Here is a 72,089-nt window from a genome sequence, read left to right as displayed (position 1 = left end):
TGCTAGTTTATTAAACCAAAGATTTTTCAGGAATTCACTTGTATGGACAATTATGTTCATAAAACCTGCTTTTACTTGATTGTGATAAACAAAAGGTTTATAAGATTAAGGTATGTTGGTGGTCACAGTTTGAGTTAAATGTTGGAATTAAGCTTAGAAACATATTTCTGTGGCCTATGCTTTATATAGTATCAAATCAGTTGAACATTGTTAGATCTCAGCTGTTCTCCATTACGACTTTCTGCTGGCTTACCTGGATTTTCAATGACCCTACCATATACCAGGAACTGCTTTTCTACCTGTACAAGTTGTTTTCACTCTCTAAAGACTATAATTGCTTTGTTCATGTCTGGAGTAGCATAAATAAGATTCCAATGCAGCAACTTATTCAGGGTACAGCTTTGGGGTTTTTTTATTTTAGTCCAATATTAGTAGCTACAAGTTTTTTTGAGTCATAACTTGCAAAATTTTTCTCGCTATCGTTGCCTATTACATCCACAGTGAGTGCAGCTGTAATCACTGGTCATTTGCCACATACACTGACATGACTGACTAAATATCAAAGTGGTCTTTCAAGATTTAAAGCTATATGCAGTGAAATTATAAACCATATAAATTCAAAGTGATTATACATGCCTACAAATGAATGTGATTTACAAGTGCATGGGTCATAATGCGTGGTAGGAAATATCAAAAGATTAATAAAATATTGTAAATTAAATGTGAGATTAAATATAGAAAATCTGACAATATCCATGTATGCTTGTTAGAGGTTTTTTTCTGCTGTTTTGCTACTTTTTTTTTTCAGTCCTCTGTCAATTACTTAATGTTACATGTTAATTTCTAATTTGGATAAATTTGGCAGCAGATGCAGAGCATAAACGGATACTACCGTAGTATTTTTGCTTGGAAAAGCTGAATATTGACAGAAACTGTAGTTATTTGCTTATTCATTGTCATCGTTATAGTAAATACATCTCTGTATGGGTCCCTCAAATGTTTTAACCCCCTTTTTTTTTTCCTCATAACCACACTTTTTCAAATATAATTTGTAACAAAAGCATGGTGAAAAATTCATCTTTTTTAGAATATTTTTGTGATTTCTCTTACATCAAGAGCACTATACACTTTTTTCCCCTGAAAAGTAGCCAATGTCCCTTGGTCAGGATCTTTACCAAAACATCAGTAGAACCTAAAATGAAAAACATTTTGACTACTGGACATAAATAAGTTTCAGGATTCCAAAGCCATATTTTATCTTGGCTGGTGCCTTGATTAATTTCATTGGAAAATGCTTTAAGTTGTGTGAGTGAGAAAGAAGACTATGACTCTGGACTGTATGAAGGTTTTGGATTTGTGATTGGCTTATTTTCCCCTCCTCCACTGTTGGGCTTGGGACTTGTCAGGGCACTTACACAAACTCCTTTTGTGAAATGCCTTAATATTTTAGGAGGAGTATATACACAGAGAGGAACGTGGATTCAACTACCAAAAGAAACTTTTTGTTCTAATAAACACTTTGATTTGCTTAATGTGTAACCTACAGGGGAATACCATTCAGTGGGTTGTCAGAGTTCACATGATTCTGTATGTAATTACCTTGGTATTATAATTGCCTGTAACTGCCTATGCTGGAAATGAAGTAAGTTTCTGACCAGGGGGGATGTTTTTACATTATTGCATTATTCATGTTTAAAGCAAGTTAGTGAGGAGTATAATTGGAAGGAGAGAAAACAAGAAATTTAGATTAAATCCCTTTATAGTAAAAGAATTTGGGTTTGTAAGATTTATTTTTGTATGGCAGGATTGTTGTGAGACAGATTAACACATTTCCTATCCTATGGAATAATTTTTTCTTCTCAGAAAAAAGATTAAAATTTAATAATTGGGAAGATTTTGGAAAGACTCTTGACGTTAAAAACAGTTCCTGAAAATAATGTGTTTTGGAACAAAATGTATAATTTCTAGAGTCTACAGATTTATGTACTACATTGAAAAATAAAAATAATTCAGAGAATGATATTATAACACTAATCAGCACGCAATGCAACTTAATGTGATCTCAGTGTGCTTGCAGATTGGTTTTCTTTGTTTTTCTGAAGAAGGGAAATCTGCTTCTTCAAAGTTCAAAGAAAGGTCATAAAATCAGATAAGATTAAAAACCTAGCAAGTTCTAAACAAGTGTTAGCAGAATTCCCTGTTTTAATTACTTTCAAGTAATAATATAATTTAAATTAACAATTACTCTGACTTTTCATCTGAACGGTCAGCAAATGTTTCAACAGGCAATAATTAGCCACTGTGGAACAAGTGAATGGGTTGGTTCTCATTTGAAACAATACTATCTCATATTTTCTTCTGTTGTGACCTAAATTTTTTGTACCACATACGACTTTTGTCAGTTACATAATTCTAAAATCAATCATTCAAATTCTGGAGCGAATTAACAATTTACAGCAATTTTAAAACACACAAACACTGAATTCTGAAAATGTAAGGTGGGTTTTTTTAATTCTAACTTACCGCCTTCCTGATGTTTCACCTTTCACCTTTCTATATAACCTCAATAACACACAGGTATTTAATGTTAATTAAAGATAGAATGCATTTTTGGAGTTTATGTCTTTGTGAAGAATATACCCCATTAACTGCTTTAGCAGTTACAGCAAAGAATTCAAGAATTGAGATGAAAAAAGAGGTATGTTTCCTTATAAATTATCGGTCCTCTCATTTATACATAAAATATTTATTCTAAAATAAAACTACTCTTATTATTTCCCACTTGCCATATGTCCCCAGAGACTCAATTGCCTTTATTAACAATATTTATTCTTACAGAAGTTTCTTTTATGACTTTACTATGAACAGTATCTTATACTGAGCACCTGACCTGTGTGAAGTAATTAGGATTGGTCAAAATTATGCTTTGAGTATGTACAAGACAATCATGAGCTCTCCCTGAGTCCCTCAAGAAGAGGTAGTAATTTAAGGGGAAAAAAAATCATGGAATGTTATAATAGTTTTAGTGCTTTGAGACTTGGCTACACCATCTTAGCCCACAGCATCATTCCTGAATATATTAAGCTACTGAAAGATTTAATGACTGAGATTTTAGATTAAATTGCATTTTATCACATTCGTGTGTGTAATTGTGTGAGCACGTACAGAATTTGTTGCAAAGAAATCCTGCAAACCATGACTGAGTCATCAAATACCTTTTTTTTAGGACTCTGGTAAGGAGTTTTGAAAAGAACAGTGTCTTATTCCACACGTTTGTCAATACACTTTTCTGTTTCTCTCATTCTCTCCAATTTGTATTGTCTTGCATTTTGGAAATGCATTAGCAATGCTGTCGCAAACTGATCAGGAGAAAACTCTTCAAATGCAAAATTAGAAAATAAGTTTAAAGTAAGAAAAGAAAGTTCAACAGCTTTTTATTCTTATTATTTATTTTCTTTTTATTTTTAAAGAGTACTAACTTTAACTTGTGCAGCAACCTTTGTAAACTGGTTCCATACCTGCGTCTCCAAGACTTAGAACAGTGTCCACCACCTGCACTAACTGTTGACATAAAACAACAACATGCTTCTGCTTGGTCTAAACTGCAAAATGCATGCTCACATTCTTGCCTGGCTTATTTTGTTACTTCAGCAGATATGATCTTTGGAGGAAACCTTGTCTTTGGTTTTACCTGTGAATGTATATACTATCACTTATGTGAATTAAATGACAGTGAATAATGAAACATGAATGTAAGCCCGATTTTTTTTTTTTTGGACCAAGCAGCTGAAGGTTTTGGGATCCAGTGACAAGTCTCTGCTTCTTGTGAATAACTGCAATCAGTCTGTTCCCACAGTAAATACGAACAGCCTCTGAGCTGCCCTAAGTTGTGCCTGGTAGCTTCAGTTTGCTACAGATAATGTACCACAACAGAATTCCAGGAGATGTCTGTTTTCCTGGCCTGTGATGCACTGAGTATGGTATTATAGTTTAGTAGAGGCAACAGAATGAATTACACTCAGTGCAGTGCTGTTATTTTCTCTCATTTGTACACTGCTTAAGAGGTGCAAAAGAGCAAAGAACAGATGAGAATCTGGCTTTGCCTTTTGCTTTTTTCTTTTTGTTTTGTCTTTTGATAATAGTTCTTGTGAAAAAAGTTACTTATGTACACTTGAATATTCGTGAATTGAATGGTGGATGAATACAAAAGTATGCTGAGCATGACTGAAGGCAAATTGAAAGAGCCAAAGATACAGTCTTGGTGTTATTCTCCTAATTCAACACATGCTCATTTGCTTATTGGAAAAGTGATGAAGGTGGAATGTTCTAAGCTATTTTCTCTACAGAGATTCCAGCATTCAATTTAGGAGTTCAGTAATACACCTTAAAATAGAAAGCCAAGCAAATGTGCCTGTGATTGTTTTTCTTTATTCATAAAAAGGAAAACTAATTATGAAAATATTTGATGTTTTATTCATGAGCTAAATTTTATAAATTGGTTGCTATAATAATACAGTTATATACCTTTCTGTTTGGTTCCAACAGTTTCTTCTATTTATAACCATGAAAGCTAAACTATAATGATGCAAACAGGGATGAGTGATTAGCATAATGGATGTACAGATCAAACAATTTCTTCAGAAATTTTCTCTCTCTGTTTTCAATAACTATAATTATTTTTTTTGTTCAAAGTAAATTGCAGCAGCAGAGTGTATATCCCTTTGGTGGCTTTTGCATTCTGTTTCAAATGAAATGCCTGACAATATGCTTCCTTTTGTTTTTCCTTATTAAATACAAGTGAGTTTTCACATTTGCAATATTTCAGAGTAATTCAAATAATAATCTTTAAGTTGTTAGGAAAAGTAAAGATTTTTACTAAAAATTTATTTCCATGTATAATACAAAACCTTATTTTCATAATGAAGTCTTATGGTTAATAGACAGCAAAGATTTTTCTTTAATCAGAAGCACTTTTTGGTTTTTGAGAATTGATTAAACAAATAATGAGATTATAAAATAGAAAGATAGTAAAAAAGTAATGTTTTTTTCAAAATTAACTTATAACATTAAAACATTGTACAGTTACTGATTTTTTCCCATGTTGAATTAGGAAAAATTTTTTATGTCTACTTACACTGATGGAATCTGAATCCAGTCCTACTCATAAACAAAATGAGGAAATAAGGGTGAACGAAGTATTACTCTGAAATCATCCTTTAAACCTAACAACTGATAAAATGCAATTCAAGAGAAAAAAAAAAAGAAGAAAACCCCTTGGAAAATAGTTTACTATTCATAAAATCATGGAATGATTTAGGTTGGAAAAGACCTCCAAGATCATCCAGTCCAATCTTTGACCAATTACCACCTTTTCAACCACTGTGGATTTCACTTCCTAATTGTTGCATAGGGCCACCTCCATACCTGATTTGTTGCATTCAAAATAATGCTTATGGAATTAAAAAATGAGAGTACAAGAGAGAAAGTGACATTATTCCTACTGTGGCTTAATTAGGAGGAAAGGCTTTTGATTTCTACAGTTTGCTTTTAATAACCCCCTTGTTGGTACAATACAGTTACTGAAAATAAGTTACATGTAATTTTTCCCTGTATCAGTCATGAATAAGGTAACCAAAAAACGTGGTAAGCTGGAGGTAGGGAACCGTAGCAGTGTATGAAAAGCAGGATGAAATACTTTTTGAGGAAGACTTTCTATTCAAGCATCTTCCAGATTCTGTAGAATCAGATCTGTAGGCCCTTAACATGAGCCCAATATTAATAACTTTGTACGAAGTTGTGCCTTATATTATATGAACTTCTTCTAAGGTAACGAAATTGCTTTCATATGCCATAAAATTTGCCAGTAGAAGGAGTTTTAATATTTTAAAATCTGGCAGTTTATCCATTTACCCTAAGGTCTTATGGGTTGGTATTAACTAGCATCTAATCTTTGCAAGTCGATCTATGAAGCAGATTATAAAATTCTGAATTTAACATTTCTGTAAAAGAGTTTTTAATTTTTTATTTTGTTTTTCAAAGATAAAATGTTCATGATCATTTTTCAGCTTCTGAATCAAACAAACTTCTTCACAACATAGTTTCTCTTCTGTCCTCCATTTTTAAAATTTAATCTGGCTTAAATTCAAGTATCTTCTCCATTTAGCTCCCTTGGGCATCCTGTCTTTGCAGGTTAGGAAAGCTATTTGTGCTCTGCCAAGCAGTATGAGCAGTCAGAACAGGAATATTACCATCTTTCTAATGCTTATGTACCAAAAGGCTAGGAAGAATTCCCAGGATATTAATTGCTCCTAGATGAATTGTGAATGAAATTCATAATCAGTTAAGCCCTTCAGTTTTCTGAAAACCTTTACTAATCCTACAGTAATGTTAACCCAAAAGCATAGAGTAGTAGTATTGACTGGAGTTCCATAAGACTTTCTTTTTACTAAAAGTTCTTCTTACCCAATGAGGATCTTTATTTAAACAGATAATATTAAAATGCCTATGTGGTTAAGCAGTGCCTGCTGCATTCAGTATAGTCCAACAGCTAAGAGAGAGACCCAGAAGAGCTAGATGTTTTTCTTAGATTGGATTTGGGCCCACAGGGTGACTTTTAGCTATTTACTTTTCTTCTCTGAGCTATTTGTCTATTTACCTCTCATCTTTCTTACCTACTGAAATTTATGAGGTGTCCTTTTGTGAAATAGTAATTACTAATCAATAAGGAAAAGGTACTATGTAAATTAAAATTATCTACTTACAGTATTATACAGTGGTTTAAAGTTACAGAACCACACTTCAGATTTCATCTTTGTAGTCCAGCTCCTATCAAACTACTGTTCATTTTCCAATCATATATACACAACATAGGTGATCTAGAGGTGATTCTCACAAATCACGAACATGTCTGCTGCAGTATTTCTCACATTAGTTGTGACACTTTTCCCAGTGGAAACCACACAAAATCATGGTAAGGAAGAAAGGAGAAAGGGGAATAATACCCTGATGAATCATAATCTGTATGGAGTCTCTTTCAAGGTGGAAAGTCTTTAGAACTTCTCCATGTTTTCAGGACTACTAATTGCATGAAAGCTTAATTGGGTTAATGGTGTCTTTATTTTCTGAGTTAAAGCTTGGTATCTGTAACTATGTTTGTATACGCATGGGCACACACACAAGTACCTTGATGATGTATTTCCTTAAAATCAGAATTATCTTTCAGATAGTAAGAAGTGTTGAGTTTTTCCTTCATAGTAGAATCCAAGTTCCTAAGGTGGAATTCATTCAGGAGGTTTGATTCTTAAAGCTTGGGCAGTGCTATCTCTCTGTGTATTCAGAGAGTCACACACATCTTTTTTATTTCTTGGAGAAGGGAGGCTGGTGGTTTTTTGTTTTGTGGTTTTGGGCTGGTTTTGTGTTTGCTTTTTTTTGGGGGGTGGTGAGGGGGAGGGCTGGGGTACTGTGTGCCTTCTTGTATCTCTTTGTGTCCTTCAACAATCAAAGTGCACTTAGCTCCCTGATCCTGCTAGAGGAAATGTGGAGGGTCTTCTTTGTACTTACAGGTTGAACACTCAGCACTACTTAAAACGCTGCCAAGCAAAAGACACACCCTTTCACATTTTACACTGGAGTCTTAGCACAGACATGCAGAAGTCTGCTCTTTGGTTCTATCTGGAGTGGTATGTGAGAGGAGGTTGCGATTGTTTGGGTGCCTTTTAAACTGGCAAGAAAGCTATTATTAGCTTTTATTATTAGTTTTTCTTGTGAGAGGTCATAATGGGGATGAAAGAAGGGACATTATTAAATTCTTTGGCACTGATTTAAATGTAGTGAGAATGACAGGCAGTTAGATCATGATATTGCTGGAAGGGAATTCAAGAAGTTATTCAGTCATTGTCCATTCACCTACTGCAGGACAGAGTCAATTATATATAGGCAGTGTCTGAGAAACAGCTATACAGCCTAGTCTTAAATACCTCCAGCACTGGAACTAGCATTGCTTTCCCAAAAGGTGTGACCCGGGCTTTAGCTTACTGCTCTGTTATTAATATGTTTTTGTTAGTATCTTGTTCTTTTAATTTAAGCCAATTTCTGGTTTCCATATTCACATAAATATGATATTAGGTTAATTCCTTCCCCTTTCCTGAAGTGTTTATTTAGGTGAATACTTATTTTGTTTGTTTTCCCTTTGTATCTCAGTTTCTCTTCTTTAAGTTAAACTTCTCTATCTCTTTATTAAATATTCTGTAATAAATAAAGCTATAAAAACCTCTCATATTTGTGGCTCTCCTCTGGACTCCCTTCCTGTCACTTTTCTTGAAATATATTTTCTCAAGCTGAACAAAAAATTATTCCACTTTGTCCTTACCAGTGCTGCCTAAATCAAAAGACTATTGCATTTATCTTTTGTTTATATGTGAGAAGATTTAGTTGACTGATTGCAGAAGCATGACTCCATTGACTTATGTTCTGCTGCTTATTAAGATAGCTACTATATACACCTCAGAGTGATTTTTCAGCCAGTCATTTCAGACCGTGTATTTATGTAGATAGCCATCCCTTAGTACATTCTCATTCTCTCTGTTAAATAACATTCAATTATTTTTCAGGATATATCTATAATTTTTCAAGTTCAAATCTGTGTTTCAGCATATTTGTAGTCCCAATTTCAGTTCACCACCCAGTCTCTTGCTGAAAATAAGGAATAGGTATGAGGATGCAGAAGCATGAGGAATAGAGCTCTGCAGAAATCCATTTGCCATCTAGTTTGGAGGGAAACATTAAAAACCATTCCTGGAACATTGTTTTCCTCATATCTACACCTACAATATTTATCCAGATCATGATTTTAAAGTTTACCTGTGAGAATGTTATACATAAACCCCTCACAAAATATATGACATTTGCTGATTTTTATCTGTCCACAGTGCCAGTTTTTCCATTTTGAAGTAAAATCATGTTGGTTTACTTGATTTATTCCTTATAAATTCCTGTTCATTGCTCATTTATCTCTTCTCCATCCTCCTCAGCTAAACATCCTTTGGGTTTTTTTCTTTTCTTCCATATATTGTTTTGAAATTTCAAGTTAAGATAGCAACTCAGTAATTCCCCACTTCTTCCTTTCTTTCTCTTTCAAGTGTAGGATTTAAAATTTTTTGGTCATTAGGCTAAGATGATCTGGAATAATGAAAATTACCTAAGTACTCTCTTATTTATTTCTTCCTCAACCAGGGATAAGAGTTGTCTGAGTATTATTTATTAAAGTCTTTTTATCAAGCCTCATATTTTCTGTAAAAATTTTTTTGAAAAAGTTCTCCTTTTCTGTTCAAACCAACCCTTTCCATATGCTATCTCATGCTACTAATGTTCCTAAAGAGACCATATTTCTTCACATGTTTGGTTAGTTACAACTCCTGCATGCTTTCACTCTTCTGATTTGGTTCATACCTACTTTTGTTTTCATCCTTTTTTGATATGACCTAGCTTCCAGTTTCTGCTAACTTCCTTCTTGTGTTTGAAGTCCAAGAAGAGCTTATTGTTTAGCTCATTTCTAATAGGCTTCTCTTTCCTCCACAGTGGAGGAAATGGCTTATAGCTGTTTCCCAAATGATGATTTCCTGAAGAGCTGCCTGCTCTTTACCCCACACCTCCCTGAGTTGGGCTCCCAATTTTTAATCTGTCAGGATCTATCTGTCTAGGTCAATGCTGGTTTTTTTCTCTGCTATTCTACTCTCTTGTTTTAAGAAGTTATTCTTCATTCTACTGTCCCCTAAATAATTTTTCTTCTGGATATTTAACTGCCATTTGACCAGTTAAGAGCAAAATTTCAAATGATCTTTCTGTAGATGGATTCTACTTTTTTTTTTTCTCTGAGAAATCAGATCAAAAAAGAGTTTAAAAAACTTGAAAAAAGTAATGGTATTTTTCTGGGTTCCTTCCCTACCAGTTGTAGTTAGAATCTTCCACTTCCCCGGTCCTGCCTTCTGCATAATTCTGACTGCTGATCACAAAAAAACCTTTACCCACTTCTTCAGACTGAAGATTTATAGCATAAATATGCCTTTTGCAATCGGACATGCCTGTCTCGTATTGGCCTTTTTAGCCACCAGCGCTCTTGTGACAAACATGGGTAGAGAGACCTTTCCCAAATCGTCATTCGTGAAGCCCAGCCATGATAATTCTTTTCTTCTACAGACATTATTTCTTTATTGGGCCTGTTTATTTCTACAGTTTTAGACAAGGTTTTGAAAGAAAGAAAATAATCTTTTTTCAATATAGTTTAATGCCTTTGTGTATTTTTTCTGAGTTCCATGCCTTCTCTTGAATCCCGTTCTTTTATAGTCTTATTTAAGAACAGTGTGCCTTCTTAAGTAAATGTGCTTTTTATTCCTTCAGAAATATCTAAGAAAATATATATATATTAATTTGATCTTGAAGTCTTAACGGTCTAAATGTATTATTTAACTGCTTATTCATTTGAGGAGAATTTTGTATTTTTATCTGCCATTGCTGTACTCACAATTCAGTTTGATGTTCTCTCATTTGAAAAATTGATCAAACATTAAAAAATTCCAGTGATTTTCATTATTGTAACATTCAAAGAGCCAGGTAACATATTATAAATTTCATAATAACTCAACATGAAATAAGTAGCTCAGGTGTTCACTTCTGAGAAAAAATTAAAGTTTAATTCTAATGACTTCTTTTCTGATAACAAAATTAGGTGATTTCTATATGTACAAAGACAAGGTTGCAAGGAGGAGTAAAATCTCCAGAAACTTTAATTTGAAGACCCTACTCCACAAGACAAATTCTTGTTTCAAGAATCATGTATATGAAATGATGCCCTTGATGGAAGAGTAGTGCTACAGAGAATGAGCTCTACAGAAAATCTAAGAAAGTGCCACAGAATTTTTCAATAAAAACAAAACAAAATTCCTCCAAGGTGTTTCCATTTCTTTTTCAAAAAGAAGTCCAATCTGACTAATACTGGTAGTAATCCAAGCGGAGGAGTGGGGATCACTCGAGAATCTCTTTAAATGGACAAGTATTAAATTAATTGTACATTTATAGTGACTATCATTTTCTGTCACATATCTATCAGCAAGATTTCTTCATCTGTGCATTTAGTGATTACACCAGTTCCACTCTTGGCAGTGGAGGCATTCAGTTCACTCTATACCATCTTGTAATGCTGTTATTTGCATGTTTCCCCATCTATGCGTCTTCCTCCTTCAGTGCTACATTATTCCTCTGATGGTGGCAGGCAACTTGCTGTCTAGTCTAATAATTTCTCAGCCTGAAAATTGTCATACCTTTTTTTTTTTTGAAATGCAGTGTCCAGCTGAGGTGAGCAGAGTGGGGCTGCTCTAAGCAACTGGGGTTGCTTCTGGGTTCCCCGCCATTACTGGGTATGACCTTGGAGTGGGAAGAGCTGGAACAGCTGGGGAGCAACTGATTCTGAAAAAAGGTTTCACTAAAAAGCCTAAAATGGTTAAAATTTGTTGAAAAAGCTATGGCTTTCCTAAACCCTTTGAACTGGAAAAAACTAAAATACATCAAAATACTGTAAGAGTTAGCCGCATAATTTTTCTATTATTTCTGTAGTCCACCGGACTTGTCTGCTGGCCTGTGTGCCTGATTTCACCATGCTTTCAGCTCCTATGCTTTGTGATGATTGCTTTAATCAGAGTCTGAAGTTGGTAGTTTTCTGCACGACTATAGCTGACAGTGTCGTGCATACCTTATATTTGTTTTTTTTGAGGTACACATATGATTATTTCCTAATTGTCTATCTGGAGAAACAAGAGAAGAGTTGGGACAGAGATGGCACTGACGCAGTAGCCTTCATTTAATTAAGGGCTGGGATCGGGGGAGTACCGTTTGTTTTCTGGTTAGGGAAGGTCACAGATAGTTGCTGAAAATCCCCAGTTGGCTCAGTAGAGGCTTGACCTTGTGGCACATCCTCCTGCTGGAGCAGCTGATGTGATATGTATGAGATCATGATAGAGGCAAAGGGGCTAAGGGGTATTTTCAAGGGGTATTTTGCCTTCTGTCAGGGCCAGGTTTCCTCAAAGTAGCTACTGGTAAAGGAATGACACAATAAGCAAACTTTTCTTCCTGTTTTTGTGTAGGAGTAAATAGGTTTCTTCTGCTTATTTTATGTGCACACAATTTAAATTTTCTTTCTTTTGAAGACGTCAAAGTTGCTTATTATTTCCAGATTTGGAGGTAGGCTAGGAAAACAATCATTTTGAAGTAATTAGTTTTTCAACCCAACTTAAGTGAAGCGATGGGCTAGAGGTTTACCCTTGGTCTCTGGCTACCAGTTGTAGAACTGAGTCTTATAACACTGTCGAGAGATAGATCCTTGAATCAAATTTACTGCAAGAAGGGGGTGCTGGGTAGCCCTTCTTGTGGTAAAATTCTGCCGTCTTTCAACAGTGAGGTCAAAATCTAGATCTACCAAACAGCTGAAGAGAACCCTCTGACACTAGGGGATGATATGATGCTTTTAGACAGGTGAGTTCTTTATAAGTTCTTGTGCTGTTTGATTACTGGTCCTACAATGACAAACAAAGTATTCAAATGTGATGATAGTTTTGCCCAGTAGCAATAAATTATGAAGAGTTAATTATCAAAGCTATCAAGTCTGTTATTCCTTGTACCATTGGATAACTAAATTAGAAAGCCTCTACAGTTTTTAATTAGGGAATTAAAAATCTACCAATGGAAGTTGTTGCACTCCTTTTTTGTTTTCCACACTTAAGGTGAGATAAATAGGTTTTCTAGTCAATTTTAATCACAAATAGAGTTATTGTACTTCTTGACTTGGTGCTATGAATCCATTCAATATGGTATAGCATGGATTAATTCTGTTGTAGGTAACTGCAATACCATAGATATTTTTTTAATAAATATTCTATATTTTTATTCAAAAATTTTAGAATTGAGCTAACAGCCCAATAAAAAAGAATTTTAAAATGCTGAAGATAATTTAAAGAAAGCAAACACAGAGAGTTTGAAACAATGCTTTAAATAGGATTAATTTTGATCTAGAAGCTCCTGCAATATATAACACAATTTTTATACCATCCCACACAATATGATACAATCTTGTTAAACATAATTCCTGCTTGAGACACTTACACATTCTAAGTAACACACAACTTCCTTATTGTTATCATTCAATGATGTGGTAGAAGCCATTTTATTACTATTTTTCAGGACATAAGTTTTAACAGTTATTTTTTCAATGGAATTTAAAGGTCCTCAGAGTCAGAACTACAGGATGTATAATTGTTGTAACTGATTTTACTGACCTAAATTTGAGATTTTATTTAAGGTTATGAAGAATATCTTTAGGATTTAGTTTTTCCTTTCTTCTCATCATAGCATGTGTTATGTGACTCTTCTACAAGCATATGTTCTACTGCTGTTTCTCATATTTTTCTTTCATCCCCTGAGCTATGAAAAAGCATGACTGCTTTATGTTGTAATCAATAGGAGATATTACTATCTAATTAAAAATTAATTTTGTGTTTCTGATTTACTGATGTCTCAAACTAAGTAAATAAAAGAGCAACCTTGCATGATTTACTCTATTCTGTCTTCTTTTCTGTTACCATCTCCAGAGTTCACCAAGTCAGCCCAATATCATCATGTTGCAGACTTTTAGTTTTCCTACTTGCTACAGACTAGCTTGTGAGTCTGTGTTCTCTGTGTTCAAGTTCCAGACTTTTTTAATGAACACAATAAGCTTGAAATTTCCAAGAGAATGTTAGGTTTTAACTTAACTAAAAGCCTGAAGCACTTGCGATGCCTGCCAAGAGTAGCTGAAGCTGACTACAAAAGTAGACCTTTCACATTGCAAGGATTTGCATTCCTGAGCTATCTTGTTTTGTGTATATCCTTTCTCATCACCGATTGTATTCAGCCATAGTCCATTTTATAGGGCTACATGAGCATGGAGACCTGGCTCCTGACTCCCTGCTGTGAGTTACTTGAGATGCTCTTTTCTTACTGAGCTTGCGGAGCTCTCTTGATACCTATAGGGAATAATTATATTCTGAAGAAAGAAATGAAGTAAGAAAAAAACAGTGAATATCAAGAATGAATTGAACCAGACAAGCTATAGGCAAACAGACTAAACCATCAAAAAAGGAAACAGAGAAATAGGCTAGATGAAAGCTTGCCAGATAAAAGAGAGGAAAGGAATGGAGGGCTAGTAAAGTATGGCTTGTTTTTACACCTGCCCTGTTCCCCAAACTTTCTCCTTTTAGTTTTTATTTTCACTTACATTGCAAATTTTTGTCTTATTCTACATGAAAAAGTGGATGTGCCAGCATTCTGAGAGTCATGGTGTTGCAGGTGTCTGTGGGTTTTGTTCTCTTTCCAGTTACGGCAGAAGTACAACACTTAATACTTGCAGAATAATTTTACAGATTAAAGTAATTAAGTCAAAGATTTGAGAAGGTTCTGAAATTATTCATTGGAGCCCCATGGACATTTTAGGCTGGCTCAGTACTCTATCAAAGTCCCTTGTCTTATTTCCGGTCTTGTGCATATTATACATGGATGCAAAAAGATTTATATTCATCTTACACTGCAATATATAAGCCCTAGTTCTGTAGGGGGTGTCTTTATGTTATGTATATATAATTTTAGAAAAGTACCTGAGGGAGTATCTTTTTTGAAATATCCCACCATGGGAAGAGAATGATTTTATTCATAACATTAATTGTCTTTGCAGTTCTGTTGTATTTTCCTTATTTCTGTCAATATTATACTGCTGATTTCATAGTCCTGATTCAGAAAAAGACTAACGAGCCCTTTGAGGGCACTCTCACTTCACAAAAATGTTAATGCAACCCTTCAGTAGCTGATTACTATTCTATTTGTTTTTCTCCACTTCATCACAGATCAAGAAAAAGCCATTTACTTACTCCTGGACTATTGTGATCTCTCAACTCGAATGTCATGATATGGTGTGTCATGACAAGGATAGGCTTCTTGGACATCTCTATAGAATTTGGCTTTTTTTTTTTTTCCTGAATTTTACCTGCTTTCTCTTTCCCTGGACCTGATCCCAGATTACTGGCTGCCCCTAGTCTTCCTGTGTTTATTAAAATATCTCTAATACAAGATCCTATCTAAGAAACTTCTGAGGCATAGTAACTGCCCTTGAACTTGAAATGTACTGTAATCCTACAAAATATCTCTTTTTCTTAAGGTGATGGCCAAATGCAAAGGAAACTGTTCTCCGTGCCGTGTTCACCATTGCCAGGAACAGGCAAGAGATGTATGTGGAGAGATGGAAACCCTAAGTTGCATATGTCACCTTCAAGTCACTGCAGTGTCTCATGACAGTTAAATGATCTGGAGTTCCATTCCCAAAGTACAAAGCCATCTGTAGAACACCTCAGAAAAATGTGGAATATATTTCAGGTGTATCTCAGATATACCTCCACTTCTAAATGTAATTACATGCATGAATATGTGTACACTTGCGCATTAGCCTAACACACTGATGTATCCTTCAGCATAGCTTTTCCTTCAGTGTGTATTGTCAGGATTTTTGACAGATTTTATCATTTTGTTCATGTGTCATGTTCCTGTAGCTATGAGGCTGGCTTCCCCCAGAAAGCTCAGCAGTCTTTTCACAGAATGTTCTCTGGTCACACTGGGAGCAGATGCACAAGCCCTGTGAAGAAGATACATTATTCTTAGTAGTTCTACCAGAAACACTACACTGACACTTGCTCTTTTTTCAAGCATAAGCTGAGTGCACTGTCAACAGAGAATTCAGTGATGAAACAGAAATCAAAAGTCTAGCTTTCTAAAAATAAAACATATATTGAAATAATTTATGTCCAGACCCAAGAACTCAGAAAGATATAATATAAAAATTATAATATGATTAAAACAAAAAACAATGAAGAAATTGTTTGACTTAAATATTAATTTATTGGTCTGTAAAATGTGATGTAAGCAAGTAAAATAATTTTAGATAAATTAATTTTAATTATTTCCTTATGAGGGTTTGCAATATCTTTGCTTTCAACTCCACTCATTTTCATCATGCACAATCACTGTAAAATGAAGCCCATGCCATCTAATACAATAAAACAGGGAAGGGACCAGCCAAAGAAATCAGTCAATAGAATGGGCCTTTAGCTAAAGGTCAGACAACATTGTAGTAGAAACCTTGAGGATTTTTTCAAGCAACTGCTAAGAGAAGTTACCTTCTGAGATGATGCTTACTACAGGTTTTATTGTGCCTTCCTTCACAGTCTGTGTAAGATTCAGATATCGTTTAAATTCCAAATTTACAAGTCTTTCCACTTGTATATTTGTAATAATTTTACTCAGAAAAATGGTGAGCTTTTGAGGTGATGAGACCATCGCTGAAGTTGGATGTACTTAAAATAACTTCAGCGGTACAGATTTCTTTGAAAGCCTCTAATACTTTAAAAGCAGTTAATATCACATTCATTAACTTCATTTTTTCTTTTACACAATACTCTTCCTGTAGACTGATTTTGCACTTGGGCACATTACATGCAGCTACGTCTTCCTGTGTTTTATAAGCAAAGCAATTGAGATTTCAGAACTTCTTTTCAGTCCCCTTCCTCTTCATGAACGAATTCCTTTCTTAATATTTAAGCCATACTCTTCTTGTGTGGAATATTTGTTTAGTGTAGTAGACTCTACATTTGAATTGGAATTGGAATATGCTTCCCTGACTCAATAAATAAGTGTAGAACAGATGGACCAATAACTAGGCTACAAGTAAATGCCTGTGAATCAGATGGTAACAATCTTACTGTAATGACTCTTTTGAGTTTCAGCTCTTTCTGGCATTTGATCACAATAGCTAAATAGCATTTTTTAGCTAAAAATGTCAGCAGTTTAAGGCAAAGCCTTTTCATTAAAGAGTTATTGTGACAAAAATAAAAAAAAATAGACTTCAGAAAGGCAATTGCTGCTACTCACTTGGGATATAAAATTGCCATCATTATCACTGCTTCCTTTGCCACTGTAAAATGTTATAATTGGAATATACATTACAGCAGTGTTAAAATCCAGAAAATATACTGAGTTGCTCCTGATCTCACCTGAATACTCTGCACAACTGAAGGCATACCAAGTTGACTTGCTATTCATTATGTGCTGTATTTCTCAAAATTTGCTTGTAGACAACTTCATATGTATCCTAGGTTTTTGTCCTTTGGTTGTCCTGATTCTACAGCAAGATTATCTCTTTTTCATAAAAACAAATGAGAGAAAGAGAGGAAGGAAACAATATTTTCTGGAACTGTCCACTGAAACACTAATAATTAGGGCAGATATTATGTACATAATTTCCACTGAAATGAAACCATGAACTAGATTTTTATAGACACATCAGTTTCTTTTGCTTTTAAAACTATGAATATTCTATTATGTATGATGGGTCATACCTTGTACTGCACTGATGCTTTTGCTCTTCTTTCCAGTTACTATGTACTTGTTGCAATGGGTATAGGGCATGAGAAAGGTGAGGAAAGACTATTAAATAAAATACTACTGTGGCCCCAAATTTATTATGTCTACAAACCTGTTCCTTCCATTCTTACTCAGACAAATCAGAAGCTAACACAAATGGGGCTTTTTCCTGAATATATGGCATAGAGTCAGTCTCCTATGGGTACACATTTGGACTCTGAGCCTTTCTATAATTTATATGGTTATTGCAGCTTGTACTTTTCTTCCAAAATGTATGTAATGGATGGTAAAAAAAGTGGATTGTGGTTCTTTGCCTCTAGACTAATAATTGGAGAAAAAATAATATAAGGCAGGCTTAAAGACATTTTTGTGATAATATCCATAGCTTGAGGATAATAAAATTTTGAAAGGGCCTTTAGGTTGATGATGAATTTAACAATTCTGCTAATTATGATTTGTACAATTGTCGCCAAATGAAAACAACCATAAGAATTCATAAACAATTACCGGACAAGCTAGTCTTCTTGACTGAGGTGCAGACAAATCTCTAATTGCAATGGTCTACACTATTTTGTCATACAAATGACAAATGACTTAATATTTTATTTATGCCCTGCTCTTGGCTCCAAAAATTGTAATTCTACTAGAAAAATATACAAAGTTGATATTCAGACTTCCTTTTAAGCACTTTTTCTATCCCTATCACTCCATTTCATACATCAGCATAGTCTCTGTGCTAAGTTTTGAGACAGTCTTTGTCTTGAGAACTGCATTTCGGATATTCTTTTGGCTTGGTAATCAAAGATGCATATGGGATTTTTTAAAGCTTTAGAGTATTTTTTTCTTTTTTCAAGGAGTATACAAGGACCAAAACAGGTAACAGCAAAATACAGGGACAGAACAGGGATTTAAATAGAAGATTCACTTGCAGTCTACTTAAGTCACTAGTGAAAAAATGTCTTTTGGCAGAGCCTGATTTGCAGATAATCTGATCACTGATTAGGAATTTTTCCGTCTTTCAAGTGAGGTGTGATAGCATTAAGAAAGAAGAAGTTTAGCTTTGCTTCTTTGAAATAGGTTGAACATTTGTTACTGGAGAATGGTGAAAAAACTATTACATTCTCCTGTACTATTATATTAATAAATATGTTTCTGATGTTCTGTTTACAGCTCTATGACATTACCTTGCCAGATGATAGTGTTGTATTCAAATAAATAAATATCTAAATATGTCTTTCTAAATACTCATACAAGTCTGTTCACAATAGTATCAGAACAGCTCACAAAGGCTGTTTCAAGTGAAGCTAATTAAGCAGGTAATTATTTTCAGTTTTGTCAAAATAAACTGCAATTTGAAATCTGTGTGAGTCTGTTTATTTGGCATTTTTTCCTATACTAATTGATGTTTGCAGCTAGGTTAGGCTTGTCTCACCTAATTCAAGACAAAGCTACCATTAGAGTGAGATTGATGGGCTGTTGAAACTTGTGCATGAATTTCTCTGTGGGGTAGTTTAGAACGGTCTGAAATGAAGAGCTATATACTGCACCTGATAGAAGTCTGCTTGTCCAACAGATGAAACTATGATAATGAGTGCTTATCAAGGTCAGATTTTTGCTAGACTTTCATTTTATTGTAATCCTTTCAGACATGTCAGTCCTTAATCTCAAGTTCTATGAAAGTGTTATGTTGTATGTAAAAAGCATTTAAACAGGGGTATTCAAATCAGTAATGTTAAAGTGGTGATGGAGAAGGGCACCAAACTTATTGTGGAGAGCCAGAAAATATAATTTTACTGGAAGCGGATGGTAATTAGTAATGAGTGTCTTCATCTCAAGGTTAAAGATGTAGGGGGAGTACATCTTATAGCAGTAAATCTTATTGCAGTACAGCGCTGCAATTTATGGCTAACAAAACAGATAGTGTAAATTAAAAGTAGCTACACACTGAGCTCTTCACTGATGTAACAAGATTTAGTAACCACAATAACACTTATTTGATCTAAACCAAATACTAAACCAAATATGCCTTAATTATGTTATTTCCTCTACTCCCTCTCTCATTACACTCACTTTTACTATAATGGAGAGGTGAGAGGAAGTGGAAGTACACCTGAAATTTATAGTCTTGTTGGCTGAAATCAATGGTAGTTAAATAATGAGTAACTGGTTTAGTTTTTATTTTATTTTGGAAGGAGGGAATGTTTCCTCTTCCTAGCACTTAAAAGCAACAGTGGTATAAATAGCATCTATTCTTCTGTCCCCCAAAACCTCCACCTGTAACGTATTCTGAAAGGTGAAAAAAAGTGTGGCATCCTTTACAAACTGAAGAGATCTCTCAAGGAGTGAAGTGGGATACTGGCTTCTTCCCCTATTCTGTAAAGTAACAATCTAAAAGAGGATTTGGTTTGTAAAGATCAGGAATGTTTATGGGCCTCTGCAAACGGCACATTTTTGATTGTTCGTAGTAAGCTAATTATCTCTGTGATAGAGATGTTGTTATGTGTTTTGTCCACTGTCTGTGCAAAGATACTTTTTTCAGGACATGGGCTCACTCATTTTCTCTGTCACTGTTTTATGCTCTAAGAAATGTATTAAAGTTTCAGCTTAATCTCCTTGATATCACCACTGAAGCGCAGGTTGTCAGCTCCATTCTCTTCATGTCCTTCCATTAAATATGAAGGAAAAGGAGACATGGGGACACAGGTAAAGGCTTGTTCACTGAGCTAGGGTGATAATGACTTCAGAGACTGTTTTGCTCTTTCATCTCATCTTTTCTGTTTTCCCAATTAGAGCCAAATGTATCTGAATGTAATGTCAATTGAGTGCAATATATTCAAATTTCCATAAGCATTTGTGTTATTGCATTTAATTCTGAATATGATTTCTGCTTTTCAAATGAATACTATTAAAAGGTAAGTGCATTTCAATACTTGTCCTCTGATTGGTTGAGTAAAGTATGCCACTTAACGTAGCATGTGTATAATAGCAGTGACAGGAGCAAAATACGACAAGGTACAGAAGCTGTTAGCTGTTCTCAGAGCTTGATATGAATCTTAAAGTTCTCAACAGTTTTCAATGATCAAAGAAATACACTTTATTTGTAAGTATAAATGAAAGAACCATCAATGTTACATGAAGGCAACTTTGGATAACTGGTTGCTATGTTATGGTAAGAAAACCCCCAGGACTCTGGGAGATTTTTAAATTAAAACCTGTCTGATGCTAAATGTTCCAAGTACACCCAATTGCTGAGCAATTATAATATATATTGGTATATCTAATAATATACCATTGATCATAACAATAGGTGATGGCAATATAGTGGTGCAGTGAGTGGTTAAAAAAAGCCACCAGCTGTCAATTCCTTTATTTGAATTTTCTAGCTTTTATAATTCTCTTTGAGCCTCTTAGAAACACACTAATTAATTTGGTTTTCTTCTTTTTTCTTCTCTTATTTGTCAAACTCTTTTTTTCTCATCTCCTAACTCACAGTGTAACTGAATTTAACATCATTCTGCTTCTTACACATTCTGCTTTCTTTGTACAGAAAACTTTTTTTGTTTTGTACAGAAAATTCTGGCAACAGAAAGACTTTTGAAAAAAAACAGAGCATTTTAAAGAAATTGTTAGGCTCCTGCACATTGCTTTCTTGGTTATTCAGAAATGCGTGCTATTTGTAAATTAACCTTAAATAATTCAGCAAAATCTTAAAAGAAAAGAATTTACATTAAACTGATAAGATTACTAAATTTCAAAGAAGATAGTGTAGATGCAGCTGTAAAAGAATAGAATATTCTAGAGTAAATGTATGTTCACGATTCTCATTAAAGACTTTGGATTATTTTTGAGCTGATGACTTTACCAGGATTGTAGGGCTGCAATGAATTTCATTGTTGAAAGAAGTTTCTTTACTACTTCAAAAATAATAGATTTTTCACATTGAAGTTCAATAATTCTGGTTGTTGCTACTGTATGAATAATCCAGTGCAAGATAAAAAACCTCTCATTGAAGGAATTTATACTGAATGACTTCACAGGAAAGGTGATACAAGTCTTGTTTCTGTGGAAGGGGCTCATTGATCCTGGAAGTATCCTAACATAATTAAAATTTTTCTCCTTTAAGTGTTTCAAAATCCTTTTAAAAAGCTTTGACAGCATTTAGTTTTGCATAGGTTTTTTCATTCTTATGCCATTTATGGTCTTAGTCTAACTAAACCTTACTCTTCAGTTACATGGATTACCTTACTGTAGGTCCTAAGATAACTTCCCTCTTCTTGGAAACCTCTTTTATCTGCATTTGTGGGAGGCTTCCTCATTCCTGCTGGCATTCATTATCAAAATAACGCCTCATAGAACCAGATGTGGGCCTGTTTTGAGTACTACAAACTTCCCACATAAGAAAAGAACTATTCAGGCTTAATTTCATGAATCTATTTCTAAAGACACTTTGTCTCCCTTCAGAAATTTAAGGCTTCGGAATAAGGGAGATATCAAGACAAAACTTCTGTTTTTACTATGGCAAATGCAACTACCCAAGAATTCACTTCTGTTATTACTACTTGAAAAGTTTTAAGCACTCACTACACATCTGTCAAACAGATTGGAATATTTATTTTGAAGAAAACATGGCAGTTTGCAATGTAGGAACCTTGGAGTCGGGTCTCTGATCTTGTTCAAGTCATGATCTGCTTTGCACAACAGACTTCACATAGGTCTCTGCCATCCTTGATCCTAACTCCATGAGACTTTCTGTCAGGGTGCCACAGGGATTGGCTAGCTGCTGCCAGGTGACACATGCAACACAGAAGGAGTCTCACTAGTTGGGGCGCTCACCCCTGCCCCTGTGAGGGAGCAGGGCCAGCCCAGGGGCAGCAGCTGGGGTCTGCCAAGAATCTCCATCTCCAGGCACACATACTGGAGATTTATTAGGGTCTTACTTCTAATAGAAATTGCTCCATTTATAAGCAGGTCTATTTTACCATAAGATTTGATTAAGAACATGAAAGATTTCCTGTCCATGGGTCTGAAATACTTATGATTTCATTTTTCCTATTAAGATCATGGACTCAGTGGCCTTATCTGCATGGTCCCCTGCATTTATGGAACACTAGTTCAGTTTTTTGAAAAATAAGAACCTCTTTTAACATCTCTAATTTTTTTCATCTCATATTTCAAGGAATATTTGAGCCTTAGACTTTAAAGTAAGAAGGGGTAAAGCTGGTAAGCTAAGCAGTGGTTTTTATTCAGAGGAAGTAGAATAATTATTAGACTTTGTACAACATGTCTGTGGACAAAATCTCTTCAAAAGAAATTGCGGCTGGGAAACAAACTTCTCTGAACACAATAATATCAGATTCATCTAATCCAGCCTTAACACTCGGTCACTGAAACACAAAAATTTAAAACATAAAGTTAATTTTTTGCAGTAACTAGGAGGGGGTGTCGATTAGGGGGTGTGCACAGGAGGTTATTCTATACCACCTCATGTCATTACCAAGGGCAGGAGTAAGGGACTCTCGATCCCAAGGAGAAGGGTATTCTTTCTACTTGGGAGAAAATGTGGTGGGGGGAAGACGACAGGTACTGCCACGGGCTTTTTCGCGTAAATACTTTCTTTGTCTGGTACCTTTTATGGTTAATATTGTTGCTGTTACTGTTCGTTTTCCCACCTCATTGCTATTTCCAGTAAATTGTTGTTCTCTCAACCTGTGATCTTCGCCTTTCATGCTTTCAGTTGGAGGTGGATGGGGAGCGAGTTGTGGCATGGTTTTAGTGGGAGCACTAAATTGGAGAATACCATTACTAAACCATAACAAAGTCCAAGCTCTGAAAATATTTCTGTGAATAAAAGTGATTAGGTTGCTTCTGGAACCTTTTCTCTAGTTGCACAAAAGCTTTCACTCACCTGTTAACAGCCATAGCAGTCATGTAGCTTACTGATAAATGCTCTTGTCGATCATAACTAGTCTGTCAGGATTCACTGGTTCTGTGAAAATAGTATTCACCTCATCAAGCAGCACCAGCGCTCGGTATTTGGGAAGTACAGAGTGTATGACTGACTGAGTGGCCTACATTTTAGTGGGGAGGGATCAGTTCAGGTGTAGTTATTCTTTTTCTCTGAAAAAAAATGGCTGAATTGATGGAGAAGCAATGTCTCACAACTCTAAATTGTAATGGAAGTAAATTCTACACCTATTTTCTAAAGCTTCTCTGAATCTCTTGATTCTGACTTGATAGGAAATGTTAAGTTGCCAGTTACTTAAGTTGTTTGGGTCTAGTAGTTCTTTTGAGGACAAGGCTCTAAGTTGGCCACACAGGCTGCCCACTGGACTGCAGCAAGAAACAGCAGAAAACATCATGAACTGAGGACTTCAAGAATAGTGTTTTGTTGGCAGTAAAATGTTCATCTCCAGGCTTCATCACTTGCTTAGCGTTGCAGATACAAGCTAGTGATTATCAGCATCTTTCAAACCTTTCAGAATACTTCATAAATTTAGTCTAAATCCAGAAGGCAGCAAACAATATTTTCATAGGCATTGAGATTAGTTTTCTCAGGTACATACAGTGATAGGCATTTAATTTACATCAAGTGATATACATTTAACTATTTTTGTGTTTGATCTCTTTTTCTTACTATCCAGTGCTTTAAGTCCAAGTTCTGGGAGTAAGTAATGAACTATCAACAAATTTGTCTGATAAAACATATGTATTCATTTGAAGAAAAGTATATGGTGAATTGAGATATGCTTTCTTTTTGGAGATGATAGAAATGTTTTTCTAAGCCCTTTTCAACTTTACCAAAATCTTTAAAATTTTTGTTATTTTCTTCTGCATTTCAGCACAAAGTTTTCTTCAATAACTTTTATTTTATAAGTTGAACATTTTTTTCTAGAAAGTCATTTGAGTTTGAGAAACAAAGTTAAATGAATTGCTCTAAAATCATGGAAGAAAAGTGTTACATTTGGATAGAGCTATGGTCCACTGTAATGAGATTTCAGTTCAGTGTCCTATTCAAGACAGAGACAGTATTTGAAAAATGAGATTTCCTGGCATGTGAATACTATTTCTCATTGAATAGTAGTTATGAGATCAGAAACCATTTAATGTTCATTTTGTTTACTGTGTAATTTAATAAAACTCCCTGAACTAGGATGTTCTGAATGCCAGGTGATTTTGTTTAGTTCTGAAGATTTAGAGGTAAGGTAATTGTAAGCATTAGTTAACAGAGAAAAAAAGAATGTTCAGTTGAAATTACTCCTTATTTTTACTGTGATGTTAAAGTATCTATACATAAACATAAACATATATAAGTTTGCAGACACACCTTTAAAAAAGAAAATCTACTTTCTTTATATTTATAGGGGATTTATATCCAGCACAATATTGACAAGTATTTTGTATTTTGTTTCCTGCCAAAAGGGCCCACCGTATCCATTCTTGATTAACTATGTTGAGATTATGATCAAAAAGAGAATTACCAGAGAGTAAATTTTCACAGTAAAACAATGAAGAAATACACATACAGAATAAATTGGTACATGGCTGTTTCCTTAGCCCTTATTGAACACTGTGAGAGAAAAAGTGACACAAAATAAAAAATTCCTGTGTATCCATTTCACACTGTTTGCAGTTTTGCACTTTGTACCTCTTAAATGTGAAAACATAGAACAGATGTCTTATGAATTATGTATATTTCATAATAGAAGACAATTGTCAAATGTATTTTGATACTGAATAATTCATGGCTAGTCTGCTACATCTGCAGAGGGACTGATCCACTTCTTATTTTAAGAGACACTTAGACAATTATATGAGTTGGCAATGTGCACTTGCAGGCCAGAAAGCCAACCGTATTCTGGGGTGCGAAAGAAGAAGTGTGGCCAGCAAGTTGAAGGAGTTGATTCTTCATCTCTACTTTGCTATTATGAGACTCCACCTGGAGTACTTTGTTCAGCTCTGGGGTCCCCAGCACAAGAAAGACATGAACCTGTTGGAATGGGTCCAGAGGAGGGCCATGAAGATGATCAGAGGGGTGGAGCACTTCTCCTATGAAGACAGGCTGTGAGAGTTGGTGGTGTTCAGCTTGTAAAAGAGAAGGCCCTGAGAAGACCTTAGAGCAGCCTTCTAGTACCTAGAGGGTACCTGAAAGAGAGCTGGTGAGGGACTTTTTACAAGGGTAGGTAGTGATAGGACAAAAGATAATGACTTTGAACTGAAAGAGGTTAGGTTTAGATTAGATATTAGGAAGAAAGTCTTTACTGTGAGGGTGGTAAAACACTGGAACGGGTTGTCCAGAGCAGCTGTGGACGCCCCTTCCCTGGAAGTGTTCAAGACCAGGTTGGATGGGGCTCTGAGCAACCTGGTCTAAAGGATGTCCCTGCCCATGGCAGAGGAGTTGGAACGAGATCTCTTTAAGGCCCCTTCCAACCCAAACCATTCAATGATCCTATGACTCTATAAACAAAAAATCACTGAGTTAATTTTCATTTGCCCTGGAGATATTCTAGGCATGAGGCCTGCTAAGGATTTTGCTGTCAGAAATTGCAGGGGTGAGTAGATCTCTTTAATAAAAACTTCAAGCACTTCTTATGCTAGCCACCAGCACAGTGAATTTTCATAGGCTTTTCTTAAAAGAAGCACTTTTGGGGGAACTATAATGTGATGATGTGTGTCAAACGCTTAAGTTTAAAGAATAAACAAAATATACTGAAATTTCTGGGTGTCATATGCTCATATATACCAAAATAAGGTTAAAAAACCCATACCACAAATACCAGGAGATCATTTTTATCTGTAACTTAGAAAAAACCTTGTAGAATACTTGAAGGGTACTTGAAATTATATTTAAGTATAGGATAATTTGAAATTGTTAATACACTCCTTTGGGAACAAGAGGAAAAACCTCCAGTGTAAAAGAAAATGTAATTTAAAGAAAATTTCAGGAGTAATTAGTTTGTTAGAAATTAGATGTTACTATGTTGATAAATATTTTATATAGCATTTAATGTGTGTCTGACAAATTATCAGATGGAATATTACAAATTAAGGGCATATTCAGATGATAAAAACTGATTGTCACCTGAAATCAACAAATCACTTCAATGATTTTGTGTTCATTTAATTTATCACTTTGGTGATTTTAGCTTTTCTACTTGTAAATAAAACAGAACGGTTGAATTCTTTAGACATTAGACAGATTTAAAATCTTTTTTACTTAGCAATGAGGACAGTTGATGGTGTGCTCAGGCACGTAGTAACTATAAGCCAGAGAATTTAAAAAAAAGCAAATGACAGGCAGACAAGAATTGTTTTATTCCGTATATTTCAAAGAATTAGATCCACAAACAAGCTGAATGCCAGCAATTAAATAAAAATTAAATATATTTTACCACGGAGTGCAACTTGCAATGCAAACTGTACAGCAGTCAAGTATCAGAATAATTAATTAATTTATAGTGTACATTTTTTTCTAATACAGAACAAGAATAGAAAAGATAGTAAGACAAGGTGAGTATTAAATCAATATTTACTCAAGGTGAATATTAACTTTTCAGACACTGACTAACATCTATAATGAAGGCAAGTTCTTTTCATTACATAGAGAATTCCATAAGGTACAATTTTTGGTTTTGAAATGGGACAAGAAATTGCTTACAGACATCAGAATCAAACCATTCAGTTGCCAGTACTTTTTATTTGAAAATAAAATTTGAAATACTTCATTAAAATTTTGACATATAACAAAAACAAAAAAAAAATAAATAAAAATTGTTTTTATTCTGAAAGAGGTGAGTATAGTAGTTTCATGCATTAAAATGTGCTTCTATTGTTTTTTTTTCTCTTTCAGACCAACCTTTACCTTCTATCTAATTTCCAATAGCAAGTGTTCAGTGCATTCAACTAGTAAATCCTGTTGCCTTTTTAGACTGTGTTACAATCAGGTTCTTTAAAATTATTAGAGAGATGCCTCTGCCCGAATTGAGGTGAAAATGAGACCATATGTCAATTGACCAAAGCCAATAATACGGATTTTTATTTAACAGTAAATGTGAGGTAGAGAAAGATAGAAAGAAATTGGAAAAAGAGAGAAAAGGGGGAGAGAGAGTGTCAGAGAGACAGATTAAGTAGAAAAAATATCACCACTCTGTGAATTCTGACAGCATTCCATTGGCCCTCTTCTTCTGGTCTTCTTGGTAGTAGAGTCCCAGTCTTGGCAAAGTGATGGTTGCAGTCCAAATCCATGGAGGGAAGCCCAGGGTAGTGAGGGAAGAAGCCTGTGTATGAGCAAAGTCCTGTGTGGGGAAGGAAGAAAACCAAGTGGTGAGTAAAGTCTGAATGTGGTAGTTTATTAGTCTTAGGCTAAGTGTGAATGCTCCCAGTATCTCCCTTGGAATGGGGACGTTTACAATGGATGGTGTAATACTGGATCATGGGACATTTAATGAGCCTTTGACACCTTCTAAGATGTTACAGCTGCCTGTTATGTCAGCACAGTTGAGTCCATTATGGCCCAATCAGCAGAGATGAGTATTTTGAGGCTATGTGTGAGTTGTCTGGGTGCTTCCCGGGGAGGAGTTATCACAACTGAGTCGTTTGTGTAAGGAGGAGGAAACATTACCCCTCCTCACAGAATTTGCCTCTTTTCTTACCTTGTTCAGCACCCAGCTTGCAGCCCAAGGTGGTGGGTGTGCATAGCCTCAGAACCTGGGTGGTTAGTTTGCATATGGTCAGCTTGCCTGACAATCATCAGATTACCATTAACATTCCTGTTACTCACACTTGTGGATACATTCTTTTCCTAGAATAATTGGACAAGAGTACCACCCTTATCTCAAGTTCCTGTCACAATTCAAATTAGTAGGCATATTCAGGAAGGGGTGGGCTTTGGTGAACAATTACTTCTTTGCAGTTTGCTACAGTAAACAGAAGTTTATGGATGGAAAGAAATTACCAAAACAATAAATATAAGCACAGAACAGATATGAAATTTAACAAATCAAATGGCAAGATAGTATAAAGTAATTGGGATATATATTAAAGATCTTAGTTTTAAACCTGCTAGAAAATTCTAAAGAGAAAAAACAAAGAAAGACTAAAATTGTTAGACCAAGTAGTAAATTGTTAGACCAAGGCCTAAAGTAAAAAAAATCTCTCAAATTGTTACTCACTGTTCAAGTATTCAGTATTCCTCACTAGGATCCAGTAAAAAACCCTACACTTCTTTTGTGCCTGAAAGATTCCAGGAACTTTGTTTTATTGAGCAAAAATATTTATGCTCTTCAATGACTGCTGCTAATGACTTCATTATGGCTGAGCTAAAAATTGTCTATGTCACACTGAAGGTCATCTTTATTTTTTTGACAAGTTTCTATGCCAAATTCCCTGTCTTTTTATTAGTCTGATGGTTTGAGAACTATGCTAAGAAATTAAAGATTGTATGTTTTTTGCAGTTTTAAAGGGTTTAAAATTCTGCCTCTGACTTCCTAAAGAATAAACTCTCCACACCACAATGGAGGGGGGAAAAATTCCTTTTCTCCTGTTACACATATGCAACTGTGGCACTAAGAATCCAAAATTCATCAGGAAAAAGTATTTTTCTTACTGTATAAATGAACTCTATTGTATTCTAGTTTTGCCTATTACTTCTTGCCCTTTTATTGAGAACTACTGAGAAGAGACTGACCCTTGTCTTCTTTACTGCCACCTGTCAGATACGGTTAAGATCCCCACAGAGCCTTCTCTTCTCTAGACTGAACAGTCTCATTTCTCTCAACCTCTCTTCATATGACAGATGCCCTTATCCTTCAACCATCTTTGTGGCCCTTCCATCAAGTCCATGTCTTTATTTTGCTGAGGAGCCCAGAATGGATCCCAGCACTCCAAATATCTCATCAGCATTGAGTAGAGGGGAAGAATCACATCCCTTGACCTGGTGGTGATAATATCCCTGATGCAACCTCTGGAACACAGTTGCTCTTCTTTACCACAAGGGTACAATGCTACCAACAGGACTTCCAAGGTTCTTTCTGTAAAATGGAATTTCTCTTGAGTCTATTTATTATTGAGTGGGAGTCCCTTTAGTATTTCCAAATGTGTCACTTCTAAATACTTGTCAGTGCATTACTAAACCCCTTTCCTCTTGACTTTCAAATATTTTATTAAAACAATACTTATTCTAATGAAGAATGTCTCTACTGAGTTACAAAAATAAATTGCATCTCCTAGATTTTTAAGAAATTAACTATTTTCCAGAAAAATAATGTCCTTTGGGTTAATCCTAATTCTTAAAGAATTCATATTTTACAAAATTATCCTCTCATCCATAGTAAGACATTCCAGCTTTTCCTTTCTTTCAGGAATAAAAGTCAAATGATACCAAACTAGGACAGTACTTGAATCCTAATGAGAAATGATGTCTGGACTTATAAATGGGTATTTTTACAGTGCCATATAGTGAATTAAATTAATAACATACAATAAAATATAATAATTTCCAGACCATGGAAATTTTGCATGATCTCCAATGGAAATGTATTTTAGGATTTTAATATATAATAGTTGAATGGTACTACTAATACTGAGGAATACAAGTTGCAATTATGGTTCCAGTTGGGGAAATAATACTCCCTTAATTTGCTGTTTTGTTGACAATGATTAGTGATTCTAAACAGGTAATGAATGCTCTAGATATGCTGGGGCCAAAGTTTAAATCTAGCTATCTATAAATAGTTTTGGTTAAAATTATTTCCAGCTATGAATTAATATTTATTTATTTTCAAAAATGACAAAACCCATTGACATTCTGGCAATTGTATTCAGAAATATAAAGTTAGAATGACACTGTTTCTGCTAAGTGCAGATGTTTTCCCTGTACAGTACCTGTTGCACTGCATCTGGCAATTCTTTTAGTCTGGAGTGAGATGTAAATGCTGCATTTGTAGGGATTGTAATGTGAAAAAAAAACATAGTATGGAACAGGGACTAGAAAGAGGAGTGTTTTGTTTGTTCTGTATTTATGACAAATAATAGGAAGGATAATCAGACTATACCAGGTTTTCCTGCTGTTTTTGCAGTTTTCAGGAAAGAATACTCATATTCTGTTTCAGTTTATAGCACTATGCTGGTTTTGTCTAGAGTAGAGTTAATTTTCTTCCCACTGGCTGGTATATGGGGCTGTGTTTTGGATTTGTGCTGAACACAGAGTTGATAATATAGGGATGTTTTTGTTGTTTCTTAGCCAAGGCCTTTTTTGCTTTTCACACTGCCATTGTGGCAAGGATGTTGGGGCGGCGTGGGAAGTTGGGAAGAGACACAGCTGGGACAGTTGACCCCGACTGACTAAAGGCATTTTTCATACTATATGACATCATACTCAGAATATAAAGAAGGAGGAAGAGGGAATGTTAGGAGTGATGGCATTTGATGACGTCTTCCCAAGTAACTGTTACATGTGATGAAGCCCTGCTTTCCCAGGGATGGCTGAACACCTGCCTTCCCATGGAAAGTGGTGAATGAATTCCTTGCTCTGCTTTGCTTGAATGTGCAGCTTTTGCTTTCCTTATTAAGCTGTTTTTATCTCATGAGCTTTCTAGCTTTTACCCTTCTAATTCTTCCTCAGTCCCAATGTTGAGGGAGCGAGTGAAAGACTGCATGGTGCTTGGTTGCTGGCTGAGGTTAAATCATGACAAGCACATACAGAGGTCCTACTCTGGTCCAGTCCAGCCTAACATAACTAAGGTACTTTCTTAAAAGGATCAGAAACAGAACTTAATGATGAGACAGGAGCATTGGCTCTGAGCCATAGGATCCTAAGGGGTACTCCTGGTTAATACTGAAAGAAGAAGAATGGTAGCAGAGGAAATATATCAAGAGAGAGAACTGAATGCTCCAACTCCAGTTCCAGGCAGGGCAAAGGAGGGAGGGAAGAAAGAGAAGAGAAAATCATAGAATTGTAGGATCTCAGAATGATTTGGGTTGGAAGGGACTATTAAAGACTATCTAATCCAACTTCCTCAAAATAATCAGAGGCAAGCAGGATCTTCCACTAGATCAGGTTGCTCAGAACACCATTCCACTTGACCTTGAATATTCCCATGGATGTAGCATCTTCCACCTCTTGGGGCAACATGTTTGAGTGTTTTACCACCCTCACTGTAAAAAAACTTCTTCCCTATATGTAATCTAAACTGACCCTAATTTAGTTAAAAAAATTACCACTTGTCCTATTGCAACAGACCCTGCTAAAAAGTCTGTCTCCACCTTTCTTGTAGGCCCCCTTCAGTCACCAAAAGACCAAAATGAGGTCTCCCCAGAGCCTTTCTGCTCCAGTCTGAACAATCCCAATTTTCTCATTACGAGAGTTACTCGAGCCCTGTGAACATCTTTGTGACCCTCATCTGGACTTGCTCTGACAGGTCCTCGTTTTTCCCCAGAAATGTGATTTGAATGTGAAGAGAAACAATACTGTGTAATTTTTTAAAATTTAGGGTGTTTTGAGTTTTGGTTTGGGTTTTGGTTGTATGTTTTATTTGTTTGTTTTTTAACTTTAAAATCAATTTATTCTGGGCTTTACCTTGCAATTCAGGTATCAACTTTGTACCCACTATTCACACAGAATATGTGCAGAATTCACAAATTGTGATTTGAATGCAAATATAATTGAAGAAATCATGAATTCTTTTCAGAAAATCAGATCAACCCTCAGAATGAAAAACAATGATAATTTTTTCTTCTTAGGCAGGATTGTTTTTTAATATTAAAGAATGTTCCATAATTTGCATATTTTTTCAGGAGATTGATTTTACCTCAGAATGAAGGTGACCACCTGTTAACTTGTGTATCTGATAGATAGATTGTAGAAAAGTTTTATTTTCTAATATAGAATACAGAAAATTCGAAATTTCAGAATGGCTTCTTATACAAATTCCAGAACAACAATGTGAATGTTTGGAACAACAGCTTTCAAACACATAAATTAAAAATAAATCTATTTTTACCACACATTTAATTTCTGTTTCTTTTTAGGGTTTTAGCATTCAGAACAGAAAGTTGTATCTGTGTTTAATGATAGATGAAATAACATGGGTGTGAAATCTAGAAAGAAGCAGTAAACACGTACTATAAGGTAAAGTGTCACAGTTATTACCATTAATTTGGCACTTTGGGAAAGGGCTTCTTTTCACAACCAGAATAAGAAAAAGCTCAGAGGAAAAAATAGTGAGAACAACAGAACCATCTGATTCCTCTTAAAATAATAACACAGTAATGATACTGCTTACTCAGATGATGCCTGTAAATGGAAATGAATTGCTTTTTCTGGAGGTACTTTCTAAACTCCAAAAGACACAATGCTGTCACTTTGCATGTTTCTAAACAGATGAAATACAAATATTACACTGTCTCTTTTCCTCAGTTTTCAGATTACTGTTTCTAGGTATTTGGCAATTTTCCATGGTAATGCAAATACTGGAGCTTGGCAGTGTGCCATGAAATTGCAATAGAATGCATTGTAATTGCTTTTTTGGGAATAATAACGATCAAGATGAAAAATATACTTTGAATCTACTAAAAGTTGGGGCAACATTAATTTCTTTTTCTTTTTTTCCTGCCTGTTTTTCCTTCTAGTTCATTGTTGGGACAAGAAGGTAATTTGTCTTCTAGACAGAAGTGTTTTCTAACAACATGCTGCATGCAATGAGGTGAGGCATTGTAGTGCCAAAACCAGACTTCTGTTGTATTCTTGTGACACTATTAATTGCATTATGCTTTCCTGCAACACCTTTATTTAGACAACACCTTCTTTAATCTTCAGTGTACCATTCAGAATTCTACCCATATGCTAGGGTATAAGTAAATCAGGTGGGGATATATTGATTTACAGATTTTAATTTTATGGGGCATTCAAAGAATTCTAGCAGTGAAAGTGAGTGAAATAGTAGCAAGTTTCTATCATGCATTAGTACACATTATAGAAGTTCCTAGAACTAATGTCTCTGGAAGAACATTCAGACCATGAGAACCAGATACAAGTAGATACAAAGTTAGAAAAATATTAGGCTTAGGTAAGCTTAGGTAATTTTTTTTTTCAGTTGATGGATCAAAGAATGACAATGATACAACTTACTTAATTGTTTATCTTAAATTTTAGACAGTCTTTGACATCTTTGGTGTCTAGACATCCGACACTCTGGCTATGTTTTAAATGGCAGCATAGGTAAGCAACCAAATTATTTTCCATGAAAAACACTGCCCAGTGACATCATTATTCATAAAAATCTGGGGCAAAACCCTAGTAGGTCTCAAGGCTTGTCCAACCTGGAGAAAAGAAGATCTTGGAGGAAAATATAACAGCAGCGTGCCCATTCCTATGCAGAGATTATCAAGAAGATGGAGTCAAGCTCTCATTCACAAATTTCTTGGGTGGGAGGAAAAGAGACAATGAACATTGAAAAATGATTCACATTGGATTTAAGAAACACCTTTTTTTGTTATGAGAGAGTCAAGCAGATGAAGACGCCCAGAGCGGTTACGCAATCTCCATCTTTAGAGGTTTTTGAGACCTATCAGGATAAAACCCTGAGCATTGTGATCTCATAGCTGCTAGCTGACCCCATTTGAAGCAGAAGGCTGGATTAGAGACCTTCTGAGCTCCCTTTTGAAGTGGCTTATCCTGTGATCCTGAGATCCTATAATAGGTAATTCCTAAAGCAGGAAACTGTTCACAGAAAGTCTCTTCTATAATTAAAAAAAAACCCACAAAACAACAACAACAACAAAATAGAAAAAAATTATTCTTAAATTTTATAAATTCCCAAAAGATTTTCTAAAGTTATGCTACAGAAACATGAATTTTAATATTATACTAAACTGTATTTTTTCTGCATTTAGAGATTTTTATGCTCTCTCAGCAGGAGTCTCATAATAGAACATTTAATTTAGAAATGACGAAATTCCAAAAATCCCGTTTTTCCATGATGATTAAACCTTCAGTAATATATCTCAAATGATGGTGCCTTTTTTTTTTTTTTTTTTGTGGGAAAGAAAGCTTGTTTTAAACTTGTTTTATTTTTCTCCAACTCTAATAGTTCATCTTTTAAAGTTTACCTTTGCCTCCAAACCTTACCTTGTTTATATCCCAGACCATCATGGGTACAGATACAAAACCACTAGCATTTCTTGTTTCTCTTAAGTTCAAAGACTCTTTGTTATGATCTTTTGAAATGCAAAGATTCAGTTTCAAGGTTTCTGCCTGATTACTTTAATAAAACTGAAGGACACATTTCATTAATCAGTCACGTATTAGACAATGCACAGTTTTATATCTGGCATTTGCTCCTGCACACCTCAAAAGCAAGTAATTTTTTTTTGCTTTTGGTGTTCTTGAAAGTACCGTTCTAAGTGAGGGGAATTCCAGTTCTCTAGGAGGGAGAAATTTTGTAATTGAAGGAACAAAACAGAGTTGGCAGGAATGAATAATTAAAAAAAACCCTCTCTCCTAATTAGATAGCATATTCTGTCTTCTTAACTTTGTAAAAATTTAAGATCCACTTTGTGAAGTGTAGGCTAAACAAGGTTTGGTTGCATAAACAGAGTAAATGTTATAGCCTGCTACATCCAGAACACTGGCTTCAAGCCCTGTGGTAAACTGCCTCAGTTAGAGGCCTGAATGCAAGAAGGTAAGGAAAAAAAAGTACAAGTAATCTCGTTTTTGTTTTCCACATAAAGTAAGAACAGCTGTGCTGGATCAGATCAGTATTTCTGCTTTAGACAGTGGTTAGTAATAGCAATAGATTGTAAGAGACAGGGTAACTCTAAAATACACTGTCTTTTTGTTTACTTTATTGTTTCCTGGCAGTAAGTGGGGCAGAGCATTTCTGTCTGAAATGATTGATTCTAGATCACTGTATTTAGTTGCCAATAATCAACCTATGCTTTTGAACCCATTTATACTTTTGCACACAAAAATTACTGCGGCAATAAATTATTCTGAAAAAATATGAAAAAATATACCATTAAGACCCATAGATATTTACTGTAAATCTGGGTCTGCAAATTTAAATAGAACTGTTCTTTTTCTAATATGTTACTTGTGTAAAAACTAAAATGTAACTTTACATTTTGTGCTTTGTTTAGTGGACACTGTGACTCTTTTAGTTTTCTCCGCTATTTTCGGCTCATTATGAAAGAATTAAGAGTCTTTCGTTGTTGCATAAGTACAAGAGGACTGTGCATGGAGGACTGTGCTTGGAGCATACACTTACCAACTGGGCAGCACATCCTGTCTTGTGTATGAGAGTAGAGGTGGTGGATAACCCGTAACTCCATACAGTCCAGTAAACCTCAAGCAGCTGTAGTAGCTGGTACTTGAAAGCAGCCTTATCACTGGTCAGTTGTCTAGATTTGCATACATCTGTTTAAGGTTCAGAGATCCTTTTCATTGTTTTCTTAAAATCAGTTGTACATTATTGAATGAAAAGGAAAAATGATTCAGTTTTCTTGTAAGTCTGCAGATGATACAAAACTGGGAGGAGCTATTAACTCTCTCAAAGGCAGGGAGACACTACAGAGAGACCTTGACAAATTAGAGGACTGGACAATCCCCAACCATATGAAGTTCAACAAGTGAAGTGCCGGACTCTGCACCTGGGATGGGGCAACCCTGGATGTTCATACAGACTGGGGAATGAGATGCTGGAAAGCAGTGCAACGGAAAGGGGCCTGGGGGTTCTGGTCTGTGGCAACCTGAATATGAGTCAGCAGTGCCCTGACAGCCAGGAGGGTCAACCGTGTCCTGGGGAGCATCATGCAAAGCATCACCAACCAGTCAACACAGGGGATTGTCCCACTCTGCTCTCTGCTGGGGCAACCTCACCTTGAATATTGTGTGCAGTTTTGGGCACCACAATATAAGAAAGTTATTAAACCATTAGAGAGTGTCCAAAGGAGGTCAGTGAAGATGGTGCAGGGCCTTGAGGGGAAACTGTATGTGTAGCAGCTGAGGTCACTTGGTCTGTTCAGCCTGGAGAAGAGGAGGCTGAGGGGAGACCTCATTGCAGTCTACAACTTCCTCATTAGGGGAAGAGGAGGAGCAGGCACTGATCTCTTCTCTGTGGTGACTAGTGACAGGACCTGAGGGAATGGCCTCAAGTTGTGTCAGGGGAGATTTGGATTGAATATCAGAAAAAGGTTCTTCATCCAGAGAGTGGTTGAGTGCTGGAACGGGCTCCCCAGGGTAGTGGTCACAGCGCCAAGCCTGACAGGGTTCAAGAAGCTTTTGGACAATACTCTCAGGTACATGGTGTGACTCTTGGGGATGGTCCTATGCAGGGTTAAGAGTTGGACTCAATTATCTTTATGAATCTCTTCTAACTCAGCATATTCTGTGATTCTGTGATTCTCTGAAGTCACTTTGATACCTAGTAACAAGAGGTTATACGTAAGAACCTGACATTATAGCTATTATTCCATTAAATTATTATCATAACAACCTCTGTGTTGGACACACAACATGGGTTTTTGCTATTCTGCAGCAAACATTTCTTCTGTATGAGTAATTACAGAATGGTTATCTCAGTTTAACTCATATCTAATTACATAAATAGGCATATATGCCCTCAAACTGCTTTTTGCATACTGTTCTGGCCTAGGAATCATGTTTTTACTTGCTCATATTCATGTCTTAGAGGTGTTGGCCCAAAGCTTCTTTACATGAAAATTTATAAATAAAGATTGCAAAGAAGTCTTATTTTTAAACTTATTTTTTACTTTCTTTCAAACATGATATATGGGCATATTTAAAGTGATCAAGATGGCAAGATTACGAGTGCTGCAGTGCTGAAACTTTTTTATTTCTTACTGGAATTCAAAAATGTCTTCTGGAATTTTATGAAAACTGATATATAACAAAGGAGAGACACAAATATTTGTTTTAGTTTGGTGGGTAAGAAACTTGCATGTTGAGACAAAAGTTTCTGCTTGCGTGAGACCATTTTTTCATCCAAAAATCATACCAAAACAGATTTTTCCTGTTGGTCATCTTATCCACAGACCACTAAGTATGTTGTCTGTCTTTCTGTGTGTTTCAGATTTTGATTTTTGTTCTGGTAAAATTTTAGCAAGTCTAATCATCCCTCTTGCTTTTATGTCTCTGCTTTCCTTTCTTTCAGCCCTCATAAATGAAGATACCCCAGCAATGGTTTTTCTAAAATCGTGCTTCTGAGAAATTACTGACCTCAGTGGAATAGAAAATTTTAGCAAAATGGTTCAACTAATTCTAATTATTGGGTATTAAACAGCTCTGTGATATGCCTGGGTGATTAAGCCGCATCTAGCATAGTTCTGGTGTTCAATGTTTTAACTAATAATGTTAATTAATAAAGCCCATTCCTTGTATGGAATCAAGTATTCGCATGAGCCTTAAACACTGAAGGCAGCAGAAAGTGATAATTTATAATACTGCCAAAAGTCACTCTGTTTTTATGAATCACAAAATCACAGTCAAGGTTGGAAAATACCTCTTGAGACCATCTAGTTGAACACCATGCTCGAAGGATGAGCAACTGCAATATTTTGCATGTGGCTTTGTCTTATTGCATTTTTAATACCTCCAGAGATAGAGACTCCACAACTTCTCTGGGCAACCTGTTCAAGTGTTCAGCTGTACCCACAGCTAAAAAAAGTCTTATTTCTTTCTTAGGTTTAGACTGAATTTCCTAAATTCCCCTTTGTGCCCGTTTCCTCTTGTTCTTTCCCTGGGTACTGCTGAGAAAAGTTTATTTTCTTTATTGATGCCCATCAGATAAACAAGGTCACGACTCCCCAGAGCCTTCTCTTCTTTAGGCTGAACAGTCCCAGGTCTTTCAGACTGTTCTCATAGGACAGATCCATTAACTATCTTCATGGCCCTTTGTTAATCTAATTCCAGTAAGTCCATGTCTTTCCTGTATTGAAGAGCCCAGAACAGGACTCAGAACTCCAGATATGTCTCACCGGTGTTGAGGAGAGGGGAAGAATTGTCTCCCTTGACCTTGAGCTGATTATGTTCTTCCTAATGCTACCCAGGATGCTATTGGACCTCTTTGCCACAAGGGTACATTGCTGGTGCACTTTCAACTTGTCCAGCAGGATGACCAGGCCCTTCCTTGCAGAACAGATTTCCAGTCTGTTGGCCCCCATCCTGTGTTGATGCCTGTGGTTATTTCTCTGCAGGTGTAGGACTTTGCATTTCATTTTGCAAAATCTCATGAATATGATTAGATCTTGAACTTTGTAAGAATGTTATCCCATTTCTGCAGCCTGATAATGATATATATTGATAGTTGTGGAAAATCGTCTTCAGTGGATGGCTGAAAACAAAAACAGTAATCAGAAACCTTTACCAAGAATAAAACAAAATGCCAGAAACAAAGTTAGAGGAGGAATGCCAGTGTCCTTATAATCAGTGAAGTTCCAAATCCTCTAAAAGTTTTGAAGTTATTCATTTGAACAGGAGTACATTTTGAATAAGTACAGTTGCTCACAGGTAAGAATCAAACTAAAAACCAGAAATTTTATCAGGGGAAACCCAATGAAGACTGGCAAATATGTTTTATAATCTCATGAAAACTTACATTAAGACTTTCATATTGCAGTTTGTGAAAATTTTCTAAACTAGATTCTTCTACCTGTACTCAGCTTACTCAGTATTTGTCCCACAAACTGATGAGCAAAAGGGTTCAAAGCAAAGCAGTTTAAGAAACTATTATTATAAATCAGTTAATCTGTTTAATTATAGCTTAAAAAATTTTAACTGTAGTCTATGTTTGAGATGGAGCACAGGCTTCTAGAAAGCAAATTATATCTTTCTTCAACTGACACATGGAACATCTGTATATTGTAGCATATGAATGCTTACTGAAATGGAAAGGTTGAACTTAGCGTGCAACATCATCTCCCAATTCTGTTCCTATCCAAGCAACTGGCATATATGACTGAATTTCTTCTTATTCTCTAGACACATGTTATGGTTTGAGTCTCCCAAAAATCCTCAGCGTTTTATCCAGCTCTGTGTGTCCTTGAAATTCCTGGTGTAGCGCTCAAGCAGACAGACAAGCAAATTTGTTGTTTAAATCATGTAGGTTTTGATATGGGTTTGTAAAATGACTGGTGATTTTCTTTTGGTTCTGATTCAAAAATTTATCAAATATTTCATCAAGATTATTTATCTGCCGTACTTAACCTCACACAGATATTTGGCAAAATTTCTTCAGAATTCCATGTAGAAGTGATTTGCAATGACTTTATGAAAAATGACATTCCTGTAGATGGAGATTCATTTATCTCCATACTCTCACCTTTTTTATTTTAATTTGTACAATTTCCAGATACCTCAGGGGTTGAATGATAAAGTAGGTGTTCCTTCTCAGTTATTTTCAATGTGTGTGTACAACACATTGTTTATGAAGTTTTCACAGTATTTAGAGGATCATAAACTATCAAAAACCACAGTGAAACTTCACTGTAAAAATAATTCATGACAGAACAAAGCTTTTAGAGGATACTCAATTATAGGTTAGGTGAAATGGTAAGACTGATGTTGACCTATACATATTTGGCATTGATTTTGTTTTAACTTTTTATTCCCTCAGAAAGAGGTTGTAGTAAGAATAATTTTCCTTGAGTTTTATAAACACTAAGAGAGAATCAGGAATAAGTGGTTTAAATATTGTTCACTTTTAACATAAGGTTATAGACATTTCAAATCAAATAATTAAAAACATGAAAATGTTCTTGTCAAACTGATGGCATAGTTGTAAGCAAGAATTATATCAGGCCCTTTTTTTATAATTGACAGACATTATGTAATATAGGACTGTAAAGATTTTTCAGCAAAGGCAGACTTCATGGTTCACGTTTTGGGTCAGAAATTAAGGAGACCATCTTAGTTGTCACAAATAAAATATAAGGAAAGTATTTTCACTGACAAGTAGAATCTGAACATGAAAATCTTTGGTGCCTTTTATGAGAATTAGAGGCTGAAATGAGTTTTTAATTTTTTTATATATGAAACCTTCTAGGAAAACTTCCACACAATTTTTGTGTAGAAACACTGTCATTTGATTTCCATACATAAACCTACAGGCTGATGATATTTTTGGGTTTTTTTATTACTGTTGATAAAAACAAAGATATTTGGTGAAAATATGATCACATATTAAAGAAAGTTGAGGTTTATGATATGCATTCTTATTAGTAGGAAAAATACTTCTTTTTTCTTTAGTATGAAGAATGAGATGCTCCTTTATTCATGATAGGCTTGTATATCAAATATGGTACAAACTTTTTTTAATAAGAAGAACTATATAGAGATTGTAGCTTAATCTTTTTCTTCTTTAAAAGAATTAAAGCAACAAAAACCAAGTGGAAATGAAAATAACAATGCTAGTTTACTGATTTACTTTAAAAGTTATTTTACCTACAAGGGTGTTATCACTCAGTTACTTTAAAGAATTTGTAGGAAATTGTGACTTTTCTAAGAAATTGTAATCTCTTGCTCAATGGCAAGCATAAGTTCCTCTCCAAAACACAAAAGTAGGCTGGACAATTGCTGCTGGTAGTAATTTTTTTGTGTGTAAAGATTTGATTTTGTGAACAAAACAGGAAAGAGCTGAGAAACTGAGACACAGTGTTAAGCAATCACAAGCTGCAGCCTGAAAAAGCACCCTGACAAGAACTATAATAACACTAATTCGAAACTGAGGGCAAATGGAACTGTAAGCAAAAGGACTATCCTTCATATTTTGATAATCCTATATCCAAATAAACAAGATTTGGTACATTTTCTGTAAATGAAAAGGATGATCTAAACCCCCTATCAGTTCCCCTTTCGATCTGGAATAACACTCATGTCTCTAACACTAGATGTTTCCAGAGCTAGATGTTTCACTAGCTAGATGTTTCCAGAGAGACAACACTAGTGATAAATGTGATGAGGAAGGAGAACATAACAGTAAAGTTCTGAGACATGGTTCACCTCTTCAGGCTGGGATGCTTTTGAAAACAAAGTAGTTTTGAATGAACCACTGGTCTAAGTCAGTATTTCAAACCACAGATATTAGAAAGATTAAACCAACACTCAGCAGCATATTTCATCTGTGTCGTCTCAAGGACTACCATAACGTAAAGATTAACAACCTCATTGCTAGTATTCTGTTCTATCCGATATTTTCTAGATTAGACCCACTGATCATAAACATAGAAATTAACTGTTTTTCTTGGAACATGGTGCTTTTTCATAGTATGTAGTCTTTGCTTAAACTTTCTTACTTTTCAAACATTAGGGTCTAGAGAGGAAGCCTATGAGCAGCAACTGAGGTCACTTGATGACCAGTGATAGAACTCGAGGGAATGGCCTGAACCTATGTCAGGAGAGGTTTAGGTTGGATGTTAGAAAAGGATTCTTCACCCAGAGGGTGATCAGGCATTGGAATAGGCTCCCCAGGGAAGTGTCAGAGCACCAAGCCTGTCTGAGTTCAAGAAGCATTTGGACAACACTCTCAGGTACATGATGTGATTTTTGGGATTGTCCCATGCAGAACCAGGAGTTGGACTCGATGATCCCTGTAGAACCCTTCCAACTTGGTATATTCTATGATTCTATGATAATAATTATGATAATAGTAATAACAGGGTTTAGACATATGACAATCAGAAACAACATTAGTTACCTTGGTCAGCTCCCCTCTTGCAATGCCTAATTAATTTTTTTCTAGATGATCAAACCATCTGCATGACATCAGTATGACTGGGTCTAAAAAGAGATCCTTCAGATCAGTTAACCAGACTCTGGAGATTTTCTTCAGGCTAATGACCTGAGGAGTAGAATGTTTTTCCTCTTTGATTTTAATGCCTAAAAGGATTTCTGTCCACTTCCTCTGCATATAAGGAACACACAGCTACTGCATGCAGAAGGCGTAAAAGTGATTACCTGAGTCTCTAGTATATAGCTTCTAAATAATAACTCAAACAATCTTTCGAAGAAGAGATCTAAAAGTATATCAATGTGCTAAAATGTTATGTGGGATAATATTAGTATCATATACAGAAGTTTGACTTCCTTTCTCAAGGCTTGTATGAACAATTGGAAGATTAGATGGAAGGAATCCATGCACAGAGATCAAGAGACAGATACATTGCTTCTGACTTTTACTCTATTCTCTTTTATTCCTTTGGATATTTTACTAATGATTTTATCTTTTTGACAATCAAGCAACTATTCTTTTGTTCCTTCAGGTGGAATTTTAACAAGGTAATTTATAATCAGGAGATGATAATCACTTTTACTGGCTACAGAGAAAGAATAATAATATCCAAGCTGTAATAACTGAAGATAGCACTCCTTCAGGTCATATGGTAGCAACTTGTGACTTGGTGTTCAAGGTCCTGTATGCAGCTGAAAAATCCTAAATTTTCTAAATTGGAGGACTAAAAAATTTCATTATCTTACTGCTTTTAACTTGACTTCCCTTCCTTCCTTATACTGTTTTTTAGGTAGTATTTTTGATGCAGCTTTATTGAATTATAATGGGTTTGGCTTTTAACACAGGTCATCTTTTAAAGCTCTATTGCAATTGGAATATTGGTCTGATTGTGATGGCTGAACTCCTAATATATGAATCTTATTCCTTTCTAATTTCTTTAAAGTTTAAACTAGAGACAGGCACAGAGGCATCTACAGAATCATTATTCTCAGGTTATGGTCTTTTGAGACAAAGAAAATAATGATGCTTTGATTTAGAGGGATTTGATTTGGAGTGAAGCTCTAGAGCATGCCTGTGTTTTTCTAATATCATATTGAAAATTGATAGGCAAGAGAAAACTCCTAGCTAAAAATATACTTACTATCATTCCACCTTCTAATAAATTCACTAAAACAGAATGTTGAAGTTCCTTGTGTGAATTCCACTTACAGTGTTCATTTCCATATAAAATAATTGACTTATTAAAAGGTATTGTTCGTCACAAGACAGTTTCAAATAATCCTGTGGCTTTGATTGTATAAAATAACACTTGTCTTGATTGCTGCAGATCAGCTTCTTTCCCTTAAAAGGGAAAAACTCAGATTGAAAAAAAGAGTAACTGACATACCAGTGAGTGCTGTAATAACTTTAGACTAATTCTGGTGACAGTGGCCTTGGGAAACATATTTACACTTACAGGATTGATGTCTTCATTACTTTCAACCTCTACAATACAACAGTAATATAAAATATTCTCTGTAAGTTCTTCCAATTATTAGTATATCAGTTGTGTCTTTTCAATTTTTAAAATGAAGTTTGTAAGCACTTGTATTCTTCATCATAAAAATTTAGATATTTCATGACCAGCTAAAATAGTTGTCTGCTTCTATTAGCTCATAGCATCTTGGGTTGACAAAAGGATAGTTTTTACATTTTCATTTTTCAGAATGATCCTTGTTGCATTTTTTCAACTTGCTCAATATTTTTCTGTATTCTCTTATCATGGCTAGGCTTCATGAATGAAGATTTGGGAAGGGCTCTACCCACGTTTGTTACAAGCGTACTAGTGGCTAAAAAGGCCAATTTGAGACAGGCACGTTTGGTTGCAGAAGGCACAGCAGAAAGACTCCTTAGGTGGTATATTCTGCAAGACATGATTCTTTCTGTGTTGTCTTTTCTCCTCAAGAGTGATCCTGCGTGAGTTCTCAAAAGCATCAGCAGCGTTATAGATGGCGTGTCTCCAGACCTCCCAACTGGAGGCCAGAGCAGACCAGTTATGTTGATCAATATGGCCAAGGCTGAGATGTTGTTTCAGGGAGTCCTTGTATCTCCTCTTCGGGGCTCCTCTCTTGTGGCAGTCAGTGGCAAGTTCACCATAAAGCAAGATCTTAGGGAGGCGGTGGTTCTTCATCCTTGGGCTGTGTCCTGCCCAGGACAGCTGTGTTCTCAGTAACATGGCCTCAATACTTGTGACTGCTGCTTGTTCTAGTACAGATGTATTGGTCACATAATCTGACCAGTGGATGTTTAGGATTGTACGGAGGCAGCATTGATGGAAGTGTTCTAGGAGTCGCAGGTGGTGGCAGTAGATGACCCAGGATTCAGGTCCGTATAAGAGAGTAGACAGCACAATGTCTCTGTAAACACTGATATTTCTACTTTTTTTCAAGTGTTTATTTTGCCAAACTCTTTTATGAAGCTTTCCAAAGGTACTATATGCCTTTGCTAACCTGTTGTCTATCTCTCTGTCAATCTTACCATCCGAGGAGATGAGGCTACCTAGGTAATTAAACTGCTGGACTGATTTGAGCTCTGATTCGTAAATGGTGATATGAGGATGATGGAAGACTGCCTGAGGTGCCAGTTGATAGAAAACTTCTGTCTTCTTTAAGCTGACTTCCATCCCAAAGAGCTCAGCAGCATCTGCAAAGCAGGATGTTAGACGCTGCAGAGCTGCTTCTGTGTGGGTGACAAGGGCGGCGTCATCAGCATAGAGCAGCTCCCAGACAAGATGGTTTAAGGTCTTGGTGTGGGCCTTCAGTTGCCTTAGGTTGAAAAGGCTTCCATCAGTACGGTATCGAATGTAGATACCGTCCTGATCATCGAGGTCTTCTGTGGCCCTTTGGAGCATCATGCTGGAAAAGATTGTGAATAGGGTTGGTGTGAGAACATAGCCTTGTTTCACACCATTAGTTATCAGAAAGGGCTCAGGAAGTGCCTTGCCATATCTGACTTGGCCCTGCTGATCCTCATGTTGATCCTCATGTTGATCCTCATGGAGTGAGATCCTCATGCGTGCTGGGCCACACCGGGACCGGGCTGTGCCGAGCGCCCGTGTGCCAGGCCATTCTCTTATAGAATATATATATGCATATATAAAGGTATATGTGAGCTTTAATATTGACCAAAATAGTTAGAAAGTGTTTAACTATATATTTCTGTGCTTAAACTGAAAAATGTGTGCAGAGTGCAAAGCATATTACATTCTGAACAGTATGTTCGCAGATACAAATCATCAATTATTCAATGAAACTATTAAATCTCTTATTTATTAATTTAAATATGAGAGAAGGGAAGCTGACTGATTTGCACAGTTCTCCACACAATTAATAAAAAAAGGTTCAGAAAAAGTATCTTTGAATTTGCCACTTATTTTTGGTAGACATGCAGTAAGTAAAACATCCTGTGTGGTTACCACATCTAAGTGAATGTAAAGGCTATTTTAGAAGAGAAATGTAACTTCTGTGGACCTCTCATTTTTTTCTATTTTTTTTGGATAAATACCTGAATTGTGAATAAAAATCAGACTTAATAAAAGTGTAAATAAATTGTGTCTTTCACATTTATAGAAATACAGATAGTGATGTGATCTGAACCTCCTCTACAGAAAAACTGATTCTTCTACTAATGTATATCAAACCTTTATTTGGAAAAGCCAAGACAAAAAAAAGTAGAAAAAACCTTACATAGTTTCTCTCTCTACTTCTAAAAAAATCATGCATAATAAACAAAATCACCTTCTATGAATAAATTAGTAATTACTGTGGAGATAAAACTCTCTAGGCTTTACTCTCATAAATAAACAGTATTGTGAGTCTGTCAGGAATTAAAACCTAAACTTTTTTGCATCTTGGACATTTATTCCTAACAATGAGTATATATATCCCCAAATTCCTACTGTTGGAACAATGAGCAATTTACAAGAAGTGGAGTAGGTCCAGGGACAGTGGGAAGAAGAAGCTGTTTCACTTCACTCTCTTTTTGAAACTACTTTACTTTTCCCTTCCTGCTTCAGGGAAATACAGATACATAAATTAGCAGAGTTTATTTTCCCAAATTCTTAGCTTGCTGAGGAAGAAAATGACTAAATGCATGAGATATACATACACAAAAATATATATGGCTATATATGCATATATATACTCACCCAGTTTAAGGCTATGAAATGTTTAAGGGCAGAAAAAAGTCATGGTCCTTTCATTGACTTGCTATATTTCATGAAAGAACATAATTTCACACAGAATTTTTACTCCTGTAGAATGCTGAATAACTTGTTGCTGACTATGAGTGTATAATTTGCGTTAGAAAGACATGGATAAGTTGTAAGACTGGGAGGCAGAGCATAAACTACTTGCCTTTAAATTAAGGTATTTTTCATACTGCTATTCTGGAATTATAATACCCAAATGCATTCTTTTTGTAGTCTGTTTTACTTTCTATTGCCATATAGACACTTGATAAAAGCATGCATTAAACCTTTTGGAAATGAATCACACATAGAAGGAAAAAACAAGTTTTCTTGAAGTAGAGCAGAGCAACAATAGAGGAAAAATTATATTTTATGAAATTGATTCCTGCTTTTCAATGAAATGCAACAGAGTATAACCTGAAGCATTATGACTAAAATATTTCTTTTGGCAGAAGCATCAGTTCATCTTCCCCTATATCAGTATCACAGAACTGTACGCATTGAAAGTACCAGAAATTAATTTGTTCCCCACCCAGAGTGCATTTTTATAACATCTTATGTGACAGAAAAAAAAGCAGCAGCCAAAGGAAAAAAATTAATATAAATATCTGATGCGCTTCCACAATGATACTGAGTTATGACACTACAGCTTCCACAGTCATTCCACATTTTTGCAGAATGTGGTGCAAAACCTGAAATCCTTTGAAATTAAGATCTCAGACAGATCAGTATCAAGTGAGTAGGTTAGAACAGAACAGAAAAGAAATAGAAAAGATCAGAAGAGAATACATTGTAATTTATTTTTGTAGGGCATCTCTTATACCTTGAAGTGCTTTACAAACTAATGAATTAACTACTTGCAGCAAAGCAACCATTATGAAAGGATAAGCTATTATATGCCTGCATTTCAAACAAGTCCCAGCAAGCCTTCTGAATTTCAAACCTGGTTGTTAGGCCATATTGCTTGTATCCAGGGGTAATTGTTCTTGAAAAATTGTAGGTGCAAATAACTAAAAAAAAAAAAAGCCCGACAAACTTATATTATTTTTAAGAACTGATTTTTAAAATGTTGACTTTACAAATTTCTGAAAGTGCAGGCTCATCCTTGGAACTCAGTGGTTTAATTAGCTTGGGGTTTTTGCAGGTTTTTTTCTTTGTTTGTTTGCTTGTCTGTTTGTTTGTTTGTATGTTTTAGAAAAGGTGGAGAAAAGCTAAAATTAAGACACAGGGTTGCTATGGGGGCTTTCGTGATGTGGAAGAAGGGTCACGTCTTAAAATTCAGTTTGAAATGATCAAAGGCTGAGGAAGAACTGAAGAAGGGGAAGAAGCACTAATACTTCATCTCCTCCTATTTTCATTCCAAAATTATGCTCAGAGGATGGTGACAAGACAAGTTTGAGAAGCATTTATCAGTTACAGAAGAGATACTAAAGTTCTTGTTCAGATTTTGATTGATATGCTTATCTACATTAAGTTTGTATAGGTGTATGAGTGTATAAATTTCTCTAGTTTATCAGGTTAGGAAACAAGGAATGGTTTAGGATTTGATAAAGCTTTCGAAAAAAATTGTTACTTTCCCTTACAAACCATCTTGAATTTTAATTTTGTCTATACCTCAAAGAAATAAATTAAAGACCTGAAAGAGGTGATTAAAAAAAAAAAAAGGAAGAAGAGGTTACAGTTATTCAAAGGTCAAACCTATCTTGGTCTATGAAAAAGAAAGTAAATTTCAATATTGCTTATGGAAAAGCTTTCTGAACAGGGAACTAAACAAAACTTGATTTTGAGAGTCATGTAGATGCTGTGACTTTGTAAGAATAGGAAGATCCATCAAAAGAATGTTTTTAAAATTAGAGAAGCATGAAAGCACAATATCCAGAGTCTAACAGACCTTAAAATATTCAATCAAAATATAGTACCTAGTGACATTTCCCTGTATCTATGCACAGTAAAATTCAGATATTTACAAGGGAGACTCTTCAAAGAGGTAAAACAATGGAACAACCAACACACAAGGAGGTTCTACTTTTTTAAAGTATTACCATTTGGCATACCTACTTAAGAACTGTTCAGGGAGGTCTGCACGTAGAGCATTTTAGATCCTGTATCCTCACAACGTAAAGGCAAAGGACTACTGTATGTCGCCCAACGTGTAAAATTAAAGGTGAAATACCATAACCTCCCTGGAGGTTTTTAAGATGAGACTGGATGTGGCACTTAGTGCCATGGTCTAATAACAATGGTGGTGTTGGACCAAGGGTTGGACTTGATGATCTTGGAGGTCTTTTCCAACCCGGTTGATTCTATGATTATATGATTCTATGATAAAAAAAATTGTAAAATGCAACATAATATTTTATGATGAGTGTTCTGAACTTTCTTCAGAAAGCACAGAATTAAGACCACAAAGACACTTGTTGAGGTTCAGTATAGAGAAACAACCCTCAGATATGAAATTATAGCTCAGTACTAGCCTCTGAGATCATCCCTTACACTAGACTTGCAGCTCGGGTCACCAAGCTGTTTCAGGGGAAGTGCTATATTCTTCTTCTGAGAAACCAAAGAAAACCCCTGGTTCTCAGAAAAAAAGGAGCTGAAAACTGGAAAAGCTTCCTCCACAGCACCCCTTTCCCCTCTGGGAGTAAAAGGAGGCCAAATGAGGTCTGGGCGTGCCTAACTTCTATCTCCAGCCCGATTCAACCAGGTAATAAAAAAAGCTGTGAAAAGGGAACTGCACAGGGGAGAGAACACGGATGTGGATCCAGGATTTAGCTTCCAGTTGACTCTGGCTGCCACTGGTGCTGCAGCACTGACAGCTTGGCTGACATCTCCAGGGAAATAGTTTTTCTTCCATGCCAGCTGGGAAAAACAAGCTGGAGCTGAATTAACTCAGTGATACAGATGAGGGATCTATTGAAATGATTCAGTTGCTATTACTGTGATGCTGTAAGACAGTTCTTAAGTAATATTTCCTATGCTATGCCCAAAGTAAAAACTGCTTAAATATCCTGGGTGATCAAGCTTCATGACTTTCCATTTTTCTGTTCAAGCATTCTCAATTTTAAGACATTTTATAATGGTTTTTATAAAGTCTCAGGGAACATGGCAACAATATTTCTGTGTTGTTTTTTTTTCCCTGAAAGATGGAAAGGACTAAAAAAGAAAAGAAGGTGTAAACCTCTGCATTTTTACAGAGCAGCTATCAACCAACTTAGAGTTTTAAGATTGATTTTGCTGCTATTAAAGTACATAAAAAACTGCAGCTGTTTTTCAATTGCACTTAGAACCTGAAAAGTTCTTGCTGGAGCAAGAAGAACTTACTTTCATGGAAAACCTCTTAGTACTGTCTTTATGGAAGATTCCTGCTGAACTAAATACCTGTTGTCTAAACCTGCCTCTAGATTTTAATAGGAGCTATATGCTGGTCATAGAATTCAATGGGACAAATAAAATCATACAAAAAAAAATCATTCTTTTAGCAAATAGAGTAATTTTTTCACTGATTTCAATAGGATCATATTCTTCTTCTATAGATAGATATTTTCTTTTACCTTTGGAATTTACTTCCATGAGGACTGTCTAAAATCAAAAGAGATAAACATAAACTTCTCCAACACATTTTTCTAGTACTGACAGTACTTCTACTGTACAGTACTTATGTAATTTTCTATTTTTATTATTTTCTTTTGTTATTTTATTTCTCTAGTTAAGCTGCAAAGTAATAAATAACCTTTCCCATTCTATTTAATTGACACTAGTATTCAGAAAGACACATTAATATTGAGCTGTTTTGGTGTTTTACAAGATAACACAGGGATTTATTACTAATTGCAATGTTTCATATTCTTTCTATTTTAGGTGTTTTGAACCTCTGATAGCTGAATGGTTTCATATTTTTAGCTACAGTGTGGATGCTTAACTAATATAAAAAGGGTGAATACACCTGAAAAATAGACAATACAATTGTTCCAACCTACCCCAACAGTAGGCTTCACACCAGCAATATACCTTAAGCCTGATGCTAAGCTGTTCCAAGAGCTTGGTGAAGCAACTCCTTCATTATACTAACTAGCTGCCCTGTGATTATTGAGTAAATTGCACAAGAGAGAAGAGAATTGGAGCATTCTGTGTGGGTTTAGAACTGTAGGTACAAGAGCTTTCAATAATATCAGTTATTATATCAATTAAACAGTAATGATGACAATTCGATATATTTCCTGAAGAATAATAAATGGTGGAAACACTTAATGATATGAGCTGAATATGAGGCCCCTTAATACTAAATGGTCATTAATTCCTTAAGAAAAGCAGAAAGATAAGATGCTTGTGACTTTCACAACATAGAAAGAATTAGAGATATTCTCCATCTTTCTTTTCTGTCATATTTTCTGCTACATTGTACATAATTCTATGCACTTTCACTTGACTGGTCATATCTGTGTCCTGTCCACCAGAGAGTGGTTGACTTTTCTTTCTGCATGTCTTTCTAGGAATAACATACATACCATATTACAATATTCCCATTTTCTAAGTAAAGAAATCTTTGTCCCATAAATTTATGATAATTTATAGAAAACATTTAACATTGATAAATAATGGCCTATTGCTCTTATGGTTTGGAATAATTTGGTAACCATGTAGATTGTTTGGACTACAGTGATTATTTAATATGTTTCTGTCCAGGTGAAAAGAATATCATGTTCTTCTTCTATCAGTTAAAAATTACTCAAGGTTGAACTTGGTTTTTTAGCATAAACAGCATGGAAAAGTCTTTCAGTTTTAATAACCTGAATAACAAATAATAAAATTATTTCTACAGAAATAGAAAATTAACTAGCTGATGGCTTTTCTATTTTTTACAGAACTTTATGGCATTAAGTGGTATTATATGTAATCTAAGATAATTTTTTTAAGGGAAGGGTACTATTATGCACTATTTAATACATGTAGTCAAAGTCTATTGCTGTACTACATGCGTATCTTTCATGATGGAGAAAATAAATCCTACAGTGAAATTGGTACATTCTTAAAAGAAATCAATTATATCATGTGAGAGAATAAGAGAAAATGAAGAATAAATTATATGAAAGGAGAAATTTCATATTAAAAAGTGTTGTTCTATGGTTGCAAAACAGAATTGAAAAGTGAGGAAAAAAAGAACATCATGAAAATGGGCCAATATTCTTAGTGACTTCAGTAAGTTTCAATAGAACTATATCTGCTTACACATATATTAATACGTTATTCAAAAGAACCTAATTAAATTAAAGAGAAATTTTTATACCATTCTAAAACTGAAATAACCAAGAATTCATGAAGAATTCATTAAAATGAAACACAGAATGAAGAATATTATGTTCTGTGTCTGAAGCAGAGGAGGATATATCCTATCCTATACATTTTATCTAATACTGGGGCCTTACCATGAAGTTGAAAGCAATTTATAAGACTGCAGTCCATACCAGAGATAAACCAGGAGTCTTCAAAGTGTGCCATCAGTGAAACATTGAAGGAAAATACACAGAGTTTAAGTTCTCTGAATCATGCTCATTTTCTGCTTCAGGTACAAATGAGTGTCCACAAATAAATTTGTCAGGGTTTTTATCACCTTCTTTGTTCTCGACATAAACAATACAGAATACAGAGGAAATGTAAGACATCTCTATGTTTATATTATTTTTGAAAAAATAGAAACACACCCAGTGAATTACTGCTTTTCCCATATAGATGTACACGTAGTAAATTGAAAAGAGTTGAAAAATACAGTGTATTGTACATCTCTGCATTGATATAAGTGGAGTGATCTTCTGGAACAAGGCAGTAACAGATAACTTCTATTGCTTAGACTGCTCCTGAGAAAAGTGGAGGTATATGCTACCCCTTATTTAAGAACAGAAGGAAAGTGACAGTCTACTCCTGTGTAATATGAATTCTTCTGATATAGTGATCCATGCTCTTTCATCTTTTTGTCACTGCAAAAGATTTGGAAGAAATAAAAAAAAAAAAATCTTGTGTTTGTGGGCTTACATATATTTCCGTATTTTTCTCCACAAACCAAAAGAGAGTCAAAGCAGAATAAAAGTGATGTCAGTTTAGAATGAGATTCTTTGTTTAATATTTTAATACTACTATTTCCATATTCTATATCTTTGTTTCTTATCTGTCAGTACTCAGATCATGTTAACAAGAAAGTAACATGAAGTATATTTTCTAGTAGTAAAAAACTTCTGTTGTTGTAAGTGAAATACGAATGAGATGCTTTTAATTAGAAATTCTGTCTCATAAGGAATTATAAAATAGAACTAATTCATATGGTAAAATAGCTGAATGCTATGCTTTAATTTATAGAATTTATTAATTACATACAGTGTTAGATTTTAATTATTAAAATGTAATATACTGAATGTTGAGGTTCAACTATATCTCTGACATCAAAGAATCATAGAATGGTTTGGGTAGGAAGGGACCTTAACGATCATATAGTTTCAACCTTGCTCCTGTGTTCAGGGATATCATCCACTAAGCCAGGTTGCTCAAAGAGTCATCCAACCTTGCCTTGAACACTTCCAGGGAATTATTCCAGGGAATGTGACTTCTCTGGGCAACTTGTGCAAGTATCTCACCAACCTCTGAGTAAAGAATTTCTTCCTAATATCTAATGTAATCCTACCCTCTTTCAGTTTAAAGCCATTCCTCCTTGTCCTGTCACTACACACCCTTGTAAAAAGTCCCTCTCCAGCTTTCCTGTGGGCCCTCTGTAGGTACTGGAAGGCTGTAGTAAAGTCTCCCTGGAGCCTTCTCTTCTCCAGAGTGAACAACCCCAGGTCTCTCAGCCTGTCCTCATAGGAGAGGTGCTAAATTATAGAATTAAGGTACCAGTGAAACTGGTCAGAAACTTTTCAGTGGAACAATTCTTTCTGTTCTATTACTTTTATGAGAGTCCATTTTGCTAATATTCTGATAGAAAACTATTTGCTATTTAGTACTGATTAGTCCACTAAATCTGTCTTTTAGTCTTTTGTCTGCTTGGCAGGTGGGATGCTGAGAATTTCCAAGCTGATTGCATTGCACTGTAACATGTTTGAGGTGGGTATGCTGCAAAAGTGCTTGAGAGAGTGATCATGCAGCCATGTAACTACATCTTGTTCTTTCCTCTCCTCCCCTCCTTCCCTTCAGACATTGTGCACATAACCTGGATGTACCTCCCAAGACAGACTAAGAGATTTCAAGTTGTCCATTTTTCTTTCCAGCCTGCTGGAAGATTTGTCCCTGTCTTGCTAAGAAGGCAGGTTCCCCGGCATGTCACCAGGTTCCACCATTCTAGATTCTGAACAGCAAGAGAATCCTTAGGAAAACTCTAAGAAAGAGACTACATTGAAAAAATTATTTTTAAACTTGCACCTGTCCTGCATCACCATCCAGGTAAAAATTCAACAGGCAGTTAAATATTTACCAAAGGAGATTATTCTGTTAGTTTCTTTTCATATGTTCAGAATTTTGATTTTTTTTTTCTGAGCCGAAGAATCTTTTTCCCTGAAATAGTTTAGGATTCACAGGTTAAGCAACCCCATGTCTGTATTCTTGCAGGGTCCAGCGCTAGCAGATGTACAAAAATTATGCTCAACACACAGTAAGTATGCCTCAATTATTGTCAAGAGAGAGCAACATGATCATTTTAATTGAAAAACACACTGTCAGATCCTCCTAGTCTATGATGATGGAATAGGAATTCCTTGGGACAGGGGGTGTACTTCAGCCTGATGATTTCAAAGTGGTATTTTCCAGTATAGCTCCCACCAATACAAATCTATGACTTCATGGGTACATGGCAAGAGTCATCATGAATGCAAGATATATATGGAAATCATAAAATAACCATTTTTCCAAATGGATGATTTAAGAATGTCAGTCTAGGATGACTTCTGTCCCTGAATCCCAACCACAAATTTTTAGCTAGTTCAGGGACACAGATAGCTAATTATAACTAGAAGAACAATACAAGACTTCAAAGATCATATTTTCTTTTTTTTCCCCTCTTTTTTTTTCTTTTTTCTCTTTTTTGTCTTTTTTCTTTTTTCTTTTTTAATCTTTCTCTTTTCTTTTTTGTTTTCCTTTTTTCCTTTTTCTTTTTTTCTTTTTCCTTTTTTTATTTTCTTTTTTCTTTTTCCTTTTTTTCTGATTATTTTAGATATAATATAAAAGACATCACAAATCCATTTCTCAGAAAAGTAATTTTTCATATTATGACTACAAAGAACTTAGATATGTAACTTACGCTTCCGAGCGTGACTCAGAGAATAGGTTGTATAAATCTTTTTTGGGTCTTTCTCTCAATTGCAAATATTAAAACATAACAAAAATTAGCTAAATTTGTTTTTCTCTGGCACTAAGAGATTCAAAAAATGTTTCCTTTTTTAGATAATAAATTTTTTTTTTCATCAATGAATGTTTATATGATCTTGATTAAAGGGACAATTAAGAAATAATCTGAATGCTTTTCAGTTTAATACTGGTAGGATAGATTGAAGCCTCTGACTGTAGGTGACATATTGCTTGCAAAACAACAGAGAACAAAAATCGTATGTTTTACTTTACCAGGGAGGAAGATAAGAGCATTGGATTAATACATCATATAAAAACCTTCTCCTAGACTATTTCCTCCAACTGTCTTCTGAATCGCTGAGCTGAATGCAAAAATACCTCATTCCTCAATTGTAACAAACTTCTTTAAAGGCTAAAGGAAGTTTTCTCCTCTTTCTGTGCAGTTTTGAAACCCTTAATCCTAATCAAACATTTGTTCCTTCTCTCCACACAAATGGATCATTTTTTACTCTGGAGATTATTTTTTGGGAAGATCAAAAACAAACACCAAGATGCACGTTGCATTGGCAACAAGTGTTTATCACGATGGATACATAAACCAATTTAATATGAAAATTTATTTTTTTAATGAAAAAAGTTAGACTTCATGTCCAAAAGTTTTTATTCTGATCTGTTGTGAGACCTGGTGTCTAACCACTACAATCAATATCAAATATGATAACAGTAGTGGAAATGTCAAATATAATTTCCTACCTGATGTAGTTTTGATATATTTAATTTAATCACTTCTTTTTGTTTTTTCTTGAAGGAATCAACTTTTTTTTTTCTTCCTTGGAGACAGGTAGCAGTTTACTACTCTTTGGATCACTTCTTGATGACACGGATTTGGACATATGTCAACTTCAGATCAAGTCAGTAACTTCCTCCCCTGAACAGGATTTATTAGAAATGTTACTTAGAGAGTTTATGGATATCAGTTCAAGTGTCTGAAGGTCTTTAAATGATAATGGAAAGAGTGAAAAGAAATTATGTTTGTGTCATACATCCATGAAATATGTAGGGAAATACATCTAACGTAAATTAGACTCTTTCATTTGCTCTCTTCATAGGAGTACAGTTTCCCTTAACAATTTCTCAAAGTGTTTCCTAATTTTGCTGATTTCATGCTTACATAAGTGTACCCAAGCGTCTGAATTCCTTTGGCAGCCAACATCAGGAAAGGGTATATTATATGAACCTGTGGCATCAAATATATTGAGTACAAATATTTAGAAAATTTTTTAAAGTCCATATTACCTCATTTATTTCCCAAGGAAAGAGAGAGAGGATCAAATGGAAAGAAAGTCCATGGGTTTCATCTAAGCATGATATTCTGAGTTTCATCTTAGTGGTGAAGAAATAACCATCTGCATCTGCATCTGTTGCTTCAGAGGTTCTGGGCCATGTGACCTTTACTTCTTTAATGTCAGGATATCACAGTGACCATGTTCATCAGTCATACCATAGAGCATGGTAAATGTTTGCCCAGTTACCTAAATAAGGCTTTTTAGAGTACTATGACAAAACTCACTATAAAGTTCTAGAAGGGAACTCAATGAAAGCTCATGACAAAGTAATAATATTTTAAATCCAGTATATTTTTAATTCTTTCCCCCCCTTCTCTTTCTCTAATCAGCACGGTTCATGCTCTGCTTAATTAAAACCAATTATTCTTTTCAGTCATCCAATTTCTTCAGTTCTGTTGAAAAGGAAAAGGGAAAAATCCTAAAAAAACCCCATTTAAATCTCAAACAGACATTTCTTCAATCATTCATCATCTTGTAATATTGCCATTAACTAGTTTGCCAGCAATTTTTTTACAGAAAATTCTCTAATTCGTTAGATTTTTATGTTGTCCTCAAGACAAAGGCCCAAAACACCAACATACATAATTTTCCCCACACATGAATTCCATGTAGAACAACACTGATCTAAATAGTATTGAACAAACCCCAGCCACTAACAGCCCCTAACTATGAGTTGACTAATAGTATTTTAAATAGTGGTCAGAGAAAGGGGGTTGGGGAACATTTCTCTAGCCTCCCATCACATTTTTATATAAACCATTATTAGTCATGCATTGAAGAGTTTGATTGCATTCACTAGCTATTCAGTACATTAGTTTGATTACACTGTTAAGCAACCTCCTTCTTGTTAATACAAATGGAGCAAATTACAGCTGTAAGTACAAGAGTAGCTGCATAAGATAGCTCCCAAATATCTCAAAGCAGTTGCCGCAATGCACTTAAAAGCTTGATATTCCACTTCCCTTCCATTCCCTCCCCTTCCCATTTCTTCTCTGCTAAATTAGTAAGAAAAATGTAGAGCAACCAAGAACCTTGATGTCCTGAATTAGAAGTGCACTTCCTAAGAGCAGAGTCAACACATGTCCTTTTACCACAGAAGAGGAAAGCATTTAATGCTATCCAAAACAATTGAGTTTACACGAGCAAGTGGTCCAGCAGGCTTGTCCTTTCCTTTGAAACACTGAAAAATAAAGTCAGGTTTTGTCATCTTCTAGCTCTTCAGCTTGTCCTTATATTGTTTTCACTGCTCTTTAGTTCCCCTGTTTGTTTACTTACATTTTGTCTCCAAAGGAGAGGTTCAGTATTTTAGTTCTGCTTACTGCTCTCAGAAAGAACACATGGGAGCAAGTAGCCAATAGATATTTTGCAATTTTGAATTATATTAATTCCAGTCAGGAGTTTTCCATAGAGCATGACTGATGAATAAACAAAAGTCCCATCTTGGAAACAGATAGAATTTTGCAGAATGAAGTGTGAGTTATTTTCCTACCAGTGAACAATTGCAATGTTAAAAACTAATTGTCCTTGTTGATTTTTTTGAGATACTCAAAAAGCCCAAATCTCTCTCTCTCTCTCTAAAAAGTGCTCCCCCTTTATACATCGAAAAAATTAAAGCTCAAGACTTCTATATTCTGGATATTTCCTTTGCTGAAGTGAAGTAAATGCTATGACATGGGACTGCTGTGTATTTGGTTTATGTCAAATAAAATAGATTCACCTCCAAGCTACCTCTGGTGTATATTAACATCAGAATATGTAACAGTTTAAACTGTAAGTGAATCACAATAACCAAGATCTGGAGTAGAGGAGGAGAAGGACTTGCTGACTACCACTTATCACACAATGTGCTGCAAGAAGCAGCTTTTAGAGCATATCTACACACTTGAACAGCCTAGTACAGCTGTCAGGATAAATGTACATTCAGCATCTAAAGCTTTTCACAGCTGGTTTCAGAACAAATATACAAGGGCTACCTGCAGGGTGGTCCATTCCCTGCATGTTTGGAAAGACCTGGAGTTTAATTGAGCTAGTAAGCATGTCTCTGGGCTGAATGTAAAATTTCCTATACTGTAAAAAACATAACAGTATGTGCATTTCTTATGAAATTTAATGCAGCAGAAACACTTCAAAAACCTCTTCCCCCTGTCTGCACAGATAAGAGCAAACACACTGCATGTGGTTTATTTGTCACAGTCTTAGGCAGTCACTCCTTCTAAATGTGTGACAGACAGACATGAATATCGTGAGCTGTGTTATGCACAAATTCAGCTCATTTAGATTAGCATTTAATGCCTTCCAAAAGGCTAGGCACATGCACTGCTTTGTGTATTACTCAGTATAAGTTCTGCCAAAGTTGGGATTTGCAACACCTAATCCTGATTATCAGGCAGCTGTAGGTCTGAACTGAACCAAGAGGATGGACTGCCCTAGCTGAGGGGAGAAAGACGGGAGTTGAGAACCTGTGACTCCCACTCCCCTTGTCAGTTTTGGACATGATATAGAGAGCCAGCAGTCTGGGACCACATGGCAAGAGAGGTCAACTTGACCAAGTATTCCTGGGTGAACTAGCAATGCATAGAGACTCAGTAGCAGGTTTTCCAAGCTGAGACTTTATTATGTAAATGATAAAACCTGATTCGGAGATTCACCTTACATAGTCATAGAATTCTGCAAAATCTGAGTTAGTAATTTCAAAATTCCTTATAGTCAATTGAAAGGAAAAGATATTTCAGTGTACAGTTTGTCTGTCATTTTAGACTAGGTGAATAGTATGCTAGGTACAGATTTTATTCTTTGTCTTTGCATAGGCAGTAAATTGACAGAATGAAGACTCAAAAAGTGGTTGTCCTTACAAGGACAGATACAGTGAATGTTGGTCTTTGTTGAACGGTAATACCAATATCCTGTACATGAGTAATAAGAATAGTGTGAAATGTGAACAGAAAATACACACTCTGGTATTCATTTGACTACTCATTACCTCACAAATTTCTTGTGTGTGTGATAGTCTACAATTCACAAAACACAGACTTCCCTAGCTAAGATGGCATGTTTACACTACAGGAAGCGGTAGTCCTGGTGCCAAGTCCTCAAATTGTCCAGCTAGGAGGTTGAGTATTGCAGGAGAAGGTAAACCCAGGGAGTAAAGACTATATTCAAGAAATGTATTATAGCTGAACAATTACCTTCTGCCTAATAAAGAAACATAAATAAGTACTAAGCCATGAGTAAATACAGGTGGAAAAAAGCATAATATAAGAAAATAAAAGTTACACATACTATAAAAAAATGAAGTTGAGCAGCTTACTCTTTTAACTCGTTGCCTGGTTTCTAAAGGAAAGTATTGCAAAGAAATGGTTGATTTGCTTCCTTGTGCTTTGTGGGCATAAAATCAATGTCTTTTTTTTTTGTGGATTTATTTTCCCCCCTCTGTTAAAAGCGTAAGTAGTAAGTTCAGATTATTAGTGTTTTTTCATAGGAAAATAATAATTTTCAAAGTCTCTAGAAAATTCAAAGACTCAACAAAGTCGTCTTGAAAATGTTACTGGAGTTTAATTATGAAAATTACCTTTCAAATTTGGACCTAGAATCTTAAAATACAAACTGTTGCAATAATACTTCTGTTAATATATGACTTTTCAATGCACATGAACTTTTGTTTTATAGTAGAAATTTATATTATAATAAAATAACTCACATGAAGTAAGTGCACTGTGCGCTAATATTTTTGTCCATGAACTTCTACATCCAAAATCTCTTAACTGCTTGGTAAAATGTTAAGAAAGATGTTTTCATTTCCAATAGTTGTGTAAATACTAGAATGAGGCCTTGAAATGTTAAGAGAACAAACTTTGTGATTTTTTGGAAAAATTTTTCCTGTTGAATTAAGGTTTTTTCAGATTTTTTTAATATAATATCCATAGCAAAAGAGTTTTCATCCATTTTGCAGCTGGAAATACTCTGGATTATCAGAAAAATTACTTCTTTAGTGATGAACTCCCTGTACACCCTCAAATGCTTGCCACTTAAGATTTTAACATGGACAGTAAATGACAAATTGGTAAAAGCAAACCAATTGTAAGTCCATTCCTGCCTCTATGTCAGACAGGACACTATATCACAGAGATACTGGTTTATCTTTGCAGATAATGAAGAAATAGAGTAAAAAATCTCTGATTCCGAGATTTACTGGTTTTTATCATGTTTGTCATAGTATTATTCAAAGCTAAGGGTACAAGCTTGTGTTTCTTTACTTTTCTCTCCCTTATGGCTTCAAACTTAGTATTGCCTATTGCCTGTCTACAGAGGATAATTCCTGGCCACCTCTGCTTCATGGTGTGATCAGGATACATTAACTGAAAAATTTAATTTGGCACTTGATGTATAATATCGCAGCTAGACCTCCACATGCTTTGTTATTTTGCAAATAGCTTTATATGGTTCAGTTGCACTGATAACAAAAACATACACAAAAGAAATAGCTGATGTATGTGTGGATTAGATACTTTCAAAAAATATTTTAAAAAAGAACTTTTATATAAATTTCTTTTTAATTGCCTTTGAGAAAAAAATATGTATTTTATATCTGATTAACTAATGTACTTATTTTCTATCCTATAAAAATTCAAAAGTGTTCATTAATTAACATTCTTGGGATATGACCATGGTAAATGCCTAATAATAATAATAAGTAATACTGGTCTTATTCAATACAAGGCACTATAAGTATTTGCTTTTGAAACCCTACAGAAGGAAAAGGGTTGATACAGAGTAAAACACTGCAACTTGCTAATTGATGTTCTATAGTTTTCTCCAAATGCAAAGCCCACACAATCCCCAGAATCTTACAGTCTGAAAGATTATTTGCAAAGTGGCTAAAATTAGATATAAATAGAAAATTTAATCCATGTGCATAATTATCTGATAAATGACATTTCTATGTATTTGCATATACACTATCTAAAGACAACTATAGGCTCAGTTTGATTAAAATACAGTCTTAGTGAAAGAACAGAAGAATGCCTACGCAGATGCCTTCAAAAGCATGAACTATAGCAGGGTCTCCTCATACCACAATTTATTTTAAATTCTGGTAGTTGCAGCAGTAAGTTTTAGCCTTTTCTTTTTCCTTTTGGAAAACATTTGAAGTAACAAATAGCTCACTGATTGGAGTTATTTTAAACCTAGCAAGTAAAATACTTAACATTCTTTTTCTATAGCATGTTCTCCAGTCATCTAGGGAAATAAGTGTTCCTTATAAAAAGAACCACACTGAAACAATTCAGATACTTCAAAACCTTAGGGTGCCTGCCAAAACTTGCTTTAATGTATTTGTTTTGTGAAATTTAAACAAGGGACAAAATATATATATGCATACCCTATCATTATACAATTTGTCTTTTAAAAAATTATTCTTAGGGCTAGGCATTTTGAGAGCCACAAAAATGTTTATAAATCAGATTATAAAGTGATACAGTAGATTTAAGTTTGTTTAAAGTACAGGACTGGGAGTCATAAGAACACAGACTTGGTCTGACTTCATTAATGACATTATGGGATAAACCTTTCTGCAACATTTAAGTTTAAGCATTCATAGGAAAAGGAAGCTAACATCATCAGCAGGGAGGTGGGGACACACAATTGGATATGCTCCCTTCAGACAACCTTATCCCTCATAAACTGTAATCAATCCTCCTCTGCAATTTGGTTCACCACAGATTTCCTACTGGCAAGAAACAAGGATTGAAAAGCTCAGTCAATGTGGCTAATGTCAGTTTTATTTTCTCTCCCCTTTATTTCCTAATGAAAAAACAAATAGGAAATGATAATCTTTTGTTGAACAAACTAGGATGTTGAATCTCTCTAGGATTTCTGCTTTGTTCTGCAAATTGTGACACCAACACTGGGATGTGGCAAGAATTTTAATGATTACAACTTCTCTGTGTCTTGGAACACCTAAGTCTGCCATGCTGTTGCCCATCTGAGACTTCTTGAAGTGAGACTGACAACCCAAAAACTAGGCTTATTTGGGATTTAGAAATGTTGACTGTGTTTCCACCAGTAACAACCCCATGACAGCAGCATTACTGTCAAAAACAAGGTATTCTGTATATTATACAAATCACTGTCTAGACAAACTGCCTTTTAAAAGGGGAACTGAATTTGCTCAGCTGTGTGCTCTGTTTTTCTAAATGCATCAAGTGGAAAAGTGTATAAAAATTTTCTTTTTATCAATCTCCACATTCCTCATGTTCCCTCTCCACCCCCCTGGCTCTGCATTATGGGGTATGCTCTCCTTTCTCATTTTTGATTATTTTTGATTCTCACAAAAGCAAATTATTCTCTTTTTTTTCTTTTTTTTTTTTTTACTTGGTAAAGCCATCAGGGTCCTTCTGTCATCCTGTATGTACCCAAGAAAACTTGATTTTTCTAATATCTGAGGTCTGATTGGCTTCTAGCTCCCTGGATCTTCCCCCTTATGTTCTTCGTGATGGACAAGATGTCTTATTTTTTTTTCCATGGCAATAAATAACCTTCCTAATCATTGTGACCTGAGAGAAGATGTGGCCTCTCATTGACACTGACCACTTCCCTTAACAATCACAGGTACCTCCCATCCAGTGTCAACTTCAGTATGTCAAATTGACTTGAGTGGTTACTATCTTTGATATTCCTCTGCTGCTTTTGGTACTTTATTCCCTCATACCCTGTCACTGGAGGTCTGAGAGATGTGAGAACAGAACTTATTATTCAAGGTCAGTGTAAAGAGAACATTGGTTGTCTAAATCTTCTTCCATTGTCTTTGTTTTTGGAGGGTCATTTGATGCTAAAATACAAGGCTCTGCCTTGTACACTACACAACTAGGTGTTAGCTTGTAGGATGCGTCCATGGTATCCCTTGGCTTGTAGGATGTGTCCATCCCTTTCCCAGTCACTGACAGAACTGGGGAGACCACAGTCTGACTCCCTGTGCCCTCTGCCTTAACCCCACAGAACCCTATAATCATCCTTGGATTGCTCAAGATCTTCCTGGTCAGTAATATTGGTATTGAAATGAATGAATGGTATTCTTTTTCTGTGAAAAGAGAACAGCCTATGGGCTGGACAGCAAATTAAATTTGTACCATTACTGTGGAAAGGCAGTGAAGAGTCTTAGCACATGTCTGCACTTGTCCTAGACTGAGTTGGTTGTAGCTTGGTTTAGGAGTCAGTGACTGCTACCTGACCAGTTTTAGCTTGAACAATGGGAACTGTCTGTGGTAAAGCCCTGAGAATCCCAGGGAACCACTGTGCAAAAAACAACAGATGCCTGGAGTAACTGGGGCTGAGGGATGCTGATGGGCATCTTTCAAACTTTATCTGGGAAGCAATGAAAAGAAAGCAATTAATTTCAAGAAAATGTTGGAAAATAATAACATTTGCACCCAACTTTGAGAAGAAATGCATCATTGATCTCATGCTTCTCCTGGGAGGGAGGAGGAAGAAATTGTCTCTTCATAAATATCACAATCCTCCCTCCTAGGACAGCACAATGCCAATGACCTTCCATGCCATATTCTGTTTTCCTGGAAAATTAAACTTTTATCCTTAGGATTCAGAGGGCCATCAGAAAGGCCAGTATACAATTTCAGTAGAATAGTGCTCTCATGTAACAAATTTACCTATATTATTAACAAAGCTCTTCTATGTCAGTTTGGACTATGAGGGTCAGTATTACACAATTTGGACTTCTAAGGTGCTAAAACTTGGAAGAATAATAAATACTTGGATCTCCCTTAGGTCTGCATCTGTGGTGTGTTCACCTTGGCCCACAAGAAGATGCAGAGTACTGTATTCTGCTCTCCTTTACCACTGTTATGGCACTGGATCTGGCAGCCCCATGCAGTGACTCTAGGCCTACTGTGAGTACGCCTCTGCGCCAGCTGTGGATTATTATTTTTTATCTTATTATACAAAGTATTTTTGGATAATTCTATTCTGGGTAAGAAGTCTGATTAATCTGCCTGAACCAAGCAGTCTGCTTTACTAAGTGTATGAAGTTTCAGTGAATAGCACTTAATAGTATGAGCTTCTGTGTGATATAACAAATTGAGAGGAAAGTGTTTTTCAAGATCTTCTCCAAGGTACAATTTTCTACTGAAGTTTCAGCTACTTGAGTGTGAGAGAAATCTATCATACTTCTAATTTCAGTGATGTACACAGAATGGTAATCTAAATGCAGCCTCTTGTATTGTGCTAATGCAGTGTGACCTGGGAATCATAAAGGAGGTTGTTCGTAATGACTATTTTGCTGAAGATTTATTAAAATAAGTAACAAGATTTTCTTCCAGACCCACACAAGTAGGCTATCACCTCTGAGTTAGTATACCTATACTGGTTCAGCAGTGATGAAGAAACAAACTGTTGTGTCTTTTATATAACAGAAATGCATAGACACCTATATGCACATGCAGACGTGGGTACAGTTCCAATAGAGAACACTAGATTTGTTTAAAAAAATCCTTTAAAATAAAATGCTATAGAAAAGGAAGAAAGACAATATCTGGATCATAGAGTATGATTCATGCTGAATGCTTACTAATGCTTGCTTCTTCTAAAAAAAGACAAATAGAGTCAAAACCCCATATCCTATTTTTCATAAAGTGAAGTCTTAATTTTAATTCTCCTTTATTTTATGAGTCTTGCATATTGTCATGGTTCAACACCAGCTAGAAACTAAATACCACAGTTGCTTGCTCGCTGTCTCCCTCCCCTATGGGATGGGAAGGAGAATCAGAAAAAAAATTAAAACCCATGGGTTGAAATAAGAACAGTTTAATAACTGAAATAAAGTAAGATATAATAATAATAACAACAACAAAAATATTAATAATAATTCTAATTAAAAGGGGTGAAGGAGAGGAATAAATCCCAAGAAAGACAAGCAATGCACAATACAGTTGTTCACCACCTGCGGACCGTTGCCCAGCCTGACCCCGAGCAGCTCCTGTCCAACTCTCCCCCAGTTCACATACTGAGCATGACATTCTGTGGTAGGGAATATCCCTTTGGCCAGTTCAGATCAGCTGTCCTGGCCATGGTCCCTCACAGCTTCTTGTGTACTTCCTTGCTGCCAGAGCCTGGGACGCTGATAAGTCCTTGACTTAGGGTAAGTACTACTTATCAAACATCAGTGTGTTATCAACAGAAGTCTCATTCTAAATCCAAGCCACAGCTCTGTGCCAGCTACTAAGAGGAAAATTAACTCTATTTATTAACTCAAACTAAGAAACTTATAAAACTCAAGCAACAGAAGAATCCTAAAAATTGAAATTTCTTGAAAAGCAGAGATGTACAGTTCTGATGACAAATGAACTTTTTTTAATATATCAGAAACTGCAGCATAGTATATATTTTAAAACAAACATTGCCTAGAGGAGTACACAGAATGAAGCTCTCCAGACACTGAAGTTTTATTTCTCACACATTCTCATATGCACCTTGACATTAACAGATGAGCTTGGAGATTTTGCATACACTGCTTCTCTCACAGAAGATTTTCATGTATATTTTCACACACAACTCATAAAGTGTGTTCAAATACATCATATGCTTCAATACTTTGTCTTTGCAATGGAAAAATATAGCTATTAGAGACATTTTAAGCCATGGAAATATTTCCATGTATTCCAAAATATATGGGTTTTTTTTGGTTTCTATTCTTGATTTTCTTTATCCCCAAATGTCTATCCAAGTACTTGAAACTGCTCAAGTGTATTTGCATTGGGACACCAGCTGGAATAAAATTGGGTACATTTCAGCAACTTAGGTGGCACTATAGTACTGCCTAGATTGAAGGGACATCTGTCCACTTTAATGATTAAAATATATACAGTTACACATAAGGAACAGATGAACTGTCTGGCATTACATAATTCCTGGATGTTTATGTATATTATGCTTCTTACATTAAAATACATATGATCTATTTGTCTGTTTCTGTGCTGGAGGCTGCTGCTCCCTTAGTAGGGATGGCTGACTTGATACATAGGCATTACTGAACTTCTGTTGCCTATACTCCAGTATATGAGCATGAAGGGAAATCAATATACTTTTTTTACCTTAACATTGGGCTATAAACTGCAGAAGTCTGGGAACTGACTCATGAGTCCTTCAGTGAGGCCTACTTCTCAAAGCTGTGTAAGTGAGTAAAGGGTCAATAAATTCTGAAACAAATATTTGTGGCCCATGGAGATCCTGACTCCAACTCACAATGTTTCCCGAGATATTTCCAGGATGTTTCCAAGTTATGTAGAAAGTTGAATTAATTTTTCTAAAGTTAGATGACCTTTTGAAAGTTTGAAGGGTAACCAAATAGTAGTTAGCTCAGCTACATGATGAATGAACACAGATTTGTTTGACCTGAACCTGGCCTGTCATCCTGAATGAATCCCTAACGTAGTCAAATAGACAACTAGCAATGTATCAGTACAGAGAATTACTCATGTACTTTAGCGCTGGTGCACCTAGTACAGTAACAGACTTATAAACAAATAAAGCTGAAAGACAGAAAGATGGATTAAAACCACAACCTGAGCTGCCTCTGAGTCATGGGCTTTTGCTAACTTTGGGCTAAAATATACCACTTGTCATCTTATACGCGCTTATGACAGCCTCAGCAACATTTAAGAGGAATAAACAGCTTTAACTTCAAAACGAATTTCAATATGACAGGGATAAGAAATATATATTGAACTAGAAGGGTGTCTGTGAGTCAGTCAGATCTATTTCTCTAACATAAATAATATTTGTTAGCAAAAGAACTTTCAAAATATTTTAAGTATTCCCTATATACTACAAACTACAGATCTCCTATCTTCAGAGTAGAGAGTTGGCTTTGAACAATACAAGACGTTAAGCTTGAAATACCAATATATGTCAGACCTACACTTTGCAAGGCAGAAGATATATGATTTTTATTGTCATAATGATTAGAGATGTAAGAGTTCTAATCTCCAAGATATATTATCCTGCTTCTGACAACTACCAAGAACCTGTACCCTATAGAGAACCAAAAAGGTATCTTCATAATCAAGCTTTTCAGAGAAAATCTGCTCTCAGCTCTTCAGCATTTCAAGAAAGTATACACACAAATAATTTCCTCTGCTTGAGAAAGGAATAGGGTGTCAGCTACCTGAATAATATGTGAATACTGCTCAGTAAACACTATGCAGTCAAGACTATTCCAAAATATTTTGAAATAAAATATGGGGTAAATTAAGTGTGGGAAGGAAAATTATATAAGAGACTAAATTAACTCATGGGAATCAGCATGAGCATTTTCCATGTTTTAAATGATAAAATATCTCTCCTTATTATAGAAAACAAAGAAATTGTGAGAAGAAAGGGAAACAAAGCTGCAAAGCAGGAACATCTGGTCAGGGAATTATTATAAAATTTATAATTACAAATCCACAAAGAAACCATGGACATGTTTTTTAAAATATATTTGTTAGATTATTTGACCAAATTAGGGAATGTAGGTGCAGGGTGGTGCTGGAGCCAACTGGTAGAAACTTTAGGAATTGGCCTGATAATATCTGCATCCAATTTTATCTGATAAGAGTTTTCCCTTATTCTTTGTTCCTGCCTAGAACAAGTTCTTCCCTTTAATGAAGTTGAAAAAGTTGTGTGTGACCGAGGGGTAGGACAGGAAGAGATTGAGGAATGTGGTTTCGTTGCATCTGCTCCATGTAAGTAAGCAGGAAGGAGAGGAAAGAAAAAAAAATTGAATATTTTATGTCTTTGTGAATGAAAAGGTATCTGATCTGCAATTCATTTTGCCTTTTCCCTGGTCTTCCATTTGGATTATATTTGATCTTTCTCTATTGCGATACAGAAATTAGAAATTTAATTAAGTGAGTTAATTACTGGTAAATCTCTGTACAATCTAGGACAATTTCTATAGCATTGCAGTCTCTGATAATCTACTGGAACTTTTTCTACTTTTGACTGAATTGACTGTATTTCAAAACTGTGCATCCCTTCTGTTCCAACATCTCAGTCTTTCCAGAATGAGTGATGACGTACTAGTTTTGGATTTTAGAATTGTTTTCAAAGTCACTGAACATCACAGGGACAAAAATCAGGTAACATTATGCTTCCTGGAAATCTCAGCCTCAAGATTTTTGCTGATTAGTAGTTCTACAGGCTGCAAACCAGCATCCTGTGTATTGGGAATCAAGGACAACTGATACTCTCTATATATTCTCTTTACTTGAGCCTGAAGATACGGCCTTATATTTCATCAGACTCCATTGTCTCAATGTTTTTTTAGTAAGCAAAAGTTTTATTAGACTTTTTGATACCTATCTTGAATAGCATACTAATTTCCTAGTTCACTAGTTTTCTAAACTGAGAACACAGCTGCAGGGCACGTCTCAAGGATGAAGGACCACCGCCTCGCTAGGATCCTGCTTTATGGTGAACTTGCCACCGGCTGCCGCATGAGAGGAGCCCCGAAGAAAAGATACAAGGACTCCCTGAAACAACATCTCAGCCTTGGCCATATTGATCAACATAACTGGTCTACTCTGGCCTCCAATCAGGAGGCCTGGAGACACACCATCTATAACGCTGCTGATGCTTTTGAGAAAGTACGCAGGATCACTCTCGAGGAGAAAAGACAATGTAGAAAGAATCAAGCCTTGCAGAATATACCACCTAAGGAGTCTTTCTGCTGTGCCTTCTGCAACCAGATGTGCCTATCTTGTATTGGCCTTTTTAGCCACCAACGCGCTTGGAACAAACGTGGGTAGAGCCCTTCCCAAATCTTCGTTCACGAAGCCCAGCCATGATGATGAAGTTTACTAAACTACCAGTCCAAGCTGGTATGAGGGAAGAATCTAGTTATCTACTTGTCTTTGTTAGTCTGAAGTTCCTTACCATGTGCTAAAAGGTGATAGGGACAGATTCCTAACTGTTAGAATTGTCTCAGATTTGGATAGAAATTTTCAAGTCAGACAGTACAGAGATGTTTGTCTTCTAAACAAAAATCTCTAAGAAAAGTCTCAGCAGTACAAAAATTCAGTCAGAAGAGGTATTCCAGAAGTTGTTTGGCACAAAAGTGATGATGTGACAAAACCCACAGAACTTGAAAAATAATAATTTTTTCATTGAAGTAGCAGAAAATCAAAACGAACAGTTTCAAACTGTGGCATTATCTACTATTTAAAGATCTATAACAAGCAACTTCCAAACCCAGCATGAAACCTAATTATAGAATATCTTTGCTCTAGCTGTTTCCATTTACATCTCTTCAAACACAGTTTCAAATAATCCAGGCTTTCCTACAACATCAGCATGTTCCTGACCTTTCTTGATGACACTTCTGAATGAATTTACTACATTTTGAAGACTGATGCTGTTGGCACTGAGGTCTATGACAAAGCTTCAGTTTACTCCATTGGAGAAGAGCTACAGGTAATGTCAGATACATGACTAATTACACAGGAATTCTTTTTCCCTGTGCATTTCCCTCCTGTACTGACTTTTTTCTCTCCTTTCAGCCTGTCCACAAAACTGAAGTCAGTGTTTCTGTGTAGTAATAGAAGCAGCAGCAATGGGTAAGATACAGGCATATTTACCACCACTGTATTGCCATTTGCCATTTTACTGCATGTAGCTATCCTCCTGGAAGGTATTCATCACACCCCTTCACTCACCAGTGCATTGTCTCTTAAGATTGTCTTCAGTTATTTGAAATACAAATACATATTTATTTTTATATGTATTAACTCTTCCCACTGTTGGACCACAAAATAAAATTGTTAAAAAAAGAGGGATACTGAATCACCAATCTCTATAGGAACCTATTTCTATTCAGAAATTAATTATAATGGAGTTGTAGGAGACACAGAACCCCATTGGTACTAGCTGTTACAATGTGTTCAACCTGGAGACTCTAGTATTCCTCTTTCTGTCATTACATGGACATTTAACTCACATACATATGATTGACAGATATATTGTTAATATGGTGAATATAGAGTTACGAGTCATAAAATTATGGTATTTGCAGTGTTTTGCCTTTTTCATAAAAACATATAGGGCTAGGGTCTCAGACTGCATAAAACTTGTATATACAAATCAACTATACTTCAAATGAAAAAAAGACAGTTCGTTCTCTTGTTTCTACTGCTCTTATTGCAAGAAAGCTGGATGCTTCAGGAACAAGCAGATCTGTGACAGCAATACCCCTTAATTTCAAGTTTAGGTTTCTTCTGTTACTGATCCTGCCAGCAAAGATGGAGAGGGAAAGAAGGTGAAAACTCTCCTCTGTGACAAAACTTTCCTCTGAAAAATGACCTGGCATTTCACAGGCTACTGCCATCTTTCAGAACTTTTCATCTCTATTGCATGTTCTCTTGCATTATCATTATGGTCTAGCTTTACTCAGGCACTCAAGAACTTAGTTGGAATTTGAGTTACAGTACAGCCATTCAGGTTTTCTGTTCCTAGGGCAGTGACACACCACTGGTATGTAAAATAACACTTTCTGGCCCAATTAATAGTTAACAGATGAAAATTAGAACAATTGATCTAAGTTTCATTTCTCTCTGGAATTTTATTTACTTCAAACTAAGCAGTTCAGTACCAGTGTCTTAGACTTTTAACCACTTGAATTCAAGATCAGGCACATTTTTATATATATTGTGTATTTTGTAATTCAGTTGGAGATGATTGCCTCTGACTACTCCAGCATAAGCTTCTTTCCTAGAGTTTCCTACTCCATAGTTTAGACAGACAGTAACAGTTTCCATGTATATTTTTTTGGAGCCTACAAAGGCTTGTTAATGTGACAAGTCACCTGAATGTTAGTGTGCTGGTTTAAAGGTAAACTGGCAGGGGAAATGAACCCAACTCAAAAGAGAGATTATAAATCAGAATAACAATTTAATAAAATAATAAATAAATACGATTATACAGACAAACAATTGGTTTTAACCCAGAAAACCCAAATGTATAACCCAGCACCCTGGGGCAGAGTGGTGTTCGTTGGGCCCCCTGAGTCCAAAGTAAAAAGGAGAGGGAAAACCTGTTGGTGAGAGTGCTGTTGCAGTCTGGTCAGGAGTGATGATTGAAGTCTGGTCGAGAGTGGTGGTTGCAGTCCGGTTGAGAGTGGTAGCCAGAGTCCTTCTCTGGGTCCCAGGAGTGGTTAAAATAATCCCAAAACTCCAAGATTATATATATCCTCAGGTTCAGGCAGGAATGCCCAGCACTTCCCTCAGGGCGAGGAGTTCCACAATGGGTGTGAGGACAGGAGCACCCTCCTATCTCACAGGCCTCTTAACAACCAGTTTATAGCCTGAGGAGTCAGGGGTGCTCTGGGTAGATGGTGTAAATGGTCTATTGATAACAGTTTCTGGGAAATGGCATGGAAGGCTATAGAATACACAGTTTTGGGTTACACCCATACAGTGATGAACTGGTCCCAGCTGTTCTAACTAGGACAGTTAGGCTTTTCAATGCTCAGTTTCTGTTTAAAACTTGCTGACTGTGATTGTTCATACTACGGATGATCTCTTAACTTATTGAGTTAACGATCTACTTTATTTCATGTTTATTTAGTTGTTTGCACATTGATCCTATTGTTGCTTTTCAAAGTTAAGTAATTTATTAATTAGCTTGAATTGTAAACATGCTTTTCAATTCGTCCTTTAAGGATAATAGTATGTGCTTTTACACTAGTTCCTTGAAGTCAATGTTTTTCCCCACTCCAGTAACCAGCTCTCTATTAATTGTCTCAAAATTACAATATTTGTTTCTGTTATTACAGCTTACTGTGAATCTCTTGAACTGAATACATAATCATTTTTGAAAGGCTATGTTTATGACAGTTCTTATCTTTACTTGTAAGATAACATTGATTTTATTTGTCTTATATTATTCTGCACAGAATAGTAGTTGGAATGTGTTTTTGTGTCAATA

Source organism: Corapipo altera, unplaced genomic scaffold (genome assembly GCF_003945725.1).
Source record: "Corapipo altera isolate COAL_440 unplaced genomic scaffold, ASM394572v1 22b, whole genome shotgun sequence".
Lineage (NCBI taxonomy): Eukaryota > Metazoa > Chordata > Aves > Passeriformes > Pipridae > Corapipo > Corapipo altera.
This window is presented reverse-complemented; position numbering follows the sequence as displayed.